Consider the following 71,602-nt stretch of genomic DNA (forward strand, 5'->3'; position numbering starts at 1 on the left):
GTCTCTCTGTCGGCCCGGGTCATCCCCACTACCCTCATTACCCTTCATGCGCATCTTTCGTATGCTGACAAGGTCGAACCACGACTCTCCCGTCTCCTTCCAATCTTCCTCGTCAACCTCAATGCCAAAATGACGAAAGACTTTTGTCAATAGCCTTCCGTACGGTAGGTCGGTCTCTGTGGGCTTATATCCCTTGCGGGCCATGTTGCGAATGATGATGTTGGGCAGGTTAAGTGGTCGCCCCTCGTATAAGCAAAGAGCGATGTAGGAATGCATCAAGGAAGCCTGATGCAGGTGACCGGCGATAGGTACGAGATTTTGTTGCGCTAGTCGAGCCAATACCTTGAAGGTGGGGCGAACGTGCAATCAATAAATCCTTTTCCCTCCCATCACTTCTCAAACTCTTCCTAAGATGGGAGTTCTCACCCTTAGTCAAGTGTTTTAACGGATTAGTCTTACCAGGGAAGTATCGGACCTCCCCTTCATTGGGAACGCCAATGATGGCCGCTAACTCACCAATCTTGAAGGAAAAGTCTTGACCCTTGACCCGGTGGATATACGGAATCCCCTTCTAACATGCTCCTCGACGGTGAGATTTTGTAGAGCGCCTCACAAAGTGGGGGTACACCGTGTCGGAGGATGAAGCATGGTCCAACCCTGGGCTGCGAATCGTTGTCCTATCTTGAAGGAACAAAGCTCTTTCTCATCAACTTTTCGCTCACTAAGGACCAACTTTTCCTCGAGGAGGCTCCAACGGTCGGCATGCTCTACCGTACGGAACATGACATGGTTGAATTCACGAGGTTGTGCACCTCTACCTCTACCCCTACCTCCGCCTCTAACTCTGCTGCCCCCACCTTGGTCTCCCTCTTGGTCTTGTTGGAGTCGAGCCCTGCCCCTTGATGCCTTTGGTGGCATGGTAATGACCTACACACCATAAGAGAGAAAACATGGACGACAAGTTAGGTTATGTATAAAGAGATATAAAAATAAATAAATAAATAAATAAAAATAAAATAAAATAAAAAAATAAAAAAAAAATAACAACAACAACAACAAACCACAATGCACAAAGGTTAAATAAGAGGATCATTATGCAAGAACCCTCACAACATCGAAGTATGTTAAAGTTAAATCTATGAGAAATAAACCAAACACCATCAACCACTAAACTCATCATTCACATTTCACAAAAAAAAAAAAAAAAAAAAAAAAAAAAAAAAAAAAAGGAAAGAAGAAGAGGAGTTTCATTTTATTTTATTACTATTTTGATTGTTGTTCTTATTTATTTAATTTTATCTATTGCTTTATTTTATTTGACCTTGTTTTGATTAGTTATATCCTTGTGGGACCCACCCGCCATACCAAGACATGTATGTATGCCTGGTATTTTAATCATGTGTGATTTATGCGTGTAGTTTATTTTATTTTATTTATTCATGTATTATTCTAATAATTTGCAAAATTATGACTACGCTTAGGGATTCGAGATGGTTCAAACTCGGCAACAACAAGCCGGGGATCCCGCTGCGACAGGCAATGAGATCGTCGTGACCCCTGACTTGAGTGATCCACCCCCTCCTCCGCCTCCAGCTGCTAGTCATGCCGCTGCGGGAACTTCGGGCACTTCCATTCCTCCTCCTCCATGGCCGGGGGTCTCAATCCACGAGGTCACCACACTTGTGGGTGACATTCTTAGAGACTTTCGGGAGGAGCAAAGACAATATATGGAAACCATGATGATGCAATCGGAACAACGTCAAGAGCGTCTCTTGGCCCAAATTGGGAATCGTTTGATCGCCTGCCGGACAAGCACCTCAAGTCCGAGCCGCTCCTCCATCACCTGTGGTTCACGCAGGAGTTGCTATACCACCTCCCTTGGTATATCACCCACCTCCCCTTGGGCAGCAGGCCTTACCTTTTGTGAATCCGATGATTCCAATAGTTGAGCGATTCCAAAAGCTCAAACCTCGCACCTTCTCCGGACTCAAAGATGATTTGCTCTTTCCTTCTAAGTGGGTCCAACAAATGGAAAAGATCTTTGATTTCCTGGGCTGCACGGACGAGCAAAGAATAGCTTGTGCCGGCTTTCAACTTGAGGGAGACGCCGAGGCTTGGTGGAAAAGTACTCGACCCAATCTCATGACTCTTCATCCCAACCTCACTTGGGACCAATTCAAGACCGCCTTTACGAGAACTACTTCCCTCGAAACTTTCGAGAAAAGAAGGAAGCTGAGTTTATGTCACTTGTTCGGGGTCGAAGTCGGTACAAGAGTACCAGAATTATGAGGAATTACACCACTTCGCTCCTCCTTACCTCGGGGATGACCAAGGGAAGGCGAGCGATTTGAGAGAGGCCTGAGAAACACTATTGGGGCCATAGTGTTGAGTCATAACCTCCAGCGGTACGCTGAGTGGTTCAAATGGCGAAGTCCATCGAGGATCGACAGAATGAAACTTCTTACCCACAGTCTAGTCGGAAAGCGGTGCATCTTCACTGAGCACTCAAGGGCCTAGCAAATATCCTCGGCCATATTATGTGAACCTGCGCCATTTCAGTCAGGAAGCGGAGGCACCTCGTAATCAAATCTGGACAAGCTTCATCCTTGAGTCATCTATGCTAGGAGCTCGTTGTTACAACCGCAACCAAGTATGGTCATTTCTCTAAGTCTTGTTCGAGCAAGAAATCGGAGTCATCACATCCTCCAGCTCGACCACCTATGCCTCATCATTTTAGCCGCACAATTCAGCCTTACACTGGCAATAGGTTGCCCGGACAGGTGTATGCTGTCACCAAGGAAGATGCGGAAAGCGCACCAGGAGTAGTGACAGGTATGACAACTATTTTATCAATAATAGCTTTTACTTGTCTTTTCGCTAACCATGCATGCATGCCATGAAGTAAATCGTATCATGTGTCAGGTACTTTAACAATTTCTAATTCACCCGCACATGTGTTGTTTGATTCGGGGGCATCCCACTCGTTCGTATCCCCTTCTTTTGCAAAGGAGATGCACGTCTCCCCAAAGAACCTAACCCAAGGGCTAGCAGTCAGTACACCTACAGGCAGTGTTGTGCAACTGGATATAGTCTACGAGCCTTGTATGGTGGAAGTATGTGATCGAAAAACAGCGGCACGTCTCATCGAACTTGAGATGATCGACTTCGACGTTATCCTCGGTATGGATTGGTTGGCAGAGTACCAAGCAAATGTGGTGTGTGCCAAGAAGCATATAGTCTTCAAACCCAAAGGAGAGAAGAAATTCACATTTGTTGGGCACCAAGGGAAGCATAAGAAAACAATCATTTCTGCTCTCCAAGCACAGAAATTGATGAATTCAGGCTGTCAGGGCTACCTTGCCTCGGTATTGGATACAGAAGCTAAGATCAGGCCTTTGACCGAGATTGCGGTGGTAAGGGAGTATCCGGACGTGTTCCCGGACGATCTGACAGAGCTACCTCCCGATCGGGAAACAGAGTTCATGATCGATCTGACCCCGGGGGCAGCACCAGTGTCTAGGGCTCCATACAGGATGGCCCCTACGGAGTTGAAGGAACTTCAAACCCAATTGCAGGACTTACTAAAGAAGGGTTTTATCCGACCCAGCGTGTCCCCTTGGGGTGCACCGGTCCTTTTTGTTAAGAAGAAGGACGGAAGCATGAGGATGTGTATAGACTACCGAGAGCTTAATAAGCTAACCATCAAGAATCGGTATCCACTACCAAGGATAGATGACCTGTTTGACCAGTTACAAGGTGCAAAGGTCTTTTCCAAGATTGATTTGAGGTCAGGTTATCACCAGCTCAAGATCAGGGAAAGTGACATAAGCAAGACGGCTTTTAGGTCCCGATATGGACATTACGAGTTCTTGGTAATGTCGTTTGGACTGACCAATGCCCCAGCTGCCTTTATGGAATTAATGAACCGAGTGTTTCAAGACGTATTGGACAAGTTTGTCATTGTCTTCATTGATGACATTTTAATTTATTCCAAGAATGCAGAGGAACACTCCCAACACCTGAGGATGGTACTACAGAGACTAAGAGAAAAGAAACTATATGCCAAATTTAGTAAGTGTGAGTTTTGGCTCCCACAGGTGGCATTTCTAGGGCATATAGTTTCAGAGAAAGGTATTGAAGTAGACCCTGGTAAGGTGAAGGCTGTACTTGAATGGGAAGCGCCAAAGAATGTCGGTGAAATTCGAAGTTTCCTAGGGTTGGCAGGATACTATCGAAGGTTCATTGAGAACTTTTCTCGCATATCAGCCCCGATGACTAAGCTGACCCGAAAGGGCGTGAAGTATGAATGGTCTGAGGAATGTGAAAAGAGCTTCCAAGAGCTGAAACACAAACTTGTCACTGCCCCCGTTTTGACACTCCCATCGGGAACTGGTGATATGACAGTGTACAGTGATGCATCGAGGCTAGGGCTTGGCTGTGTCTTAATGCAGAATGGCAAGGTAGTGGCGTACGCTTCTAGACAGTTGAAGGACTATGAAAAGAACTACCCTACTCATGATCTTGAGTGCGGCGGTAGTATTCTGACCGAAAATTTGGCGTCATTACTTATATGGCAAAAAAGTGAAATCTTGGCGATCACAAAAGCTCTGAAGTACTTCTTCACTCGAAGGAGTTAAATATGAGGCAGAGGCGATGGTTAGACGATAAAAGATTATGTGCACCATCCAATACCATCCAGGCAAAGCCAATGTGGTGGCGAGATGCACTTAGTAGGAAATCACAAACCCTTTCCTTAGCCTTAACAGTCAATGGGCAGCTCATAGAGGAGGCTAGAAGAATGGAGTTGGAAGTGTTAGTTGGTGATGCTACTATGTTATTCGCCTACGACAATACAACCCTCATCAATAGAGAAGATCAAAGTAGCCCAACCTCGATGCGAGAATTCCAAAAAGTGATGGATGGCATTCGGAAAGAGACGCAGGAGGAATCAGATTTTACCTTATCCGAAAATGGCATCCTTCGATTCAGGGGTAGGTTGTGTGTACCCAATGATGAGAAGTTGAGGGAAGAAATTATGAGTGAAGCCCATTGTTCTCCATACTCAGTCCATCCCGGCAGCACCAAGATGTACAAGGATTTGAAGCTACACTTTTGGTGGATAGGCATGAAAGCTGATGTGGCAACATTTGTATCGAAATGCCTCACCTGTCAGAAGGTAAAGGCGGAGAGACATCGACCCTACGGATTACTACAGTCGCTTCCCATCCCAAAGTGGAAGTGGGAGCACATCACCATGGACTTTGTCACAGGGTTACCCCGCACAGTTAGGGGTGTTGATGCCATATGGGTGATTGTGGATCGGCTCACCAAGACCGCACACTTCATTCCGATTAAGGTAACTTACCCAATGGAAAAGCTAGCAAAGTTGTACATGGACAATATTGTTCGCCTGCATGGGGTTCCAGTAAGCATCATCTCCGATCGTGATCCCAGGTTCACATCCAGATTTTGGGATGGTTTCCAGAAGGCTATGGGTACACTATTGAACTTTAGCACGGCCTTCCACCCACAGACCGATGGGCAGTCAGAGCGGACCATACATACACTGGAAGACATGCTCAGGGCTTGTGCCATTGATTTGAAGGGTAGTTGGGATGAACATATCTCACTTATTGAATTTGCTTACAACAACAGTTACCAAGCTACCATTGGTATGGCACCGTACGAAGCACAGTATGGTAGAAAGTGTAGGACACCACTGTACTGGGACGAGGTTGGTGAGCGAAGAATTTTGGGGCCTGAATTGATACAAGCCACATGTGAAAAGGTAGATTTGATTAGAGACCGAATCAAGGTGGCGCAGTCAAGGCAGAAAAGCTATGCTGACTTGAAGAGAAAGGACCTTGAGTTTACTATAGGTGATAAGGTATTCCTTCGGGTATCACCAACAAAAGGCGTGCTACGATTCGGTAAGAAGGGGAAACTGAGCCCTAGGTACATTGGACCATATGAAATCCTGGCAAGGATTGGACCAGTGGCATACAGGCTGGCACTGCCCCCATCTTTAGTCGGTGTTCATGATGTATTTCACATATCTATGTTGAGGAAGTACGTTGCGGATCCGACCCACGTGTTGACCCAAGAATTACCTGAACTCTTCGAGGACCTGACTTACGTCGAGGAGCCTGTGAAGATTCTTGAGAGGAATGAGCATAATCTTCGAAATCGTGTCGTCTCTTATGTTAAGGTACGATGGAGAAATCATTCTGACGAGGAGGCATCTTGGGAGCGCGAGAGCGAGATTCGAGCAACGCATCCCCATCTATTCAACATGACAGGTACGTCTTAATTTCGAGGACGAAATTCTTATAAGGTAGGGAGGATGTTAAATCCGTGCCCAAAACCCGGTTTGAAACCCGGTCTGACCACCGATCTGGTTTGAACCTTTTATGTAGAACCGGGAACGGAGTACGCTCGTGAACTGTGGGCCATGATACTCAAGCCATCCCACAAGATTGTTGACCGTGACTCTGGAGAAGTCGTTGATGATAGGTACATCGACAGAGATAGGGGAAAGTTTGTCTTCGAGGGTGCATTCTTAGAATTTCCTCATTCCGAGGATCCGCCCGGCCCTCGCCCGGTGTACCCGTTCCCACTTACAGATGATTGGGAGTAAGTTAATATCCTAATAACTCATGAGTATAAATATTAGAATGGGCTTAGGACCTGATGTCCCTTCTAATCATATTATGGGCCTAGTAGTATAATGGGCCCAATAACTTAAAATGGACCTAAAGACCTAAGACAACCAAACATGACTTAAGACTAAAGTGAGGTAAATAGGGGTCAATCCACTATTCACCTCACAATAGAAAACCTAAATCGTGGAGAGGAAAGGAGAGAAGGAAAGAAAGAAGAAGAAGAAGAAGGAAGAAGGAGAAGAAAGAAGAAGAATAAAGGAGAGAGGTGGAACCCAAGCTTGCTCTCCTACATTGGTGAGCATTCTCTATCTCTCTCTCTCTCTCTCTTTCCCTAATTCTACTACCTAAGGTTTGAATCGGTTGAGCACACCTTGAGTGCTCCATCTACTCAATTAGAAGAGCCATTAATGGCAAATCCTTGATGCTTAACTATGAAGCACCTAACCCTACCTTGAACCCATTCACCCTTCTCCATTTATGAACCCTAAGTTGGGGATTTACCTCCATTTATGGGTTTTCTTTCCATATGTATTTTAATGGAAGAAAACCTAATCGATCATGGGGTTTACAAACCCATGTTGGGTGTATGCTATGGCACCTTGGTTGGAGTTGTTCTCATGGCCAAAGAGACCCCTAAAAACCCCTAAGAATACCCCATTTTAGCCCAAGACTTTGGGGCTGCAAAACCATTCTCGGAATGGCATGAACAGCAAGACTGGCACATGGACAGGCACATGCAAGTGCCTGTCCCTGAGAAAGTAGATCTGCCGGTGGGAAGTCCGAGAGGGACAGGCACATGGACAGGCACATGCAAGTGCCAGTCCCTGAGAAAGATCTGCCGGTGGGAGGTCCGAGAGGGACAGGCACATGGACAGGCACATGCAAGTGCCAGTCCCTGAGAACCTAGATCTGCCGGTGGGAAAGTCCGAGAGGGACAGACACATGGATAGGCACATGGACAGGCACATGATATAGCCTTGCTGTATGTGCCGGTCCCCTATTTTAGCCTTGTTTGATAACTTATGGGGCCCAACTCTTCTAGCCCTAAGGCACTAATCTCTCCCCACGTTGTACACTCTCTTAAGGTTGACTGACCCGGCTCGGGGGCGTATTAGTACGTGGGACAGTGTACTTGGCATCGAACGCCGATTTGAAGAGCTCCGTACTGACGATTGACTGAGAATCAGGTGAGTGAGTTAAGCAAACGTCTTAATTTATGGAATGTTTGTGTGTCGTGTCTTGCGAATGTCATTCATGCATGTGTGCTATAATATATAATTATTAGTAAGATATAGGACGATATAAATGTTTAGATGTTGATAGGACTTTACATTCTTGTCTTGCGATATTATTTATTTTACTGCACTATGGTGCGAATGGTATTGGATTTAGTTATGGGACTCGGGTGCCGGTTGGTGCTGGACCTGGGGATTCCATAATATGGACTCACTCATGGCATGTAGATCTAGGGCTTCGGAAGCGGGATCCAAGTGCCGGTGGGTGCTGGGCTTGAGATTACCGTACTTGAAATTGCATTAGAGTTGTCCATTGCATTAGGTGGAAACGGGATGGTGACCGATCGACTACCTTCGGTATTCACATCTCGTACTTGTATACGCGTATGGGCTAGAGGGGCGAGAGGATAGCCGGCCGACCGTATTTCGGTATCTATGGACTCGGCCTCTGGCTTATGCACATGCGTACCTCACTCATACAATAGGTGAATGTTGGCTAGGATAAATGTTTACCCAGACTATGACCCTTACCGACAGGGGTTAGGTGTCGGTCAAATCCAGTGGGTTCCGACCGTTATTCGGTATACCCACCCGGAAGTTCGGTGCCAACCGTATTTTGGGCCGAATGCCGGACGGGATTTGACTTGGGGGTTTGCGTATATCTCTTGGTGGAGACCGGTGACAAGAGGCTTCGGCGCGACTCGGGTTTGTCATCGCCGGTATACCATCCGTTTATGGTACCGATGTCGGGGATGCTACCTAAGGTGTTGCTATAGTACTATACCTGACTTAGTTGTGTGTTAGGTGGATAACAATAAAACTATACATCATCATTCATTCATGTAGCATGATTGTAAATTGTATGTGATGTACGGTCTACCTTGGTGGTATGGGACACCTTGGTATCCGTCCATCATGTACGGTTTGCGATCAACCCCATTCATTATTATTATTGTGTATGTTTGTGTGGCTTAGCCACTCATTGGGCTCGATTGGAGCTCACTCCTCGAGGAAACATATTTTTAGTTGATGCAGTACATTCGAGCAGAGTGGCACGAGTACGAGACTCCCGAGGTCGGTTACGTTGATTGGTGGGCTCCGGAGATCGTGGAGCATGGACCGAGTGTTGTTGCGATGTGTGTTCCTTGGCAGATAGTGACTTATGGGGTGGCCATCTTTTGATGCACTTGATTATTCATTTTGAATTATAGGTGTATTCTTTTGATTCCTTTCATGATAGATGTATTATTTATATAGTAGGTATTACATAAGTCCTGATTGGAATGATTTGTCTTGGGAGGATTGCTTAAACAACATTATATAAGTTATCACGTAGATTCTGTAGACTCGATATTATTATTTTAATCTGTTTTAATCTTCTATGGTCGTGTGTATGAGTTAATCCTATTTACTGCATCTGCGATCTTGGCGGTTTGGGAGCGTATTGGTACGTTCCGATTGCATTCCCCGTGGTTCGGGAATGGGGGTGTAACAATACAAATATAAGGGAAAAAGAGTGCCACCTAGTCACGTGGATCCTACGTCAGACATAAATATAATAACGCGTAAAATTGTCATCTCATTTTTTTTGAAATTAAAAATCTCATCCATGTTGATACCCCTAGCCATACGAAGCAATATTCTTTTTCCTATATAAATAATAATAATTTAATATTAAATATTCAGAATTCAGATTATTAAAATGCATGACAATATACCAACGAATACTTTGTTATATACAATTTTTTTAAAAAAATGGGACCCACACAAGGATAAAGTATTTGACCCGTTGTCAGACAGAAATACAGTCATACGAATCCTTCTTTGTTGGGAATCTTGTATTTTTTCAGATGATATTTAAAACGTCATTCAATCGTATATGAATGGGAGTAGTTGAAAGTTTTAATGATAATCTCGGGCGATGGGCTTTGCCAGCTTCCAAAGAGTGGGCCCAGTAAAAGAGTTGGGAGAAATTCCACACACACAAAAAAAAATAGGTTGGGAAAAAGACCGCCAATGGGTGCTGCAGCGTGGCACCTGGGCCAGCACAACCGTGCACAATGATTGATACACCCTTAGTCCTTTCTGGTTTATCAGGAGTCCGCTGGTCGGCTGTACCTATCACAAATAGACGTCCAGGTACAACACCAATTTAAGTGTTTTCTCCCAAAAAAAGTTTTTAGTGTTGATTGTGAAGTGGTAAAACCCACCCTACCATTCATGGATTTAGTAATTGACCGTGTTGGTGGTACAAGCAATAGTGTAATGGCATGTAGCTGTTTCGATACTAATTAGGATTAAAAATAATAAAACCCCAAAATTAGTATCGATTTCTACCAATACCAATACAAGTCGACGGATTCGACTGATTCAATATCGGTTACTAAACCATACCGTCAAAACTTTTTGGGTTTTAGCTTCTTGTTCTCATGGATCGGACCCTTTCTAGAGTGCCATGATTTGGATCCTCTGAGAGGCCATCATGTTGGGTTTAACTCACAACATCGTCACATTGGATTTCATGTTGATCCAATAGTTGGTAAATAAGTTCTTTGATTTTTCAATTTTGAATTGAACTCATCTACCAATCATTGGATTGACATAAAATCTATGTGACGACCTGTGAATTGAGCACAACACTATGACCCCTCAACCCTAGACCGCAGAAGATTCAAATCAGCGTGCCAACCCCTCTAGGACCCAACCGACAGCTGAGAGCACCTGGGATTGTCCCGGGCCCCGAGGGCCCGAGTGCGCCTTTAACTTAAGTGCAGCCTGCAGTGTAGTCTTATAATGTGTCGTAGCCCAGATAGTTAGGACCGTTGGATGCGTAATAGTCAACGAAAGCTAACGTCACTTTTGATCAATAGCGCAGACAATGAACTACCTTAGATCAACGGTCGTTTTCTATTCACTAATTTTATCGTCCCAAATCCTTCCATATTGTCGAGTCCAAGCCCAATACTTTGGTGGGCAATAGTCAATAAATTTAACCGTGCAGAAACTCAGAAGGATGAGTGTAAAACTGAAATTGCAACCGTTGATGAGGCATCAATCAAGCGGATGCTTATTAAATGTGGGTCCAAAGGCATCCTTTTCATAGAAACGTGTCTTGATGATGTTAATCACAGTAGAATCCCATCCATGACGTTGATGCATCCCATTTTCTGGTTGCATTTACGTAAGTGTATCAATTAGTTGGTCCGGTCGGTTTCGATTGAGCCTAGTCGGTCAACCGGTTATCCATAATAAGGGTCAAATTAATCGGTATTTAAATGTGCTAACTGGACTATAAACAGGCTGTAAACAAGTCATAAAACGAGTTGATCAAGCTATAAACGATTGGTCCAATCAAATTTCCATCGAATAACAATTAAGTACCATGATTTAGGCCTGGCATTGAACCATTTTCGAGTTGAACCGGTGAGGCGCAGCATGAACAATCGTAATTCACTGGCGCAAAGACTATAGTACAGAGCACAAATAGCGTTAGAAATTAGAAGATCCAAAAGTGTTAAAAGAGACTAAGGTCCCGTTTGGTAACACTTTCATTTTAGGAGAATGTTCTTTTCACAGAAATGCCTTTTTCCGATTCCTTGCAGTGAGAATACTCTCGTGAAAGAGAAACAACGTTTGATAAAACTGTTACAGAAATCTTCTACGAATAGAAAAAGATCAAAAACAGCATTTGATAGACATTTTACAAAAAGGTTCATGTTCTATGTGTCACAGCACATACTGTGCTCAGACACATGGACCTGCCACTCAGGGGGGCCAGGGTGGTCATTGTGCCCACCCCATGTGTCTGGACGCAGCTTGGGCCCCCGATACTGAGTACATTCTCTCTTCATAAAATTATTTTTTTTAATACAAGAAAATTATATAAATGCCATTGTGTTTATTATTAATTTTAAGTAATTTATAATAATTATGATTATGAGTCGGAGAAGTGTCTTATCGAACATCTCTACCAATGTTGCCAGCAAGTCTAGTGGGACCCACTTTCACATAAATAGAAGATGGAAAGCCGAAAAGCAGAATATGCTTTGCTCTGCTCTGCAAAATACCCTCCCCTTTTTTGCTCTCGCTCTGTCTCTCTATTATTCATGTTTCTGTTCATCGTCGATATCAGTCATCATCAACACACCTGATCACAAGCGCTTCCTACCATTTTTTGTTTTCTTTCTTTTCCTTCCTTTTCGTCTCTGAACTTGAGGGGAAGAGAGCAGAAACCATGGAGTTCTTCCTGGAAATCTTCTTAACTGCTTTTCTTTCGCTTTTCTTCGCATTTCTCCTCTCTAAGCTTCTTTCAATGGTGTCGGATGGTGATGTTGACGAGCAGGACTCTTCGAAGAAGGTTGATGCTGGAGCTGTTATGGAGGAGCGATTGCTTAAAGGAGAAATGAAGAATTTTAGATTGGAATCCGAAGAAAGAGTTGAATTTGTTGGTGAAGCTGTGAAGGTCGAAGAAATTAATGCAGATTTGGTTCAAGAAAACTTGGAAAGCATGGATGAAGGTTGCGAACCGGTTGAGTTTCGTGAAAGTGATGAGATTGCGGTGAAGAAGGAAGCTATGGTAGAGGTCAAGGCTCCTGGGTTCTTTGAAGATAAGTTAGTTGACGAGAAGCCTCAGGAGGAGGAGGTGAAAGCAGGGGTTGGTGATTTAGGTGAAGTTGAGAAAGGATTTATGTCCAACAAAGATGAGATCACGGAAGACAATTTGGTTCTACAGAGAGCTGAGATGGGAGAGGTTTCTGAAATTAGTAGGGAATTGGTAGAGGACGAACAGATGCCCGCCAAGAATGAAGATATTGGGGTTTCCGGATATGAATGCTACCAGGAAAAAGAAATTGAGGGAAGGCAGCAAAGTGAACCAACTAATGAAAAGGGAAGAATGTCTAGCGATGAGGATGACTGGGAGGGTATCGAAAGAAGTGATGTGGAGAATCTTTTTGCTACCGCTGCAGCTTTTGTTGGATCTTCGGATAACAGCGATCGCCTGTCGAAGGTTGGCAGTGATGTGCAGATGCAATTGTATGCGTTTCACAAGGTCGCAACGGAAGGGCCTTGCCATGAGCCTCAACCGATGGCCTTGAAGGTCTCTGCCCGTGCAAAGTGGTACAAGACTTTTCCTCTACTTTTTCTTTCCCAGATTGTTAGGTACTGCTTCATTTATTGATAAATTTAATTACTTGCTGAATTGTCTAAACCTCTAGGAAAAGCTTAACCCAAATTCCGGGGGTTTTGAATTTTTAACTTGAGAGAGATTACTTAATAGAGTTGAGTTAGGCAAAATCGATCCAAAATTAACAGTTCAAGAGAATCATATATCCTGCTCCTGAAAAATGGTAACATTTCCTTTCTGTACCAGGAAAAAATGCTGACATTTCGAGTTTTGAACTCCCAAATCCAATCTATTAACTCCTCACCACTGCATGAAGTTAATTGATCTGAAGATGGAGATGGAAGTTCCTTCCAGTGGGTTTTGAGTGCATTTATATTCCACTAATTTTCCTGTTACTTGAAACGCCCCCTCCAATCCCCCCTCCCCCCAAAAAAAAGAAAAAAAAAAAACAATAAATCCATGTTATGGCTCTGTTTCAATTGATCTCATTGCCCTAGACCCAAGGAGGTTGCACAAACAAATTAAAAAAAAAAAAAATTCTATCCTATATAAGGAGAGAAACCATCTACTTAACCCGTGGTATTTATAGTTCAATAGAAATTTTGCCACTAAGATAACTTTCGGTCAGAAAGTTTGTAAAATGCTGAGAGATGGGGCATTATACAGAACACCTAAGGACCGACCCTAATTCAGGGTATAGTGATTTCTAGTTATAATATCAGGTTTGAGAGCTGCGATATATGAGTGATGGACGGCACTGGTTGCATTATGCAAGGAATGCTTGGCAACAGTTGGGGAGCATGAATCCAGACGCGGCTATGGAGCAATATATCTCTCTTCTTTCAGATAGCGTTCCAGGGTGGATGGGAGAAAATTCTGGAGTGAGTACTTTGCTTATGGAAATAGAATTCTACTGCTCTTTTCAGTAATTTCCTCTTGAAGAATGCTGGATCATATGCTTTGATGTAATTTTGTTACAGGGTAGCAGTAAATGGGATTCTGTGGAAGCTGGAATATCTGGAGCAAAAGCTCCTGATTTAAGCACAGCCGTACTTCATCAACATGGTTTGGAAACTGAAAGGTAATATGTTAAATCTTTGTTGCCGCCAGTTTGGACCAGTCAATGGTGACAAACTATGGGCCAACTCTTGTAATCTCATCATTTGGTTGTTTTTATTAATCTTTTGTCCATTACATGCAATACAGGAAACCAGAAGAGCATCAGTCTTCTGTAGGAGGTGATGCCATTGGTGACCCAAACTTGTTGAACACGGTATATACCTGTCACCTCATCTCGGGTTATGTTTAATTAGGTTGAATTTTTTTTTATGGGGTAAAATAAAATGATCTGTTTGTGTGTCTATTATTTTGTTATTTCCATAATAAAAAAAGATGTATTCTTTCTGTAATTTTTCCTAAAGATTAAAAAAGGAACGGAAAAAAGCTACGATTCGTTAATGATGCTCTGGCAAAAAAATAATAATAATGTGAAAAGTTTCAAGGAAAATGTGATTCGAAAAAGTTCACACGAAAAGCTGATCATGTGTCTTTATTCGTTTATTTTCTTGAAGTGTTTGCAAGAGTCTGAACTTGTGCATCTATGTATTTCTGAATGTGTGAATCAGATGCATTAGTTGCTACATAATTTCAGTGAATTATTTCAGACAGTTGGTATGGTCTCCTTGAATTGTGCGCTGGAATTAACATACCACTTAAGTTCTGAATTTAGGTTAGGCCAAACTTAAATAACCCATCTAAACATTTCTGTCTTCATAATTTCTTGTAGTTTTTGATAGCTAGTTTAGAACAGGAGAGAGATGATAATGTAAACCATCTTGATGGAAGATTATTTTTCATGTATGCTTTTTCCTGCTGTTAAAATGATTAACTGGGATTTGTTAAGAGACACATTTGGGCGATAATGTGGTAAAGCTTGTAGACAATGTCTACTTCGTGTTTTTGAACCGTTAACAGATAATTTAGGAACCTGAAGAGAGTTGCCATATTGTTTGGCTTATCTATGGGTCTACAATAAACCATTAAATTACAATTGCTAATTTACTCATTGCTTAGATGAGTTGAGGTATACTAGATGGTCAATTGGCAGGTTATAAGTGTCTTGTCTTTGTAATACTGCTATTTGGTTTAGCAAGTTTGCCACGTTTTTCTCATCTTTTGAGCTGTATTTATTCTTGTATTTTACTCAGCATTTAATTTATTTGTAGAGGTAATGATTTTTCCATGTTTATCTCTGCAATATCTGTGTTCGTCATCTTTTTGTTGGTAGATGTGTTTTTAACATTGGTTATTGTCCCGACTCCTGAGAATATTCAATCAGCTCAGCATTATTTTCTGAAGGCAATTTGAAATCAAAGTACTTGTTTATTTTTGTGATCTAAAGATTTGTTCTCAATCAATGTTGTTTTATCTTAGTTTTTATGCGTGCCAACATACTAGAGCTGAAGAGTTTTTTCCTTGAATTTACAAACACTGAGGCGGTAATTACTCTATTGAGATTAATATTAAAACCTGAACTCTAAGTGAGGATACTTTACCATTTCAAACGTATACTGCCATTTCATTTCAATAGGGTACTTGTCTATCTTGACTAGCTTTTGTGTAGCCAGCAAGTTTGTTCATGCCCTGCCTATATCTTTTAATGCTTTTCAGTTCAACTCATAACAGTATTGTGAGTTTGTGACTATTGGGATGAGATGCATCACTCTTTCTACAATTATGACCATTTAGCCAGCCTAGTGTTTTCCAGATTATTAGTTGTCCTAGATGCAATGTGAATTGATTCTCTGGCAGGTATATAGAATGAACAACATCTAGGAAAATGATCAGTCAATATGCAAATTTTATGTCTCCATATATTCTGTTTGCAAAGATCCATGGGCTGATGAAAAATGGAAAGTTCTGTAGATCTCTTTCCATGCAGTTCTTGACTGAATTTTGAGTTAGATGTGATAGAGTTTGCTGCTTGAATGTAATTTGAGTCAGCTATTATGTTTTAATATTCTTATTGAGTTCATTCAGAGATATTAACTGAAACCTTAGAAACAAGCTGAGGGGTTGTACATTTTTGTTGGCATCTTCCATTTTCCCAATCTTCTACTTCTATATTCACTAAGCATAATGTGAACAAGTGATCATATATTATTAAGGCTTATCCTGATGGTTTATCATGATATTGTCTCTGGTATTCGTTTAAATTCAAATCACCAAAACTGTTGTTAGTACTAACTAAAAAGAAATTATGAAAAGAATATTCATTTAGCATTCTACTTGACCTGTTGCTCTGTGAAAATTACCTGTTGCTCTGTGAAAATTTTCAGGATAAATTATGACACATACTGCAATGTGCTGGCCTGCCTACAACCCATGGAGACATTCTCTTGGGTTTTTCCTGACTGGAAACAGGACTGATCCCAAATACATAAGTATGGGAGTTTCAAGTTTGTTCGCAGGATCGGAGGCTGCTATGCTACTCTGCTTATAGCAAACTTGCAGTTGCCCTAAATAATATTACCATGGTTTTAGGGTGTCAAAGATAATTCATATTGTGTATATATATATGTTATGTATCTGGTGTAAGTGTGGCTACTTTGGTCCTTGTGTGATTGAAGAAAAATAATAACATTTACATGTATGTAATCTTTATTTAGTTTGTAATTTCTTGCGCTATATATCTTTGTAGTCTTCCCTTCTTAAGTAAAATTTCCTGATCAAAGTTATTGAACTTGTATTATCATAGCTGTCTTGTGGAGTTCACATATTAATAGATGATATTGGCCGGAGTGTTGTGTACAAGAGGGCTGGTCCAGGACTCCAGGGCCTTCGCTTTTAGATTTTGAATGGGCTCTCTAGGACAGCCCGAGACCTGTTCCAATGCAATTAGATAAATAATTGATCCCTTTGATTACAATACTCTTATTAAGAGTGGAGATGTGTGAACTTGACCTTTGAATCCAGCCTCATTGAACTGGTCGTCTGAAGGCAATTACTAGAGCAGTTGGAGAGTGCAAGCGTTCCTAGAGATTACGTGTGTCATTCTCCCAACTTCTCCTATCTTCATTGTGACCGATATGATACTGATCCATGGCTATTGACCAAGGGTAAAAATGTAAATAAAATTGATTTTAATTAAAATTTAAGGTTAAAATTGCCCGAACTGGACTGATACAGTCCGATTTGGATCGGTGTAAACTGATACTGATCCTAATATTGATTACTAAAACCCTGGTGATAATTGGTGAAAAAATCCATATTTTTTTATTAGGGGTTTGATTTTTCTGTGCGGTCATGTATGTACACAGTTATTTGACCCCCCCAAAAAAAAAAAAAAAATGTATGTTCACAGTTGGCACTTCGACCCTTCATTCAATAGAGGCAAAAATGGTATTACAAACCCACTCTCTCTCGGTTGGCACTTCGATCACTCGTTCAATAGAGGCAAAAATGGTATTACAAATCCACACTCTCCCACTGTCTCGGCTGAAATGGCTGTGTACACACATACTCAACTATGAATAAAGCCTTCTATTAATTTGTCGGAACTTTTTTTTTTTTTCTTATTTAATGTTAAAAGGTTTCTTGAACCTATAAATATTGCTAGTGTGAACTTATTTTTATTTTTTTTGGTAAAATGTGAACTTATTTTGGGCCATATAGAAAGGTGTTATGGTAATTCTAAAACTGTTTGATATCTAGGGGACTGTTTTGGATTAGTCATATGTCATTTTCAAATTAAATTGCATTATTGCAACGTTTATTTTGCAATTGATCAACTGCAATTGAATTCAAACTTGACACATGAGCAATGGAGAATCGTTATCCTCTCCTGTTACAGCACGGTGCTGTAACGCATCGTGCGGCGCTGCAGAGGCCATGTGACACAATGGGCTCCACATGGTGCACATGATCTTTGCAGTTGACGTACAATGCATTACAGCACCGTACTGTAACAGGAGAAGATAAAAATTCGAGCAATGGATCTTTGGATTTACATCTTTACAAAATTTCAGTCCCATCAAATTTGTCGTGTTGCAAATAGGTGGACCGATCATAATACCCTATGGACAGGGCCATCCATAAAACCTGTTCTCACAGTATATGTTATTTTGCCACTTGACAAACTCTGTTGGTCTTGAAAGTAAGAGACCTTAGGTTCTTCCTGACTAAAAAATTCCAGCCCTCATCCAACCCATCATGTGTTGGATATAAGTGTGTTAGATCAGGAATTTCATAAAGGCACTAGACTAGGAACCCGGTTTCCTTTAACGGTTGGTTGTGTCTATATAGAAAATGGTTCGCTCTTTCTTGGTTCCAAAATAATGGTTGGATGTGTTGTCCACACGATTAGACTAGGTTCCCTTCTCAATTGTTAAGTTTCAACCCAAATGAATTGGCGATATGGACAAATGAAGCTTCGAATTTTATTTTATTTTTTTTAAGTTTTTACAAAATTATTGAAAACAAATGGATAACTTGAAAATTCAAAGGGTGAATCTTATCCATGGAGATATATGATTAAATGTGGTTTAAAATTTTGTGATATGATCATAAAAAGTATTTAGCTTATCCATGCTAATATAGCATTTGCAAAATCACATTTTATGTGGCAAAAACAAGGTGGGTTATTAACAAAAGTCTTCCTTAATGAATGCCTTTCCAAGAGTTTAAAGTTTATTGGTTATTTGTGCTGCAAATTTGCTCTTTTTATTAACGTAAATTGAATATTTATCAATAATAAAAAAAAGTTGAGAAGATCTTCCCACTTGCAACAAAATTAATTTAAATTGATAAAAGGAGAGTGGACCATCCTTTTGAATCATTCATTTCTTTGAATAATTTCCCCATTTCTTTTTTTTTTTTGGTAAGAATTTCCCCATTTCAAAAAAAAAGAGAGGAAACGTCACGCGATAAGTTATATTAACATCTTACACGTTAAGTCAATGGAGTGAAGAGGAGGGACATAGTGCATTTTGATGGTGTTGGTTCATCACACAAGAGAACCCCATGGTTAAAAAGTGTCAGTGAATATGAAAGGACATGTACTAGGTGTTTGAGGTTCAGCCTCTTGGGTTAGTGTGGACTTTATTTTTTGGTGAAAAGAGGTCTATATATATACGCGTGACCGACGCAAGATACATACCTGTTTGTCCTAGTTTTGAGTCAAGTTTTCCCAAGTTTCAATGGGCATAAGTGTTGAAATTACCGAAATATGATCAAGACCAACTGAAACCATCGAAACCCAATCGAATCCAAGGATTTTATAAAGTCCCCCTTCAACTCGTCTTGAAAACCTAATAAACCAGGTTAACTCGGTGGTTTCAACAGGTTTCAATCGAGTTTACCTTCCGTGCTTGATATTACCTTCACTTGCAAGACTAAGAGCCATGTAAGAATCATATGTTGTTTCTTTGTTATTGCTTTCTTTCTTAGATTTTCACTAATCATGGTGTACTTATTGTGAGGAATTGATATTTCTTTTGCTAATATTGTTCACACAGGTATGTGCGGAATGAATTTCATGGGAGGGGATTATAAGCCTGACTAACACTCCTGCAAATGCAACAATGGTGTTTGTTCTAATCCAGGTGTTTTTGCCTTTCTGTTTTGAGGGATTCTTATGGATAGAGTGCAGAGCCTTATCCTCAATACCCCTACTGTCTACACCTTGTAGATGGTCTCTAAGGCAAAAAATTGATCAAATTGAATAGTATAACAGTTGTATCAATATTTTTTGCACATTACAATCATCTTATCAAAATGATTTTTGGCCTTTGACTTGAAACCTATGGTGAGACCTGTCCTCGATGGCGAACCTTAATCAGGTGGAATGCAACATGACTTCATGACCTAGGTCCAATATCTGGCATTTACTTATACCCTTATACTAACCAACTGGGAGAAGGTTTTCTAGTCTAACGGTCCACATAACCATGCCATGGTCAGGTGTCTATTTTTGCCACATGACAAATTGGATTGGGCTGAAATTGTGGACAAGTAATCCCCGAGATCACTTGCTCACATGTCAAGCTTCAGTCTAAACGATTTTGAAGTTCTCAGAATTTGGCTGTTGTGAGGATGCTACCATCAAAACCTTGGGAATGGAACAATAATGGCAGTTCCTACTGTTGGGGGAAATCAGCCCGGCCAAAATTGGCATATATTGTAACTTACACCCATTCCAGGCTGAATTGGGATGATGACAGAAAGGCCTTAACAACCCAGCCTTAATCTAATCCGATTTACCTAGTCCAAATCAGTCCAGTTCAGGCCAATTTCAGACCACCACATAAGAGATTGTCATTCAGGTTTAAAATTCTACTATAATGGAATGGGGTTCAAATTGCCCTATTTAAAATTCGTCGACTGTACAGTACACCTTGTCACTTCATAGATATTGTAAAAGTTATAAGGCCTAATCCATATAAAGCTGGCCCTTCCTGTGGCAATGACACATTTGATGCCATTTGCTATAATGTGGTCCGGATATGGCAGACCTCAATGCTCCCTTCCAATTGCATGTACTCTCAAAGCAACCTTTTTTCCAGTCCAACTCAAATGGAAACCAATATGATTCATTTAACACTACTTGTCCCCAAAAATACCTCTATTTATATTATCGGACGATGAAAGGTTTCAAAGTGAGTTATGAAAGGTGTGATGATTCTGCAAATGTCAAGCTCCACAGGTGTGCGCACGCATTGGTATCCATTGCATACCACTTTTCATAAATCTCCTCGCGCACTTTGTTTTTGTCATTTGGAAAGAATAACCGGATCCCTCCAAGGAATAACATGATTATGATATTAGCAAAAATATCTTTTAGGCATCAAATCTCTGATACCATCGAAAGAGATAGGAGAAATACATTATTTGGGGGGGGGGGGGGGAATCAAAGTGCCTACCAAATGTACACACATTCATTCATTCTTGTTCTTGATTTCTGATCCACTTTGTTGCTACCCATTTTTCCCCTTCAATTACTGGACAGCTACCATGAAGTGATGTCTGCATGAGTTGTAAACCCAATGCTGAAGATGAGGAAACTAGAAACAAAAATGCAACATTGTCTAGTAGGAATTGTTTCAACAGCAACAAGATCTTTTTATCTTAGAATCTGTACTAAGTGAGCAAAGAGATGAATCATTAAAAAAGAAAAAGGAAAAAGAGAAAAAGATGGCATGATATTGACTTTCCTCCTCGTTCTATCTTGTAACTTACGCTTACCCCACTACATTCCATCTTACAGTCTCCAAGAATAATATTTTCTGTCCGAGAGTGTAGTGTACGCTAGCGCTTCGCTGTGTCTATCTCTCTACTCTCTCCCTATGATAAGGTTTCTCTGTCCCCTGTGGAGGGGAGGAGAGAGATAGACTGAGAGAGCGCTAGCATACGCTATGCTCCCTGACAGAGAACTCAATCTCATAAAGAAATTATGACTATAGCAGACAGTGAAAGCAGATACAAGCACCTATATACCAAATAGACCTAGAGGAATAGAAACATAAAAGTAAATAGAAGCAAGATAGAATCAAGAGTGCACAATAAGCTAAGGCCCTACAAGAATCCTTAGCCTATGCATGCGGCATGCTCCCCACGGCTAATGCATCAACTAGAGTTGAAGATCATTGGCTTCCCAGAGAAGATGAGATAAACTATGGTACTTTACTCATCAGACCATACCCACCACAAACAATGGACTACTCCTTGATCACAATGCTCCGGCAATAAACTTGTAAGTCTTTGTATTCGGAACCAACAGGGAATTGCAACTTACCAGGATTGGAAACAAACCACTAAACTAACAAATAGACACTTCTACTTAAGTCACATGGAGATATTACTCCAACCATCATGCTCCATAATACTATTATGTTCATGAAGGACCAGACTGAAATTATGACCTAATGTTTGGGATATTAATGGCATGCATCAATGAGTGAGGTCAAACCAATTCTAGAAATATAATATATTGGTCTAGAGCCTATTATCTTAACTCAAATATTGCAGATGTGGTTGAGGCTCATGCAAATAAAAAGTCGAAAACAGATCCCATTTACTTCTATTTTATCCCAAGGATACCAGGCTGCTATAACCTACAAGTAAAACCAGCCAGACTGAAATTATGACCTAACGTTTGGGATATTAATGGCATGCATCAATGAGTGAGGTCAAACCAATTCTAGAAATATAATATATTGGTCTAGAGCCTATTATCTTAACTCAAATAATGCAGATGTGGTTGATGCTCATGCAATGAATAAGCCGAAAACAGATCCCATTTACTTCTAATTTATCGCAAGGATACCAGGCTGCTATAATCTACAAGCAACCCCCCCCCTCCCACACACACACACACACACACAAAAAAAGAACTCCCAAATAGAATAGAGTTATCCCTTCGCCCCTTACCATCATAGTTCAAAAACTCACCGGCAGAAATTTTGACGAGGTCGAGATGAAATAATAGGAGAATTAAGGAATTGGCAATATTTCAGTCGAAATTTTGGTGTTCTGCCAAAATTTTGACCTCATGTATCATTCAGAGGTACGACTTTTGGGGGTTATGTTTATACACTGTTTCGAGAGTTACTCATGAGTTCTGCCTGTTTTGACTGTAGGAATGAGAAAACCCCTTTTTTTTGCTGTTTTTGCCACCTCACCTCTACACATTGCTGGGGTTGCCATGTCACTCCAACGATATTATGGAGTTGGAGAAAAATGCACTTCGACACCATCGGTCCATGAGTGGGCTCAATTCTCCACGTCATAGTTCGTGGTATTACCCATTACGATGGCTCAAGGGGGTCCACTTTGTAGTTTGTACTCATGTATTTGCAGACAGTATTATATTGTTGGAACTTGGTTGTCTATGTCACATGTACTTTGTACTATTTCATAATTAATCAATATTATGTTTCTTCATTCATGGTGCATAATTTACTGGTTTTACACTTTTACTTGTCTTTTCTGTCTTCCATAGTTCTAAAACTCGTCTCGACTCTGCGAGTTTCTCGGTTTTTTGAGAAACCGAGACGAGATGGCATACGGTACATAAAAGTGCAATATCTCGCCGAGATCTTGGATCTTGGGTCAAGATCTTGGGTTGACCCATGGAAATGACCCTTCTACTATGTATTTACTTACCTAACACGACATATCTCGGCGAGATCTCGGGTTGACCCATGGAAATGACCTATCTACTATGTATTTACTTACCTAACTCGACAGAACTCTTATATGCTTGCTGTGGAGCACTATATGCAACATTACAGCAACACTATGTAATGGGAAGACTATGTGACACTAGCGGGGACTGAATACTTGATTCAAAATCATTTTATGTGATGATAGTTGTAACACTGTTAAACAGTTTGATGTATCACTTTAACATTTCTAATTCTTATTTAAGTTGTTTAGCTATTAATTGAATGTTTTGCTTGCTTTCTATTACTAAATTATGTGTAGGGTAGGGTATTTTAGTATGTCATCGCCTACCAACCTATGGTCCGAATTGAAACTCATATTTGGACTTTGTTTTTGCAAAATCTAATAGTGTCATTGTATTTAAATGGCTTAAAATAGGCTGAACACCAAGTTTCAGACCCAAACTAGGTCTAAAACCCACCGAGTTGAGGCTTCGAGTCGGAAAAAAAAAATGCACTAACTCGGCGAGATCTCGATTCGACTCGGTCTTTCCAAGGGCCGAGTTGGTACCGAGACACTAGTTTTAGTACCTTGCTGTCTTCTAACAATATGTAGAATAGGCAAATATTACACAAGGTATATAATAGGGTTCAACATATACTGTCAATCAAGGGAGCAAATCAACCACTACTTTGTGCGACTTTTCTTACAATGTAAAGGTTTTTCTCTGAAGTATCGGAGCTTAATATAGCCGTTTGCCCCTGAAAAGGGCAACTGAAATATACTGGAAAAAAAGTCTGTTTTGGGGAAATTTCGCTCATTTCTATAGAATTTGGTCAGGCCAAAACAAGACCGAAATACGAGTTTTTGAACCATGCTTACCATCATAAGATGTACTTCTCTATTTCTAGCCAAAGCTCTGAATTCTTTAATTTTCACGAAGATTTGAAATTTGGATCTTCCTTATTCTGATTTTCCATGGATCATGAGACAGACCATAGAGGGCAGTCCTTGGTGCAACGGTAAAGCTTGCTCCATTAAGTGGTCACGGGTTCGAATCTGGAAACAGCCTCTCCGTGAAAGCAGGGGTAAGGCTGCGTACATTATGACCTCCCCAGACCCTGCAGTGGCGGGAGCCTCGTGCACTGGGTACGCCCATGAGACAGACCATGTTTGAACTGGATTCTGATTCTGTGATTCTAAAGAGATTCTAGAATCCCATTTCTCATCCTTATCTAAGAACCCACATAAACTGCAGATTCTGGACCTCTGGCATCTGCTAACTGCCTTCAATAGTTACAGTGAGAAGCAACCTTTTACCCAAATTCCAAAATTGGAGGAATTCTCATGTTAGATTCTTTTTCTTTTTTTTTTTGGATAAATGGTATAAGACTCACATGTTAGATTACAGGTTCAGGTTGAAAGAAATGTGACGATCAACAACCTGATTCTGATTCTGGGTCATAGTTTTCACGGCGTCTAGGCGACCCAAGGCGTTGGAGAGGGGGCAAAATCAAGGCGACACCAATTAGGCGACCAAGGTGCCTGGACGCCTAGGCTATGCCTTGACAACTATGTTCTGGGCCAGAAATCCCAGAATCCAGAATCAGAACCGCATCTTCGTGTTGTATTTTGTCAGTAACAAGTGCAGCAAAAGACCTAATTTAACTACCAAGGCTATTGGACTTAAACCATTTGGATATCATTTACTGTGGCTGTTAGTTTATCAATCAGCCATTTGCTTCTCCTTCCTACTTCTTAAGGGGTACGAAAATATCAAACAATTCAAGTTCTCACTTATAAGGCTGTAATACTCTACTTGGATATTGATAGTCTAAACTTACGCAATGCCAACCTGGTGAGGGCTAGCTGTCTGGGGACAAGTAAGGGAAGGCCTGCTGGGCTTGCTTCTCATGAGATTGGGTGAGGGAATCGGAAAGGGGCTCATAAACTGGGGCATGGGCTTTTGGGCAATCGGAAAAGGGGAAGTGGATGGAGGGTGCTTCTTAGCTAGAGTTTGGGGTGTTTCAAGATTAGGTTGCATTATATTTCTCGCCCCAACCTCCCAAAAGGGTTCACTGTTCTTTGTCCGGTTTTTTACGGTCAACCTTCGGGTACTTATTCTCTTTGCCTTTCTTCGCCTTGAGTCACCAATATCCAATTTCCATGACCAATCAAGTTCAAACCTCCTCCTAAAGTTATAAGAGTTTCAGTTCTAATGAAAGGAAGCGATCCCTTGAAGCTAATCCCTGTCAACCATCCATTTTGTTTCTTCCCTCTACTTCCTAATAGGTGCAATGGGCAAAAATACCAAAAAAAATTCAAGATCTCGAGAACCATGAATACTTTACTTGGATATTGAAAGACCAAACTGATTTGTAACCAATCTAGTCCAAACCTCCACCTTGATTTGTGGGAGTTTCAGCTCTAGTGATGTGTGGGAACCATCTACTGCAGTTGGAAGCTGGTCCTTTCTCCTTATCAATCAGCTATTCTGGTTCTTCACACTGCTTCCTAATGGATGCAAATGATTCAACAATTCAAGATAACATGTAGAAACTTTAAGGCTCTACTTCAGTGCAAATTATGAGCCACCTATTTAGTTGGAAGCTGATCCCTATCTTAAATAATTAAGCACCCCTCCTGTGTTAAGTTATGTACAATGTACCGCAGGAGTATTTATGTCTACTCCCCTGCAGTACTGTGGCAGCATAGGCTTAGGTTCTTTGTTAGTAATCACGATAGGGGGAGTGTCTCTATCATGATATGTCTTTGGATGTTTTAGTTTATTTTGTTTCCTTGTTTAGTTGTAATTCAGAGTTGTATCCTTAGTAGGATTCCTACTAAGAATAAAACAGTTATTGGTCAGCTATTATAATAAAGTACATCACCATGACAGACAAACTGTCCGAATCTATAGTGATTCAGCACATCCTCTCCCCATATTTCTCTCTTTCTTCTCTCCTTTCTCTTCACAATCATAGGTACTGGTTTCGTCACATCCTAAACTACAGGGGGTTTCAAGTCCTATCCAAACAGAGCTAATGTTGATCCTTCACTGAAAGACTGTTAAAATAGAGGAACACTTACCGGATCAGTAGTACCATTTGGATACAATGAGTAAAATAGAAGTCCATCCCCTTGGCGTGGCCTCACCTTCAAACCAATGCACTTTTTGTAGTCATAGTTGAAGTCCATAAAACCATTCTGTTGGTTCAAGTAGAGATGACAGATCACCATCCATATTAACACTGATAATGGGATTAAAAACAAAATAGAATGAAAGACTTTGTACTTTCACCGTATAATAATAATGATATATAAAAAGTATTTTAAACAAAGGATTATTTTACCTCATAAGGAAACATGGTTTCCCCACCTTCGTTCACATCAGAGAGATACAACAAAAAGGAAGCAATCTGCACAAATTAGTGGAGTTTAGAAAAATAATTAAAACTCTTAACTATATCCCATCCTTTTCATATAACTCTTATTTATAGAAAAATAAGATTTAGAATTATAATTAATGAATTTAAAATATTATATGCATATTAGAAAACTATCTACCTTTTATGATATTATTTAAAAAATTATTATGATCATTTTAGAATATTCATTGCCCTGATAATTGGTAACAAATTGGTGGAGGGCCGGTATGGGAGAAGGGAATAGTTGCAGGGGAAGGGGAAGGAGATTGCACACTCACACTCTCAAAGAGTAAAACTCAAAATTCTATTCAATTCACTGTCCCCATTGTTGGGTTACATGCAAGTATTTAAAGAAGAAAATAACATGACTCCTACTTAAACTATGAAACTGAAATAAACTCTAACTCCTACGTACTCAACTCAAAATAAAAGACTGAAGTAAATAAACTATATAACTAAACTAATTCCAACCCTTGTTGGACCAAAACCCATTGGACTGGTTCTGTTTGGGTTTGGGTCTCCAGATCCTATCATGCTGGTCCAACCAGCCAAGTGAAATTGCATCAGTATGCATAACCCGATTCTGGTTTTCCCATTATGGCACCTACTACAGATATTGGAGAACAATTTACGAAAATCAGAGCAAGAATCGAGGTTGTTTGGCAAGATATAAATGCTAGCCAATTAAGGAATCAACACAACTGATGCAATTCCTTGAGACAGTTGAAGCAAGCACGGCATACAATCTTTTATGCAGAAACAAAATGGTAGTTGAGAGAAACATAAATTTTATTTTTAACAAACAATAATAACCAATTGAGACCTATCCTTCAATTAATATGTACCCTTTGGCTTTTTTGTGGGCCATATACAGCTGGGTTGAACGCATCGTAGTGAGAATTATACCTCTGCCCAATCTCGTAACGTAGGACATTAAATGCCTGCAATGTGGTGATATCAGGCAAGTTTAGAATTGCCATGAAATAAAAGATTAACTGCTTCAAAACAAAGTATAAAACAAATAACTCAAATATCACAAAGGCAAAACAAAAAAGAAAATGAAAGATTATTGTCCTACCATTAGCGACATGTGACCATTAAGAGATAAGCTATGGGAGACTTCAGTAAATTACATATTAATCCCTTGGGACCTGACTCTGTAAGCTATAAAACTAGAAAATTATTTTCCATCATCAAAAGAATCTTCAGAGTTACTAGTGATCCATTGGCCACCAGATAAAAGAAGTGAAAAACACAAGAATCATTCGGAGAGGCAAGTAAATCTCTAGTTTACTTATATGTACAAGTATGCTTAAACAGAAGGCCGGATTTGCCTAATCAAGAACCCTTAACATAAACAAAGCTGTAAATGCAATGAATTCCTTTTGTTTAATTACTCGAAAAACTAATCAACCTCCCTAATTGGAGGAAGTCAATCCCTATACGCGGGACATAACTAATAGATCAGAATCATCTGATCCAGAACAAGGAACCCACAATTCAAATAATCAACTCTCCCATCAGAATTGGAGGGTTCAGTTGCACACCTCTCCAAACAGACTTATCCTAGGTCAATATCTTAATCAACAACAGATGGAAAAGATACATTAAATCAGAAAACAAGTCCAATTGCTTAAAATATTGGGAAATCTAATGCTAAAGAAGTTCTTATTTCTTTACTTTTAAATCATCTTCAGATGTTTTATTCTGCAATGCGGAAGAATCCCAATGACCTAGGGAAGTTCTCTGTTGACGTTACTGATCGCCTTTTTAGCAATATATGCTTAAGTAACCCGTAGTTTTTTCTTTCTGGTAAATAACCACTACCTATATGACTAAATCAAGATACAAACCTGCTAATAAAAGGGGATGGTTGAATTGGGCTACCAATGTAGGCTGGGATTCGCTATAGCATGCGACTGAAAATTAAGTCGTACTCTTGCTAACCACTTTCAGAGGCTCCAAAAGGACACAGTAGAAGCATCAATGAAACCTTCGAAACCATCTAAAATTTCTAGCAGTTGTAGTCCTTAAGAATTTATCCCTTGTGAGTTTAAAACTTGCGAAACGATACATAAACTAAAACAAAATTTTCCAGGAAAAATTATGACCCTTGCTCTGAGAAATGTAGCTCCCTTCATGTGATAACTGCAGTTTCAATGTATACAAGAATATAAGATGGAAAAAAAGTATAACCCCAAGAAATCATAACTATCCGACTCAAATGAGCTTAAAACTTCAGAATTTATTGCATTGCATTTTTTTTCCTTCTAAATAAATGTTTTCCTGTTACTTGATATAGAAAGTAAAAGCATAAAGAAGTCCATGGTGGGGTTGTCTACAAAGATAATGTTTTATATTTAGTCTTCCCTCTCTGCCCCTCACCAAAGGCACTTCTGCTTCATCCCCAGGAAGGGGGCCGGGTGGAAACCAACCACAAAATGATACAAGTATAATCGTTTTTTATTTTTATCTTTTAACAGCATACCTCTCCATGGCTCTTTGGAATCATTGTAACCCTTGCGATCTTCCGCTCAATGATGTCCAAGATTCCAGTTTTGTCATTTGATGCACTGATAAATGTGCCTGAACTGTTGGCCCGAAAAGAAAAAAAGAAGCAAGCAGTGATTAATTTCATAGAATTCAAAAATCAATAATATAGTAAAAATATTCATGAATTAAGACATCATATTGAAAATTTGACTAACACTCAAACTTGACTTCCTAGAATGAGCCTAGGAGACTTGAGTGAATTAAAAAAAAAAAAAACAGAACAAAACAAAAGAGAAGGGAAAAGGCAGGGCTTAGAAGACACAACAATAACATGGAAATAGGAAGAGAAGACTCTCACCAAGTACTGAACATTATCAAGAGAAGACAACCAAAAGAAGAAAAATAATCTCAACATGATGATACTCCATCCAAAGTGAAGCAAAACCATTAAACATTATTGTACTAGACAGATGGAGTTGCAACAACAGCAACAAGAAAAAAAAAAGTAAGGGGGAAAACATACAATAGGATAACTACCTAGATATTGAACCAAACCCACAAATCCCTAAGATCAAGGATATGAGAGAATTCCTTTACCTCAATAGAGTTCAGAAGATCCCTAAAATTAACTATCATCTGTTGCTTTTTTAACAAGTTACAGCCGTTTATGGAATAAAATGATAAGCAATGATAATGGGGAACACCCCCCCCCCCCCATTCACTTATCTTGGAAAAGATTCCAACTACCAGAAAGGTGCCTGCTAATATGGAGAATGAAGTTACCTTGTCCTAATTCCCTTGGTGTTCTCCGCAGTTTCTCCTTTCCGCAAAGCTAAGGTTGATGGTCTAAGCTTAGATTTTGCCATTTTTATTATGCTTTGGCATTGTTCTGAAGTTGCAAATTTAGGAAAATATAGTGCACGAGGCTTCCAGCTTAAAACCTGCAATCAAAATTTTGGATAACACATATTTATTAAAAAGAAGAAAAAAATTGAAAAAATATTAGAGAGTAAAGAAAGAAAAGAAAGAGCATCGACTATGTTAAGAGGTGGCAATCTTCTGCACTAAACATAACAGCAACACTAATGGAAGGGAAGATTTTGAATTTTTTTTACTATCATATACCTGTACGTACCGCGGCCTCTGGATGCGGGTTATCTCTGCCTTGCAAGCGGGGATCCGTTGGTTTCCGTGGCCCCTTTGGCGACAAGGGAGATTAGGAATTAGTCCTATTTTGCATTTATGGGGTTGGGATCATGCTTGATAAATTACAATAAATGGAGTTACCATCTAGGGTTAGGGCCTAGGACCCAATGGGTGTGACCCTATCCGAACTAACGAACGAAGTCACATGATTCCATCTCGTCTAATCAGAGAATGGATAAAGGGGTCAGGTTACGAGAATGGGAAGGTATTAGCACCCCATCTCGCCCGGTTAAACCAGTCTTTCTAGTACAGATGCTAGATGTTGAATATTCTCTCCTTATGGCATTTCTATGTTATCATGTGAAACAATAAAGATTGTCAAAACCGTCCAAAATGATAATACCAAACATGCAGCATATCGGAATCTATTTACATAAATAGAAAGAACGCAAAAAGGTATTTAACTACTATGTACACTACAACGGTGAGAATTAAAGGACTACATTGTGTCAAAATACAATACAACAATTATACCTCTATGCAAAAAATGCGATGGACCTCAGATTATCTGTCGTCCCCTGGCTCAGGTGGGGACGGATGGTTGGATCATCACCCTTCTTACTCAGAAATTGGTTATTCGGACAAAATAACAGCTATAATCATGGTTTAAAGTATCGACCGATACGGACCAATACGTATCAATATCGATCGATACCGATACGATACATACTGATACGTCTCTTTTTTTTTTTTAAATGAACTGTCTTGAAGTGTATCGAAATGTATCGACCGATATGAGCCGATACAATACGATACAACCGATACATATCGATACCATCGATACATCCAGTAGAGGGTTCAGTGGGTGGTTTAATACGTATCGGCCGATACGGCTCAATACATACCGATACATCACCGATACGCACCGATACATACCGATACGTACCGATACCATCGATACATTCCATAAAAAAGCCATTTTCACACACAGACTCGATACAATTCCTAATCTAACGAAAAAAATGAAGGAAAGCTCTCAACTAAGAGTCTAAAATCTTGCATTCAATCGTGGTTTTTCACACTTTTAAACTAAAAAACAAATTAAGGAGTGCTACAACATCATCCTTTGCATCATCCAATACTCTTCAGGGCTATAGACGATCACAACATGTGAGAAACTTCATCTTTTATAACAATTTCAATTTAATGCACTTGTTTGGTTATATATTATTCACCATTTTAGGTTTTATGCATGGCACTTATTATATATTGCTTATTTATATTGTTTTTTGTTCCAAAAGTGTATTTCCATGTGTATCTTGACCATTTCTACGCATATTTGTATAGTTCGATACGTATCTACGAAACGATATGATACAATACGATACGTCTCTTAAAATCACACGACCGATACGATACCCGATACCGATACTTTAAACCTTGGCTATAATGACGGTTTTTGCTATCTGTATGCAGACAAAATAACGACTATAATGGCAATGGGGAAAACATTATTGATGGGATCACTCCTCAAGCGGGGTAATCGACGGATCTACCCATGACTAGGGTGAAGGGAGTGAACTTCGGGATTCACTCAAAGAAGCAAAGTGGCTGGGGTAAACACCCTCAAACCTCACAAAATACGGAGTTGGGCCCTCCTCTCTCTCTTCTTCTTCCCTGTTTTGAGGCCTGTGGTCCCACCAAGTCTACGACGCCGCGGTTTTTTTGCGCGTCACAAGGGTTAAAAAACCCGAGGCGCCACGGTGGAGGGGTACCTCCAGATCTTAAAAAATGGGCTTTTTTGGGTTTTCTTGGGCTTTTCTGGGTTTGGAATGCGATTCCTTCCATCCGTGTTCCGTTGTCATCATCGCCAAGGGTGGTGGCAATGTTTCAGAGTCTATAATACAATACTCCAATGTTGCTTGCATTCCTCTATTGGTCTCTCCATTTGATCCCCTTGCACCCGTTCTTCCAGCAGAAAAAAGAAAAAGAAAAAATAAAATGGAATGAAGTATCATAGGAAGTACTTCGTGCAACTGTTTTACCCCCAGATGTTATCATATTTCTGTTTCTCTCCTAGCTACTATGTATTTCTTCTTGAATCCTACAGTCCAGACCTGTATTCAAATCTTTTCATCAGCATTTCTTTTTTCCTCCAGCCTCACTACTTAACATCTTTCCATTTTAGCCTCTTTTTTTTCTTTCATTTCCTCCCTCAACTCCAATCCATTTTCTGCTTAATTATATATATTTTTTTCTGGTCTCAAACCTAATAACTCTAAAGTCCAAATTCCACCAACAAAACATCTTACAGAACTTGCTGGATATAAGATTATGAAGCACAAAAATGCACAATAACAGAGTAACCACATGGGTCAAAGGAGTAATACAGAACAACTACTTCAATAAGTTCTCAGTATGAGATTGAGAACCAAGATATTTCTACCATAGAGCATGGTGGACTAGGGCATTGAGTTCTTCAGGTCATGAAAATTCCAGAACATACACAATAAAGTGTAGCCATATCCTTGCTACAGGAGGAGGGAACTAGGTTAGCCATAAGAGTACAGATTTCACCATCAACAAGAAAAGATCAAATCAGGAGAAGCCAACAAACAAAAGCACAGTTGCTGCCTGCCAAACTGCAAGTGCTTCTCTTCAACATCTCCTTGGTGTCACAAAAGATTCAATCATGAAGTATGTCAAACCAAACATCCACCTTAGCTTCTATTAAACAAATACAGTAGACGTAAGGCAAAAGGTTTTGTGCACGGTTGTGAATCAACCATGCATGATGAACCCCATGGCCCCATCCAATGGCTGTGTGCATCTTCCCAAAAAGAGATTTGAGATTAGTTCAGAGTTTCTTTGGGCCCCTTGGAACACAAATAATAGGAACAATGTCCACTCAACACAGAGTAAATATCAAATTCATAATACCGTTATTCTGCTTCAAAGTCTAATTAGTGTCAAGCGAATGAGTCTATCAGATTGAATAACTCCAGGTCTATTTGAACTGCTTTAGGGACGCATTCATTAAAAACATCAAATTCATTACCGCTCCCCCCCCCCCCCTCCGTCTTTATAAGCAAAAGAAGTTCAACAATGATACCCTGCGAATTTACAATCCATTCTCAAATCCAGAAGGAAGGAGCACAGAGAGTAAAAGTTACTTCTGATCCACTATTGCAACGCAAGCATCCTATGCATATTCAGTTCTGTTTTAATTAAGCAGAAGCGCAAACAACAGTATACGAAATTCAAACCTCAAGGAAAGAGAGCGAGCACCTGATAGGGTATATACGCAATCAAAGTTTCTCCAGTCTCTCCTTGCGGCATCGGAATGTCCCTTGTCTCGTCGTCGACTGATTCAAGTAACCTCGGATTTGTCCGGACGCTAGAGATATCCTGCAAATAAGCAATCAGAAAGCGGCAGAAGCCAGATCGAACAATGGAATAAACACAAATTCGATGAAGAACCGAAAAGAGCTCATATATAACCTGAGAGAGGAGCAAGGAACCAAAAAATCCAGCAAGGAAGAAAACGATGCATGAGAGGAAGACAGCCGGCAGCCCTAGCTTCGTTGCGGGACTCCAGACTCCTTTATTCTTGGTTTTCATCTCTGAATCCACAGAACAATAATGCTGCTCCTTCTTTGCTTCTGTTATCGACTTCTCCTCTCAATAGAAGCTCCACAGCTTTTCTTCTTAATCTTTGTTGCCGGTAGTCCTCCTAGAGAATGTTCATAATCAAAAAACCAGCAGAAATTTTTGTAGAAAAAGACTGAAACGACGGATGATTTCTCTTGCTCATGATCTTAGACCTTTCTGGCAGGAAATATGGAGATTTCTTCAAGTCCACAACGGGAGTGTTTTAGTCATACAAGAAAACGAAAAATTGGCAAATGCTTTTAGTAATGTAATATTTTTCTCCGAAACGAGGTTTTTGTTCAATAACACCAAAGGTCAACTTTTGAGCGGAAGCGCATGGGAGGGTGCAGGTGCTTTCAGGGCCATTTTTAGGCTCTCCACCCGTCCACCGTCGAAGCGAAGGGAAAGCGTGGGATTGGGAATAATTAATGCGCGTGGGATCCAAGTACCCAATCAACCAAGTTTTAACCCTCGCGAAGTGGCGGACAGCGGATTCTCTGCCTAAATCCGCTGCAGTGGTGCATGGATAATGGATTGTCCACCCGTGCATATATTACCAATAAAGTCGTTAGAATAAGGGCCAATTTGTTGTCTCTTGTCACTCACTTTTCACGTTTGAAGCGGCAGGAAAGGGCGGGAATGGGCATAGGAGGGTATTTTAGAATATACACAAACCACCTTAGGAGAGGTTTGTGAACCCTAAGATAGTGGGTGACCCGTCTTCAATGGGTGGAGGAAAACTTTGCCTGAAGTCATAGGTTGAAGTATTCAAAAAACAAGGTAAGTCTCTTGTATGATTGTGTAATGTAGGTTAGTGCCTCAACCTCAAGGGGTTAGTGCAGCTGGCTTGGAGGGGACACGAGACTCCGCCTCAGGAAGCAAGGTCTCGTGATCAAACCTTCGCCGCTGTATAATTTCTTGGGGCCACCCGCCTAAGGCTCACTAGGGCCCAGAAGCTCCTGGTTCATGAGTGGCGCGGGGGTCATCTACGAGCCCAGGGGGGATTTAGTCGGCCTAAAGTCGGATACTCCTCCTGTCTCCAAAAAAAAAAAATGTAGGTTAGTGCCTCAATATGTCTATTTCTCTCCTTGCATAATAGGGGTAGATATGTCATTTCATAAGATGGAGGAGATACATAGATGTAAGGAGGCTCTAGCATATGCTATTTAATGCAGCATTTTATGTGAAATGAAAATATTTTTTCTCTTTAACAAAAATATTATCCTATAAAGGCAAAAATATAAGGTTACAAACTTACAATTCTTTAGTTCACCACTTTGGTTACAATAATATTTTCCCAAAGATGAAGGCTTCTCTTTGTTCAGGTTCTAGATGAGGTTTAACGGTTTTTAGGTTCAATTTAATTATATTTTTTGTGGGTTTGACATTTAAATTAAGTCATTGCTAAAGTGTGTTTTGTCTTTTTGTTTAAGTTTTTAATATTAATATTTTGGGATCAATTATCGCACATGGTTACATGGTCGTATATGAAATACAGTCTATACTTCAGCTAAACATATGAGAACCAAGTATTCCTATCTAATGGCTAAAGTGTTGACCGTGTTCATACACAATTGTGTAAGAAATGTTTCACCCGATATTCTAATTTCAACTAAAAAGACAAAATGCTCTATGATTTCGACTAGTGATTAAAGGCATGAGGAAATTTCAATCACTATTCTATACTTAGCTTATACAGTTATACACCCATTTTAGCCTATTCACCACATCCCCTCTTTGAAGAATTATAAATTCTGGGTCAAATTGCTCCCTATCAATTTCGCTCTGGATCAGATAAGAAACAGCCAAAATTGTTCCCAAAAACCCTAGAATTGAGATCTGAAAACCCAGTGATCTAATCAATGGCTCCAGCGCGTCCAGAGTCGAGATCAGTCACGCCTGATTCCAATTGAAATCAACTGATTCAAAGGATCCGATTCTGATTTTTCGAAACAATGTCTATTCTATATTTCTATTCCCCTGTGCTTAGCTGGCTGGCTGACTGTTCTTGAAACAATGAGTCCAGCACGCACAGTAACGTGCAAGGGAACCACTTGCCACCTGTCATGAGCTGCACCTCCAGACTCCTTCGTTCTAAACCACTTAAAAAAATAAATAAAAAACATTCAGATAATAATAGCCATAATAGCATAAGAAAGCCAAGACATGATTTCCCCATCTCAGCACTAGGGAAGAAATGCTCAGACTAAATGTTCCTTCTCAGTGTATAATCTTCCATGGCAGACCAATTGAGACTGAAAGCAATTGTGGCTTCTGGGTTCTGCCTCTTAAGCGAGTTCAGAATCCATCACGGTCGTCGAATTTTGCCCGGGCCTTGAAAGATGAACCAGGTGGAGGCGGAAGAGGATTTGCAGGAAGAAACTGGGATCCTGGGTTGGAAATTGAAGTCCCTTTTGAACAGAGACCTGTAAGTATAACATACCTTTCTCAGCCTTTTGGTTAAGACCAGAAACTATAGTGTTACATAAATATACATAAATTCTCTTTCTTCTTTATATATATTCACTCCCCATGGTCTGATCAAGTCAGCTTCTGTATTGGTACTATTTGGTAGATTTGCAAACTCAGGCAACTGACTTTTCATTCTTGATGATTGATCCAACAAACTACAATAACATGAAAAAAAGTTTCCAGTGCTTCTGTATGGTAGTGAAAAGTGAAAACCTGTGTTAGTTTTCTAACCACATACATGATATGCAAGAGTAAAACCACTAAATTGATTAACAACAATAGCAGGGGAGACTTGAGCACACACAGAGACACACAAAAGGGAGATGAATAAAAGCATGGGATCAAGAAAGGTTAAATGAGAAAATCATCAGCAGGATCAGCTGAGCAGAAGATTTATGTGAAAAAATAATAAAGGTTCAAAGTTGAAACATATGAACTGATTTCTAATCTGATATTCCTGGTATCCAGGATAAATTAAAGCATTTGAAGCAAGCAATTCAGATTACCCAAACCCATAAGTTGTTTAGAACATGAGCTTTGCAGGAAATGAGATGTTTGAATGAACATCCATATTGTAACCAGCGGAAGAAGAGAATGTAGAAGTGATGCCCTAATGAATGGGATCAATCCTTTTCTTTTCTTTTTTTTGAGCACAAAAACCTCCCTTAATAGAACTTCATTGTTCTTGGAACATTACATACTAGTACATCATCATCACAGTACATGCTGTACAGACTAGAATTGTGATATAAATGCAACTCCATCCAAAAAGTAGTTGTGACCCAAACATAACTAACAGTCTAACACTATTCCAACACCCCCAGCTTGTCAGGGAATGGGCTTCCAGCTTTCACTTGTAGGAATATACACAACAGCATATGACTTAAAATTCACAAATCATTGTTTACCTAGGGAATACCCATTGTTTGATGTGGGAAAAGATAGGCCCCCCAAAAAAGGTTCCTACGTGGCTGTCACCTGACAGCAAGCCAGATGTGCCACTCAGGTAGGAAGTAGTAATCCCATTCTCCCCTGCAAAAGAACGTATTTCAATTCTAAATTTATAAAATGTGAATGAGTTCATACTTACAGTATTCATTTGTGTATCAGGTAAACGAGTATTCGTCTCTAAAGGATGAGGTGTTATATTCATGGGGTGAACTGAGTCCAGGGCCCTTTTTTCTACGTCTTGGAGGCCTATGGTTAGTAGCTTTCACAGTTCTGGGAGCACCAATTGCAGCTGCAAGTTTTAATCCTTCTAGGGTAAGATATGAAGAAGTTATACTGTTACAGACTGATGGTACATGAATACTATAAGGCATGTGTGTACTTGCATCTGATGACAAAAATGAAAATGACATGGAGATATACTTAAAAAACACGAGTGCAAAATTAATAAAACAATTTAGATTGAAGGATCTCACTCTAGGTTTTCAGGTCCTACAAATAACAAAATTTCTGCATTTCGTCAATTTTTTTATAGTTCATTCAGTGGACTACAACATTACATGGTTCAACATTTCTTCATTTACAATCAATTCAATCTGATTTACTAAAAGAAGAAGAAGATTAGTTTGTCATGTTCTCTGGCAACAAGTTAATAGGTTTAACTGCTACAAAGGACAATCTAACACAGGTCAGTGTACCTTGGGTTTTTTTTTTTTTTTTTTTTTTGATAGGTAGGCCCCGAGGAGAGTTGAACTATGACCTATTGCAAGGTGTGGTCCTTGCCAGTGTAACTTGTATTTTGGTAAGGGAGGATGCTATTAACATTTAACACGGTGGAATGTCCAAAACTGCAAATCCCCATGCCACTGTTTCGTTTCTTTAACAGAAGGCTTTGGGGGGGGAGGGGATAAGAAAGGCAGCTCTACCTAAAAACTTGCAGTCCAGAGATTAGGGACCTTCCATAAAGACCTTAAGATTACTGTCTTGGAAATATTTCAGAGCTTCATAAACAGATTCTATAAAAACTACCCAATCTCTAGCTTCGGAAGGCTTCATAATGTCTACTTTCTGTCAAGTACATCCCAAGGTGATCTAAATATTGAGTTCCTGGTGTTTCATGCAATTCAACCTAAGAGTGATATTTCAAAGGCCATGGAGTACTTTAATCTCCTCCTCGTAATCCCAGATGGTGCATTTTAATTCGACAAGGAATGGATTTGAATAGTATAGTGAAGTTTACGGCTTAGTTTTCCTTATCATTTTTTTTAATTGAACTATGAATTTAGGATTAGGAGAAAAAAGTAGAAAATAATTAACTACTGGTTTAACCTTTCTAGATGAAAACAATGGCTGGAGTCCAAAACTCAAGCTGGAGACATGGTAAACTGCAACCCTTTTTCTTTCCCTCATTTTTCTGGAAGTATCACGTTCAGTCATCTCTTTCACTTCAAGGTTTCCAGAATTACGAGAAAAAAGGATAACTTTCAAGAGAATAAGTTCTTCATTCTGTCCAGTCTTTCTCGTATTTTAAAGCGCACTTTACTGCTTGTTGAGAAAAATGTTGAAATACTCTCTAGACTAACCTAGTATACGACAATAAGATATGAGGAATAACAGCAGCAGACAAATCTTTTGAACTTGAGTTCACTGTTCTTTGTAGTGTAGACTCAGAGACAGAATCGCCACTAGCGCGATAGAACCTCAACAAATATATACCCAATAATACTAGAGATTCCCTCCAAAGTCTTCTATCCAAAGACGGTTGCAGGATCTTTCTTGTCTTCATAGATATAACCATAGATCTATCAGGACTCTTCTATCTTACCATGGCTAGTAACAAAGAAGAGGAGAAGCATGGGTGCTGTTTTGAATATGAAGATCACAGAGACCTATCATTCTAAAATCAGAGGTAGAAGCAGTGATTTCACCCCCCCCCTAGTCTCATAACTATAAGAGATTTTGTAGACTAAGGCACCCCATATTTTCTAGTTGGGATGTATTTATCTCCAGTACATATATTCTAGTTGAGTTGACATATTTCCTAATTCATTTTTTTTATTCAACATTGCAGGAACCACTGAGATTTGTGCTAGCTGCCGGGACTGGAACTCTTTTTCTGGTCGCTCTAATCGTCTTGAGGATATATTTGGTATTTTCCTCTCCAGGTTTCAGTTAATTTATTATGAGATGAAATGTTTAAGTTTCCGGAGACAACCCCCAAAGAAAAATAATTTTAAAACTTTCATCTGCTAATACTTTGAAAGGAAAAGACAGGTAACTGCTTTATAATCTGAATTACTAATCCCGGAATAAGGAACTGTGATACAATTTCTACAACTGTTCCTAAAATCCCCTCATGGTCTTTAGTAACTGTTATTTGATCCTTAAGTAAGATTGTATTAATAAGTGAAGCCCCAAAGACCTTTTGACAGCATACAAATAGGATTTATATACAATTCATTGACTAATTAGCTCCATGACTATCCTTGCCATGTATTTTCTTGAAATTGCACAGAATGAAAAGAATGTGTTAATTTCCAATACATGCTTCACAAGAGGCAGATATGACCATGGTTGATTGCCTTTGAAACCAAAATTTTATGTTGTAGTGATGGCCTCTATAAATATCTAGTTTGGTTCCATATCTCTCAGTGTTTGCAGGATTGAATCATTTGATAAAAACTACCACCCTCTCAAGAGCCTGAGATATGTCTAAGATGAGGTGCATCTTTTTTTGGGGAGGAGTATTTAATCTTTTTTGGGCATATAGCAAAAAGAAAAGAAAGAGGCTGGAAATAAAGTTTACAAAGCATCGACCAAACAATATGAGGTTGGAAAAACTGAACCTCTTTGCCATTTGTTCTGGTTCGATTGTCCTGGTAGCTTTGCTTCCACGGTCTTTTGCTCGCTGATCTACCTTTCCTAGTCTAGACCTGCTACGACCTCTCCTACCGGGCCAGCTCGTTCACCCTCTTCACTCTATTAACCCTAGCCAACAGAATTCCCCACAGGGTCATGTCTTATATCATACCAACAACGAATCCAATTATACAAAGTTCTAGGCTTCCTAAAAATTTAAACACATGTTCAAGGCCTCCATAGCAAATCCCCTTCGCATGCAACACAAATAGGACTAGATCAATTAGACCTATTTACAATTCCTCATGGTTATCTATAGAGCAATTTATTTATATTTTAAATAGAATGTAACCTTTCATCACAGTAATCCTATTGTTCATTATTTAACTAGGTCATATGAATTTCTTATATATATTGGTCTCTTGTTAAATTACAGGGTTGGAGTTATGTTGGTGATAGGCTTTTATCAGCAGTGATACCTTATGAAGAAAGTGGATGGTATGATGGGCAAATGTGGGTCAAGCCACCAGAGGTTAGTTAAAAAGATGTAGAAGACCCGTGCAATATCATGGAACTTTTACATTAATGTGCTTTGTGGAACTCTTCATTCAGACCAATTGGTTTTAGATGGAACAGAGCTGATTCTATGACTCCTAGAGTTCCTTTTTTGTGTGTGTGTGTGGGGGGGGGGGGGGGGGATGAGGATATTGGGGTTATGGATTGAGGGGAATTGAGTTGTTCTGGCTACCCAATATCCCTCGGAAACTCTTTACCCCCCAGCCAAAAAAAAAAAAAACCTTAAAGACTTGACATGTTTAAGAAAAAAGCTCATATTCAAACCTACCATACAACATTTGCGCTAAGAAGGCTGGGATACTCCAGCTTTAGACCTGAAATTGCCTAATTATGTGCTTTTTGTCAGGCAGGCTCTAAACTGTCCGTTGTCATCTAGTTTACTAGACAAGTGCAGAGACACAATTCTTGAGGTACCATTACCAATGGGGAAAGCTAGGGAGTTATAGATAAGGTCCATAATTACCCGCACAACTACAACCAGAATTAATAGAGCTAGAATTTCTACTTAATCATTAGACTGATTTCAGAAACCAATATCTGAATTTGACGAGAAAATAATGGGTCAACAACTTAACATATAGAAATTATGAGGGTCTTTAAATGATGGACCTTCTGTACATATAATGTACTGAAAACACCATGTGGTTAATGTTATCCCACTTGTGCATCACATTGATCCCACAGTTTGCCTGGTGGCAGCACCTCTTAGATGTCTTAACCAACCAGGTGATGAAACTCAGGTGGAGTTATTTTGCAGAAGGTCCATTCCATGACCTGCCATGGGCACTAAACTATTACAAGTTTGAATGATAACCAATGGAAATTTCATTAATTCGAGAAGGGGGGGGGGTGCGTAAGGAGTATACATTATGCCATTATGGTATAACTCAGTATGATCATTACAAAAATGTATTTAGCATATACAAAATAATAATGAAAGTTTTATACATATATAATTAGTAATTTCTAAATACAGGGATACTCTAAAAATGAAAAATACAGCAAACAATACTAAAATAGAGAATAACATGCAAAAGTTTGCAAGTAAAACAAGGCAGGTGCAAATTGTTCTGTATCTTACATATGTCATTTGGTATGTATTTTTCAAAAATTCAAGACATACGCAAATAGTTTGCAACTAACACATAAATTTAATAACTATGGTCTAGATGGGTGATAAGGCCGAGTTGTTGTTGTTGTTGGTGGTGGTGGTGGTGGTGTAGATGGGGGTTAAGGTTCTTTCTTATCCTTCCAAAAGCGAAATCCTAGATTGATGAGAAATCAGCCACATATGCAATCAATAAAATCAGATGCATAGACACGCATATGTAAAGATAAGTCATTCATGACATTGTTTGAGATATCATGCTTGTTCACATAGTTCAAGATATGAATGCTTTTTAGCTTTGTGGGCTTTCTGACACATGGCATTCTTTTTCATCATAGATCTTGGCTCGTGATAGGCTGCTCGGCTCCTATAAGGTACACTGAAGTTCATCCTTATCAAAATATTTAAATAATAAAACATATATATTAACATTTTGTGCACACTTATTATTTCAAGTGCGTATTATATTCTTACATCTTAATTCATAAAAGGGAAATATGCTTTAACTTTGGTACATGTTGGTATTATGGGGACAAAGTGCATGTGTCTATGCTCAGATCTCTCTAAGAAGTATACTAATCTCGTATCACTTTCTATTATCTAAGAGTATTTTCTTAAGTTACAAACGTCTTAATAATTATGTCTAATTACTTACCCCAAATCACTTCTCGCCGATATTAACAGTGGACTTGCTTAACAATAAATACTGGTGACAACTCCCAGTGAACAGAGAGTATAACGAGATACTCCTTGACCAAGACTCTACTCCAGCAAAGAAAATTCTGTTTTTTTTAAAAAAAAAAATTTTAGCTAATGTTGCATCATAACATTTCATTGTCCTGGGAAAAAAGAAGTGGTATTACAAAATTTTCTTATTTCTAGTCAAAGCTTTGGGTCACCCCAAACCCTGGCACTTAGATTTCTTCAACAGAAAATTTCCCAGTATCCTCACCATACTTTTGATTAATGCATGACCACCTGCATCAGCCTACCTCCAAAATACTTACCATCAATTTTAGGGTTCTTGAACAGAAATTCTCCACTACCCTTACCATACTTATGAATTAGGCATGCACCACCTGCATCTGCCCACCACCAAAATAACTACCATCATTCTATATATCAGTTTGAACTTTCAGTCTAACTCCCTCTTGCCCTTCTCACACTTTCCAATCCTTCACTATCCAAACCCTCTTCAACTGATGATGAGGATATTTCCACCTTTTTTTAGCAGAACATAAAATTCAGCAATGGAGCACTATTTGCTTATGAGTGATGTAACAACACACTCTATGGTTTCCTTATTTTCCCTTCAAGTATTTTTCTCCATCTTGTAATCCCATAAAAGATATTAAAACAAAATCAACAGCTCCAATCAATAATCTTGTTTATAAGAGTGAAAAGGGCATTGAAACAAACTATGCATCCAGGTCAAGCCAGTAATCAAGCTGTTGAAACAAACATTAGTTGGCACAGGAGCACTGCTTGTTACAGCTGCATTGCTATTCATCTTTGCTACACCAGTTGAAGATTTCTTTCGTAATACTTTTGTATCAAAAGAAAACCAGTCAACTTTTCAAACTTCAAGAACCAGTACCAAGTCCAATATAAGGTACACCAATTTTTCTTTTTCTTTTTTCCAGTTTTGAACCAACCACTTCATCACTTGCTTATTTTATTTCATGAAAATTTAAAAAATGTAGAAAGGAAGAGTTGCTAAGATTGCCAGTGGACGTGAAGGGTGATGATGATTTAGCAGCAGCAGCTGCAGAAGCTGCTGATGGGAGACCAGTTTACTGCAGGGATAGGTTTTACCGCGCATTAGCTGGAGGGCAGTATTGCAAATGGGAAGATCTAGTAAATTAACCCAAAATAGGCTTTTCTGATCCTCATTGTCAGAGAGCTAACATCGCTTATGTTCATATGTTGCACTCCAGAAAGAAATCATCTCATTAAATTCAGTAAAATGGAGCCTCCAAATATCAGTATCCGTCCAGCAACCAAGTATGGATTGAGAATCATAAGCACAACTTTTATACTGAAGAAAACAATATAATGACGAAGGCTCGTTGTTTCAATTGGATCATATTTCCAGAAAATTAATTTGTAGGTAAAAAAGTTTCATATTTCTTTGCTATTGGTTTCTCTTCCCCTCCCTTCCCCGCCCCCTCCAATTGTACAGGACAAGGATTCTAATTGGGCATGGTTGATTAGGGAAAAGAATCCAACCAGTCTTAGACTCTAATTTGTCTCGGCCTATCAGTCAGTTTTTAGACTCTCATTGATCTAGGCTGGTTTTGGGACCAATAAGCCCATATTTAGGCCATGGACCATGTGCCTCATCATGCATTCTAATAATGTTGTGTCAAGGATCTAGTCATGTTTACAGGCTCTTCTCCAATTTCCCCCTCTGTTACTCTCTAGCTATTCAATGTGAGCAAAAACTCTACAAGAAAATAGACACTTTTTATTTCAAGGAGCAAAGAATGGGCTTCATTTTAGTTTCATAGTGGAAAAGCAAAGGAGAAAGAGCTAGAAAGGCTTTAAACAAGAGAGAAGCATTGGGGGTGGGTGAACACTCCCTCCTTAAAGGGTTATCTGCCTCAATTAGGCTCCTGTCAGTCCAATCGGTCCAACTGATTGTCGGAGCACCCACAGCCGATGGTGACAGATCGTCACATGGTTGATAATTATTAAGCTTCCATCTTAAAACCAATTGGTTCAAAGTGGGGTGGCCTCTTATGGCTCTTATACTTGATAATCGGAGCACACACAAGCCGATGTGGGATTTTCTCAATAATAATCATTGGAATTAAAAGACGAAGAGGAATTGGAAGATGATGAACAACAATCATCCGCAAAAGGAGTCTTTTCATTTATTCCAAAAGTGGTAGTTACATCTGACCCAACCAACCCAACTGGGACAACTCAGACATTTCACAAGGAAAAACAAAAATGGAAACACCATCTTTACATGGTGGTATTACGGGGATGGACTGAACAGCCTATGACTTCTAAGGACTCTGGGGGCCTAAACACAACAAACTCAGATCTATGGCGTTTGGTGCGAGGTAATGCACATGGTCACTCAAGCAGCTCCAGTTAAGGGGAGTACCTATGACAGGGTGAATCAGTAGGTTCGGGGTGGGGTTGTCAAAAATGCCCGTATTTTAATTTGGATTGGGTCAAAATCAAAATCAAAGTCGTTTTATCTTTAGATTCTTTATATTGGAAATTGGAACCATGAAACCGTTTGATAAATTATTCAATTTTGACTTAAGGCTGTGTTTAGTATGCATTCTCGGAATAGATCTGGTTCTAGAACACATTTTGAAGGGAGAATATAGAGAAGAATTGGGTTTCAAAATGCGTTCTAGAATCTAAATCCAAAATCTATTCGGATAATACATACCAAACACAAATGTCTGTGACGGTATATTAGAGATGTGAACGGATATTCGTAAATCTGAATTCGGTTCGCATCCGTATTGTTTAGAGATATCTGGGAATTTATCCGATTCAAATACATATCCAACTAATAATAAAAAATTAAATAATTAATGATCTTGAGGGTTTTTGAAGATTCATCAACTTCTATGGAATACGAAAATGAGAATCATGAGACTATGACATTAAGAGACATGGATTGAGAGTGAATCATAATTGCCCGGGGTTGGGGGGGAAGAAGGTCTGGGTTACACAAGTCAGGAATGTAAACGGATAGTCGAAAATCAAAATTCTGTTCTCATCTATATCTGTTTAGGGATATCCGTATTCGATCATGAAATATAAGGATCCGATTCGTTCCCCAATCTCCCAATGAGAGAGTCGCAGTCATTTCAATATTCCAAGACTTGAAGAGATTAAATGTTGCATCGCAATAGCAATCCCATAGGCTTAATTTGTTTGGTTGCAAGAGGAATTAAAGAAAAAGGATGTGAAATTTTCATACTTAAAAAGTAACTTTTGTAAAAATTACCTCATGTGAATACTGTAGAAAAACAACTCATAGAACGGCTATTTAGGAAAAGAAAACAAAGGAAAAGAAAAATTAAGCATATATGACAATGATTTTACATGGTTTACCCCAAGAAGGAAGGCTACATCCACGATTGAATGATAGTCTGAATTCACTATTTCTGTGAAGAAAATGCAAATCCTCACACACATCCCTCAAAGAGATAACTACAATATATAAGAAAACCCATCCAATCTGGTCCAAACCAACATCGGGTGAAATACATATCAAATCGAAGATCTTGACGAGCTCTTCAGGGGACAGGCCTAGGGCATTGATGTATGCACTTTTTGGTTATTTTGGCGCGTTTAGAAGGCAAAATAGTCTGCCGAAGTATCAACAATACTTTCTAGATTATAATTGAGATCGGGCTTCACCAATAATAACTATATCACTAACTCCAAATCATTACATATTTGGTTATTAAATTCCACTTTATTTTGCATCCAATTCTCTTAAAATAAAAATTACATGTAAAAATGTATCATATTTAGTTAGTAAGAAAATTATAAAATAATTTATGAGAAACAGTTTTTTGTACGGGAGTGCGGCCTACACCAATACTGCCATATGTCTATCTCTCTCCTCCTTAAAACAAAGGGGCATAGGTGTCTTTTCATATGGCAGAGGAGAGAGATAGACTCATGGGAGTACTGACGTAGGCCACACTCCTGGATAGAGATCTTTTTCCCATAATTTGTACACATGGGGTAATGACTGTAAAAATTCTATTTTTAGGTTTGAAAATTTTCACTTCCCTTTCCTTTAATTTCCATTTCAACTTAAAGTAACTATAGTTATAGAAATAGCAAGTAGCAAGTCGAGCCTACGAAAAGAATAAGATAAGTAATCAAAATTAAGAATAAGGATGCAATTAAGATCATAATAAGACACTCATTCAGTTTCATTTAGAAAGGTAAAAGATAGGACAAAAAAAAAAAAAAAAAAACCGCGTGGATTAATGTCATCACATTAGAGATGTAATTGGTACAGTAAAAATTAATGATGTAAATGGCTGGGAAAGTGATAGGATAATTATAGGGACAGCTCCAATATATATAGAAACTATATTGTTAGCTCAAAACGCCATTTGTCTAGGGTAATCTAATTTGATTGGGAAAGTGATGGGATAATTTGGCTCTTTTTTTTTTCTTTTTCAAACAAGCCAAATTAATGAAGCATGAAAGCTATATCTCTCAAATCAATCTAAAAACGCGGTGGGAGATGCTGCATTATTGAATGATTATATTAATTGAGATGTTGATGAGGAAATGGATATGTACGTAGTTGTATTTAGATTCACATATTGTAGATCTCTTTTAGGGATCTTTAGCCATCCCCACCTTTGGCCACTTTGGTCTGCGTTTGAACGCGTCCCTGCCATGGGACCTTTATCTCTTGAGGTTCTCTGATCGATATGATTGTACCATTCCTCTTATTAAGGGATTAAAATGACCATTCCACCCCTTGATTGTAGGGAGCCGTAACAAACAGGGAACCACAGGTGATAAGATTCCCCCTGCCGTGCCCACCACCCTAAAAATTAAGAAGATGTCTGGTGTACTGTTGGGCTGATGGTGATATGCGCCGGAGAGTAATTTGGAATTGGAGTGATTAGTCTCCAAAGACCAGTGTAGACTATAAATGAGGGAGTCCTCTCTCTCTCTCTCTGTTTCATTCAGTCTCACGGGGGATATTCAGAGATGGAGAAGAAGATGTTGAGGTTTTTTGCACTTCTTTTTCTTTTCCAGCTGGGTCTTCTCTGCAATGTCTCAGTGGGTGTAGTGGATAAGCCGAAGCTGGAGAAGAACACCTACATCGTCCATATGGCCAAGTCCAAAATGCCGGTTAGCTTCAACGATCACACACAATGGTACGCCTCGAATCTGAAATCGGTTTCGGAATCAGCAGAAATGCTCTACACATACAACAACGTCATTCATGGATTCTCTACTCGGCTCACCGACGAAGAGGCCAACTCACTCGAAGGTCGATCAGGGATCCTCGCCGTCTTACCTCAAGTGAGATATGAGCTTCACACCACTCGGACTCCCGAGTTTCTTGGCCTCGACAAGAACGACGCGTTATTGCCCCAGTCTAACTCGGCGAGCGAAATCATAATTGGAGTTCTTGACACTGGTGTCTGGCCCGAAAGCCAGAGCTTCAACGACAATGGACTTGGCCCTGTACCCAGTCGATGGAAAGGCGTTTGCCAAGAAGGTAAGAACTTCAATTCTTCCAGCTGTAATCGGAAATTAATCGGGGCGAGATTTTTTTCCAAAGGCTACGAAGCGAATGGTCCCATTAACGAAACCAAAGAATCAAAATCGCCGAGGGACGACGACGGCCACGGCACTCACACGTCGTCCACGGCGGCCGGCTCAGCCTTGGAAGGTGCGAGCCTTTTTGGATATGCCGAGGGGATGGCACGAGGCATGGCTATACATGCCAGAATTGCTGTTTACAAGATGTGTTGGATGGGAGGTTGTTTCGATGCAGACATTATGGCTGCCATCGATAAAGCCATTGAAGATGGGGTGAACGTCATTTCCATGTCGTTCGGTGGTAGGTTAACCTATTACTATAGAAGCTCTATCGCCATTGGAGCTTTCGCTGCGATGGAGAGAGGCATTCTCGTGTCTTGCTCAGCTGGAAACGACGGTCCTTATTCCTTCAGTTCGTCCAACGTCGCTCCTTGGATAACCACCGTTGGTGCGGGAACCTTGGACCGTGACTTCCCTGCTTATGTTATGCTTGGCAACGGGAAAAACTTCTCCGGAGTGTCTCTCTACAGTGGAAACCCATTGCCTAATTCGTTACTACCACTCATCTACGCTGGCAACGCCAGCAACGCTCCCAACGGGAATCATTGCGGGACGGGGACCTTGATACCGTCCAAAGTCGCCGGAAAGATCGTTTTGTGCGAAGGGGCCAATGGCGGGATTCAGAAAGGAATCGTGGTAAAAGAAGCCGGTGGCGAAGGGATGATACTAGCGAACTTGGCTACCAAAGAGCTGTACGCTGAGGCCCATCTCCTGCCGGCGACTGCCGTGGGTACGAAGGCCGGTGTCATGATAAAGGAGTATATCTCCTCGGATGCTAATCCGACGGCCACTATTGTTTTCGTAGGTACGAAGGTGGGGATTCAACCATCACCCGTGGTGGCCGAGTTCAGCTCGAGAGGGCCGAACTTGATAACGCCGGAGATACTCAAACCGGACATGATCGCACCAGGTGTCAACATCTTGGCGGGATGGAGTGGTGCTGTAGGACCCACTGGCTTAGCTGTTGACACGAGACGCGTTGGATTCAACATCATATCAGGTACATCGATGTCGTGCCCACATGTGAGCGGTATCGCAGCGGTCCTCAAGGCGGCGAAACCCGATTGGAGTCCCGGAGCCATCCGATCGGCCCTCATGACAACAGCCTACACCACCTACAAAAATGGAGCAACGATAGAAGACCTCGCTACAGGGGAAGCAGCAACGCCGTTTGATTACGGATCAGGACACGTGGACCCTATTTCAGCGCTTGATCCAGGTCTCATATATGACCTTGCTGTCGAGGATTACATTGGCTTCCTTTGCGCTTTAAACTACACCGAAGCGCAAATCTTAATTGTGACGAAGAGGAACTTCACGTGTGATACAAGCAAGAAGTACAGTGTCAGTGATCTCAACTACCCTTCTTTTGGTGTCTTATTTCCGACAACTGATGGCAGTGTGTCGAGCGTCGTTAAGCATACACGGACACTGAAGAATGTGGGCAGCCCTGCAACCTATATGGTGTCTATGTCTTCAGAGACGAAATCGGTGAAGATATCTGTTCAACCTCAATCTTTGACTTTCAGTTCGCTAAATGAGACACAAATGTACACAGTAACGTTCAGTACTGCAACTTCGTTGCCTTCAGGGACGTACAGCTTTGGTCGTCTCCAATGGTCCGACGGCAAGCACATCGTGGGTAGCCCTATTTCATTTATTTGGGAGTGATCAACTAGAAAGTCTTTTAGTTTTCCTTTTTTTTTTGTTTTTGGGGTGTAAATGTCCCTAACCTCCCTCTAAGAGAGGGGAAGGGGTAATTAATTTATATATTCTTAGATATTTAGTCATAATCATGTAAACTCATGGTAGGAGTAGAACATAATTCCTGAAGCCATGAAAGAGAATTAGGCTAGACTGTCATACATGATATCAGAGATCTCCTTGCCACAGAATCAACCACGCTGTTTATCTCTCTTTGGAATAAAAGATGATGATGTTGTGGAGGCAATAATATATTCCTTTTATGATCTCTACCAACGAAGCCCAATCCCACTGGGTTGTTTCAGAGATTGAAGAAGCATCACAATTGACCTCATAGACACCACTCGCTGGTTGAGTCCAACTAAATTAATCCAGATAAGCGCTAAAAGTCTGGATGGGTTTTTGGGGCTAACAACAGTCCGTAGTTGTGGCTGAAGCAAACTCCTCATACGGCATTAGTGGAAATATGGAAACCATCTCTCTATAAAAGCAGAGGTAAAGCTACGTATAATATAACCTTTCCCAAATTTGCAGTGGTGGCCGGGAGCCTTGTGCAATAGGTATGTCCTTTTTTTTTACGAATAACATTCAAATACCAACAAATAAAGGTACGCGTGATAGATCTTGCCCCTCCTTAAACACCAACTCAGAATCCAATCTGCGAAAATAATATCCGAACGAGTAGAAATGCAACAATGAATACAATCAACAACAACACTGATATGGGGAGGGGAATCTTCACGTAGATGAAGTCTACGTGAAGTGATTAAATCACTTCAAGTACACTGTTTAGATGACATGTGTCATGAGGATGTGGGTCATATTATTAATTTGTAAAATTTTCATTCCTTTTCACTTGTCATATAAATAATGTATGTGAAGTGAAAATTCAAATTCACTTCACGTGTGTGAAGATTCCCTAGACTCGCAAGTTGGAGATTAACATCTAGAACTTCAAGTGGATGATGGATGATGAAATGAATTCCTAATTTTCTACATTATATAACATGCGTGTGCATGGACGGGTGGTGTGAATGACGTAGAGAAGTATAAGTAATTATTTATGATACTAGTTATAGAGTTATGGGTGTAGTTACGTAAGAGAATTGCGGGGGATATACTTAGTAGTTGTTGTAGTTACTGTGAGTTTCTTAACTGTGTTTTACGTGGGTTGTGAGAGTCGCAGGTGTTCACCTAACAAAATTGGGGGAGAGTTTTCTGTATAAGAGCGTATCCCTATGCCAACATAGGGTCAATGGGAACATGTATGAAAGTATCAACAAGGGGTGGGGATTTCTATCTTTCATGAGGGGTGAGATTCCTAAAACATCTCCATAACATTGAGGCAAGGCTTCCTCAGTTAGCATGCCTTGTCCTCCAACCAAGATTTGGGTCTTCTGTAGCGCAACAGGGTTTGTAGTGCACAATCCAATGGCCCGCAGTGTTTGGACGCGTAGCCCAACACACAGGCGGGGTGTTGGGTTGTGTGCCAAGTACTGTGGACCATTGGATGTGCGCTACACTCCTTGTCGCACTACAGAGGAGCCCAACGCCCTGCAACCATTGAATTAGGTACCGGATCAGCTGGAACATATTGATATTAATTGAGGTCAATATCGATAGTTGACCGATCTTGAATCTGGTATCGGATCAAGGGTAAATTTTTTTTAAAAAAAAATCAAAATTTAATATAAAAAAAAAGACCGTACCCAATGCACAAGGCTCCCAGGGTTTGGAGAAGGTCAAATGTATGCAGCCTTACCCCTGTTTCTAATTTTTAATAAAAAATAAACATAAAATTATCCGATCCGAGTTCGATACCAATATCTCAATCACTACCTCCAACTGAAAGAAAAGTTATGATTGGAGCACAAAGCTCTAGCCTTTCTAACCTAAGTATATTACATATTTACTTAGGATTGATAATGGGTCACATGGTATTTCAAGAAAAGAGGACAGGAAGTGTGGATTTAGGAATTGGTAACGGATTGTCGTATCTTGGCCGATACCGATAATTTACCGACATGGATTGGTGGTATAAAAATTGGGCAGGTAAAATAATAAGAATAAAAGGTATCGAAATCTTTAGAGATAAAATCGTCTGATCTGACCCATATGGTCGATCCAATACCACAGTATCGATACCGTGAACAAAATCCCTGCATGCAAAAGGGATGAGAATGGAGCCCATGTTGAAAATACAAAGGGAGGAGGAGGGTGACCAGCATGGTTTGAGGTATCGGATCGGATCGGTATCGATCGAGACCGATCTTGATACCGATCTGATCCAACTGTACGGATAGGGGTAAAAATGTAAAAAAATTAATTTTTTTTTAATAAGAAAATAGGGATAAAAGTGTCATATTTGTCCGAGCTTGGGTGATTCCGATCCGATCCGATCTAGCCGATACCGAGATCAGAACCATGGGGACCAGGGAAGAATTCAATAGTAAGAAATCTCCGTGATTTATGGGAAAAGCATGGCACTCTGTTGATTGGAGTGAGAACATGTTAAGTGTGGGACTTGATGAGACGGTCATTCTTGGCTTTGCTGTGTCTCGATAGCATGGTCTTGCTAGGCAGCTCAACAGTAGAGGATCTGAATCCCATGTTTCTTACCTACATGAGACACTGCCCATGTGAATTGTGATGCTGAGGCCATGCCAGCAAACCCACAAACATGGCATAGAAGTTGGGAGGAAGAGGGAAATTAGGACTCCCACTCCGATCAATTTGGGAGAAGACTTGAGGTTCCTCCACCCCTCCATAACTCCATGGCACAACCAACTTTCTTGTTAATGTGTTTGGTACACATTCTTAATCTGAGAATTTGTATTCTCATTTTGAAAATGCAAAACGTATTCTTAGATGAGAATAAGATCACTGTTTGATTACACATTTTGACTTAAGTGCATTCTTATAACCAACGTGGCTTGAATACATTGGCCGGGTTGGGGCTGATATCAGTCCAGCCCAATTTATCTTGACATGGGCTAATAAAACCAAGGATCTAAATCGATCTTTGAATCCTAGTCCAAGTTGAATTTGTTGAGTTTGGGTCGTATAACAATTTCGATCGGTATCTTTTCTAGCGTGCTAATCCCATATCAATCTTAGTAGGATAGGATCAGTATCTAAATACCTGGCAGTAGGGGGTGCAAGTTTGGCCCGATAAGCCCGAGCCCGCCCTGAGCCTGGTTGGGCTTTTCCTCCCAAAGGGTGGGTCAGGGTTGAGATTCCTAGGCCTGAGCTGTGGGTGCGACGAGCCTAGGCTGAATCCTTGGTTGAGCCCGGCCTTGTATATAATTTGGTTGGGAATTGGATTGTTAGTATTTTTTTGTGTTTTTGTGTGGCTAAAAGACCATATAATTAAGAGATAAAAGAATGTACACGTAAACTAGAAAATCAGAAAAAAAAAAAAAACCCACTAGATCAAACCCCCCCCGCTTACGGCATTGCCATCAGCAGAGGATCACTAGTGGACAAGAGAAACCATTTTTTTTTTTTTTTTTTTTTTTAAAGAAACAGCAAATTAGGCTAAAATAATCGTAATTTTGGTCTCCCTTGCACATCCAACCTCGATCCTCTACAACCGAGCTAGGCTAGGAAGGGATCGGAGTAGAGATGGTGGATATTTTGAAAGTTGGAGGGGGTGTTGTAACCAAACTCATAGCTCTTGAAAACAATAGGATGAGTATCACCCATCTCCCAATCAGAGAATCGTAGACTTGAAGAGATTAAATGTTGCATCGCAATAGCAATCCCATTGTTATAGCAATAGTAGGTCGATCCTAAGTAAAGGATAAAACAAGTAATCAAAATTAAGAGTAAGAATACAATCTCGATCATAATGAGACACTTCTTCGATTTCTTTTAGAAAGGTAAAGAATAAGAAAAAGAAAAACAAAGATATAAAAAAATCGGTTGTTCGAGTAATCCAAACCGCGTGGAAAAATATGATGACAATTTAAAGAAAAAGGGTTTGGGTTCCACTTCTACTGTTCCATGACTAATTATTTTTCAAACAAACCAAATAGCATAGATCGTGAGACTCCATAAAGAAAGAATCCACTCCTTTTCAGAATTAGAGAAAGGAAGGACAATTAAGGAGTTGGGTGATTAGTGTTTTGCCCTATACTAGAACTCATTAAAACTCATCTATAGAAATTAATAGCTAATTAAACGGAGAATGAGTGCCTAAGTACTTATAAGTCTTCGCATGAGTCTTTGCATGAGACCAAGCTAATAGTTGGTAATGCATCTAGAATGTTTTTCTAAATCAATCTAAAAACGCGGAAAGTGAGAGAGAGGCTGCATTATTGTATTTCTGAATCATTATTGACTGGATTCTTTTTTTTTCTTTTTTTTTTGATAAAAATTATTGACTTGACTTAGGATTGTTAAAACGTTGAAAGAAATTGCTGCACGTACATGGGCCTAACTTCTGAAACCTCCAAGTATGTTTATACTTGACTGGACTTTAAAGAGTTTCTCTATAGAAGTTCTCAATAAAGTATTATTGAAACCTCCAGGTAGGTTTTTTACCATTTATTAAAGATGCAAAAAAACCTCAATCCCTCTTATTAGAATTGGATGAAATGTAGTATAGCGCTAAACAACTATACAGAGATCATTACAACAAATTGGTTTTTGGTTTTTAGTTTTTAGAGATCTGTGCATGGTTTTAGTGCACGGTATTAGAATGGATATCGGTAACACGTAAAATCGATACGATATTAATATAGTATCGGCTGTAGCTGATAAAATTATTCTTGAATTTTCTTCAAAAATAAATTTTCTGATCATTTTACCCTTACCCCTCTCCGTATCATGCTACTGATATAATATCAATACAGTATCGATATCAGTGACTAGCAAAACCGATATGTCTCCCCGGATACGATACTGATACTTAGAACCATGGATCCGTGTGAAAATAAAAACCTTTGTGGACTGCAGGTACACAACTTTAAACTGCTCTTCCTGTTTCAGTTTATTTATTTTTAATTTTTTTTGGTTCCAATTTCCGCATTGATGTGCGCTTGATTCACAAGCCCCCGACTTTGGTCTGCGCTTGCCCGCCCACCACTCAAGAAGAAAGAAGATCGCCATCGTAGACTCAAAGAATTGGAATGATTTAGTCTCCAAAGACCAGAGTAGACTTACTCCCACCATGACCAGGCCACAACCACCACCAGCTCTCTCGTTTCCTAGAGCTATAAATGAGTCCTCTTTCTGCTTCCCTCCATGTCCCGAAATCGCTTTACGTTTTAAAACAAAGCACCACTCGTCTCTCAGTCTCAAGGAATTCCGAGATGAAGAAGTTGGGGTTTTTAGCACTCATGTTTCTTTTTCTTTTCCAGATGGGTCTTCTTTCCAATGTCTCTGTGGCTGCAGTGGATATGCCGAAGCTGGAGAAGAACATTTACATCGTCTACATGGCTAAGTCCGAAATGCCGGCTAGCTTCAACGATCATACACAATGGTACGCCTCGAATCTGAAATCGGTTTCGAAAACAGCAGAAATGCTCTACACATACAACAACGTCATCCATGGATTCTCTACTCGTCTCACAGACGAAGAGGCCAAGTCACTTGAGGGTCGACCAGGGATCCTGGCCGTCTTACCTCAAGTGAGATATGAGCTTCACACAACTCGGACTCCCGAGTTTCTTGGCCTCGACAAGAGTGACGCGTTATTGACTCAGTCTGACTCGGGGAACGAAATCATAATTGGAGTTATTGACACCGGTGTCTGGCCCGAAAGCCCGAGCTTCAACGATAATGGACTTGGCCCTGTACCTAGTACATGGAAAGGGGTTTGCCAAGAAGGTACGAACTTTAATTCCTCCAGCTGTAATCGGAAACTAATCGGGGCGAGATTTTTCTCCAACGGCTACGAAGCTAGGTATGGTCCAATTGATCAAACCCAAGAATCGAGATCGCCGAGAGATGACGACGGCCACGGCACCCACACGTCGACCACGGCGGCCGGCTCAGCAGTGCAAAATGCGAGCCTTTTTGGATACGCTGAGGGGACTGCACAAGGCATGGCCACACGTGCCAGAATCGCTGCTTACAAGGTTTGTTGGAAGGGAGGTTGTTTCGATGCAGATATTATGGCTGGCATAGATAAAGCCATTGAAGATGGAGTGAATGTCATTTCCATGTCGCTTGGTGGTTCGACATCCGATTACTACAGAAACACTATCGCCGTGGGAACTTTCGCTGCGATGGAGAGAGGCATAATCGTGTCTTGCTCAGCTGGAAACGACGGACCTGATTCCTCAACCGTGTCCAACGTCGCTCCTTGGATAACCACCGTTGGTGCGGGAACCTTGGACCGTGACTTTCCTGCGTATGTTACACTCGGCAATGGAAAAAATTTCTCCGGAGTGTCTCTCTATAGTGGAAACGCATTGCCTGATTCGCTACTACCGCTCATCTACGCTCGCGATGCCAGCATCGTTCCCAACGAGAGTCGTTGCTTGCCGGGCACCTTGCTACCATCCAAAGTCTCCGGAAAGATCGTTTTATGCGAGGGTGGCAGTAGCGCGGTTCGGAAAGGAAACGTGGTAAAACAAGTCGGTGGCGCAGGGATGATTCTGGCTAATTTAGCTACCGACGGAGAACAGCTATTGGCTCAGGCCCATCTCTTGCCGGCGACAGCCGTGAGTAAGAATGCCGGCGACATGATAAAGGAGTATATTTCCTCGGATTCTAATCCGACGGCCACGATTGTTTTCCAAGGCACAAAGGTGGGGATTCAACCATCACCTGTGGTGGCGCAGTTTAGCTCAAGAGGGCCGAACTCGAAAACACCAGAGATACTCAAACCAGACATGATCGCACCAGGTGTCAACATCTTGGCGGGATGGAGTGGTGCTGTAGGACCCACTGGTTTAGATGTTGACACGAGACGCGTTGAATTCAACATCATATCAGGTACATCAATGTCGTGCCCACATGTGAGCGGTATCGCAGCGCTCCTCAAAGCGGCGAAACCTGATTGGAGTCCGGGAGCCATCCGATCGGCTCTCATGACAACAGCCTACACCACCTACAGTACTGGCGCAAAGATTGAAGACATCGCTACCGGGAAAGCAGCAACACCATTCGATTACGGAGCAGGACACGTGGACCCTAGTTCAGCACTTGATCCAGGTCTCATCTATGACCTCGCCGTCGAGGATTACAATGACTTTCTCTGTGCTTTAAACTACAGTAAAGAGCAGATCTCACTCATTACAAAGGGGAACTTTACGTGCGATACGAGCAAAAGTTACAGCGTCACTAATCTCAACTACCCTTCTTTCGCTGTCCAGCTCAGCAGTGGCAGTGTCGTTAAGCATACACGGACGTTGACGAATGTGGGCAGTCCTGCAACGTATAAGGTATCCGTGTCTTCAGAAACGGAATCGGTGAAGATATCTGTTCAGCCGGAATCTTTGACTTTCAGTGCACAAAATGAGAAGCAAGTTTACACAGTGACGTTCACTGCAACTTCGGCGATGACTTCGGGGACAAATAGCTTTGGTCGTCTCGAATGGTCCGACGGCGAGCACATCGTGGGTAGCCCTATTGCATTTAGTTGGAAGTGACCATGTGGGACCCATTATTATTACTTAGACGTGTTCGACATAAGTTTATTTCCTTAATTGCATAGATTTGTAGTTAATTATTTCGATCTTATAGGGATCAACCCATATATGTACTTCTTCCTAATTACAAATATAGTGAGTGAAGAGAAGATATTAGAAAATTATTCTCTTTATTTCCTAAAGCTCGGCATGTGAAATCATCAATAGGAGTGAGATTTCCATCTTTCATAAAAGGGGGGCAGGGGGAGGGGGAGGGGAGAGGGGGTGGGGTGATCATTTTGACCCCATCCTATGTCTGATTGGAAGTGCCATGCTCCCAGACGGTCTATTTTCCCAAAATATTTATAAGATGATAACAAAGGACACGGCATTTTGAATTCTCCAAAAACATCTCGATGAGATTGAGGCAAGGCTTCTTTCAAAGCTGAATTAGCATACCTCATCCTTCAAACAAGGATTTAGACCTTTTAATCCTAGTCCAAGTTGAATTTGCCGACTTTGGGTATGGCAATTTGGATCTAAATCTTTTCTAGCCGGCTAATTCCATATCAAACTTAGTAGGATAGGATCGGTATCTAAATACTGGGTTGTAGGTGTGCAATTTTTGGCCCAATGAGCCCGAGCCTGCCCGAAGCCCACCATGAGCCCGGTAGGTCATGAGTTGTGTTTTTCAGCCCAAAGGTTGAGTCAGGTTTGAGATTCCTAGGCCCGAGCTAGGGCTGGGATGGGCCTAGGCTGAAGCCTTGAGTTGAGCCGGACCTTGTATATATTTTTTTTGTTGGGAATTGGGTTGTTACTGTTTATATTTAACAAATTCCAGGAAATGTGAGTGTACAAATAAGAAGAGGAAATGGTGGATATTTTGAAAGTTGGATATTAACTCTAAGAGATAGCTTAATTGGCAAAGATCTATGCGCAAGACAAACAATATGTATTCTATCAAAATCTTTAAGTAATTTTCCATTTTGTTTTCATCAAAAAAACAAAAAAAAAAATTCACTTTACAATTAAGAGGTCATGATTTCACTCTTCTTGGGGTGTACCTATGAAAAAAGTTGATAACACAATGGTCTAAGTAATGATAAAATAGGGTCAAACCTAGACCGCCCTGAGACCGATAGGACCTGGGCTGAAATATCTCAACCCAACCTAGGGTAAGGCTAGGCTTGGACTGAGCCGTGGGAACCTTAGGTTGGGCCTGGGTTTTGAAAAACCCGACCCAACCTAGCCCAGTTGCACCTCTACTTGGTAGCTCAGATGGGGGCCAACTACCAAATCTTCTATACTTTTGATACTTTCAACCCGTAAAGGAGCTCTCAGGCCACAATTTTTAACCTGTCATTGAACATGGTTGAATTGGGAGATTAACATAAAGATTGAGATGTGGCTTATATTAATTTCAATTGGGTAAATTACAATGACCTCCCCTGACAAATGGCTAAATTACATTTCCCCTGTGTTTCTAAACAGTACAAAGACTCCCCCTACTTTCTAAACTATATAACACTTAAACCCAGCCGTTAGTGAATTCTGTTAGTTGCTAACAAATGAGTTTTTAAATATTTTTATGACCATTTTACCCTTGAGAGGGTAGAATTACAGATTTATTCTCATACTTCTTCTTCTTCTTCATCTACGGCTCCACTGTGCCACCACCCTACCACCGCTGCATTTCCTTGTAACAAACATAACTGGTTTTTGAAAGTTGGAGAGGCATGTAACCATGGGCTTGGGCCTAAATGTGGGCTGCACAGAATTACAATATCCAGTTTAAAGCTGTCCGGCAAAGAGGACAGCCAACTGCAACACAAACTGTGTCTTATGATGGGTGTATGATGCCTGCAAGAGCTTTTCTAACTTATTGCAATCAGTGATTTGAAGTGATTTTTCTCATCTAAGGATATTCATAGGATAAAGATAGAGTTTTCTTTTGTTGGGAGAGGGATATTTTAGTTTCAATGCTTTTTCTTTAGCTCGGAACACTATTTGTGTAGATACAATCCATTCCCCCCCCCCCCCCCCCCAAAATTAGAGAAAGAAGATGTAAGATTTCCATAAGGTGGACTAGCATAATCCCATTTTTAGTGTTAAGAAAACCAATTTAGTGGTGTTGATGGGATTTACCTAAATTGTATGAGTCTAGTTTTCATGTGTGGACCTAAGGTATTATTTTCTTAATGGAAAAGAAACCTTTATTTTCTTGTAGGGTTGGTCCCTACCGTCACCCCTAAAGTTATCACTGGCCCATTAAGTGAGCAACGTGTGAAAACCTAAAGTGATGTGAAATAGACTAGGCTTGATTGACGCAGTTCAAGCGCAATGAAGATCTGATTGTTCTTCCACAACCATGGATTTAGGTATACCAGTCACACTTACGCAATTGTATCAATATGCTCAATGTAAGATTCTTTTTTCGCATAGAACCTCAACATTACCTTCTGAGCCCTAGATTAGAGATGGCGCACACCCTTTTAACCAACTCAAACAAGAGAAGGGCATGAAAAACTGATTCAACATAAAGGACATAACAAAGAGATGCTTTGGAAGCGTGTGAATATTGTAGCCAGATGGCTATTCTGCGGTGGCTGTTAGTCTTCTCCTTATCAAAATTTAACTAAAAGTCTATGCTTGATTGTACTTTTTATGGTTTATCTAGAGATTCCCATCAAATGATTATGAAACTTTGAAAGAGATTGATGTACGTAGGTGTTAAGAACAGAATTATAGAAAAATGTCTGATTCCGAATTCAATTCATAGAGAGAGTGAGAGAGTGAGAGAGTGAGAGAGTGAGAGAGTGAGAGAGTGAGTGAGAGAGAAATTAGGATTTAGGGTAAAGAATAGAACAAATGAATTCTGTCGTCTTGCCAATCTCTCTTTACAAAATGCTACTTATAGCGTGTAAGAATTCAGCTACTGCTAACTCCTGTACAATGTGATCCTAACAACATGTAACAGTCAACGGTTAACATAATCTTAGAGCCAACCAGGTGGCTTCCTTCTTCTGATAACTTGTGCCGTCTCAACTTGTTGTGCCACCTCAGCTTACTCCACTTGTTTGATTGGCTCTTGCACTTGCTCCTCTTGTTACTAATTGATGCCAATACTCACCTAAGAAATAGTACCAGTAGGCCTCACTTCTGAAAGCTCCAAGTGGGTTATCTGTGAATATGAACCCACCAACCTATAATTGAAGCAATGATAACATTGATAGGCATGTCTTGTCTTGTCTACCACGTATAACTATACAGTAATACACTGGTTCAATGCAATTACCTCTTTTTAATGTGACTACTCAACGTTCAATTTTTTACCTCAAATGTTTGGTGTTTTTGTATATATATATATATTTTATTTTGTTCACTAAAAGGTCATTTGTATTAAAAAGAATAAAAGAATTATAAACCCCCATCAAGGCGTGGATACACTTCTTGATAATGGGATCCGTGGACAACCAATGAGGGATGGTCATAATAAAGTTTACAAGTCGTTTTCAAATGTAATTGAAGGCAAAGAAGGAAGATTTCGTAAAACTCTGCTTGGTAAACGGGTTGATTATTCGGGGTGCTCCGTCATTGTCATGGGCCCTTCGCTTTCATTACATCGATGTGGATTGCCTCGCGAAATCGAAATAACTTTTTGATTGCGCAAACCAAAGGAAATGATGATTTTGGGTTGTACCAAGTCTGAAACCAAATGGAATTATTTTTTGACCCATACTAACCCGCTATTACATATTTATCATGGTATATCCTATCTGTATACTTATTATTGAGATTGATAATCAATCTTTCAATGAAAAAAAGTCTCTGTCTTGTTTTTCTTTCTTTCTTTATTTACAATTTGAATTTACTATATTACTGTTACTTTTCTTATACTTAGAGGTCATTACATGCATCTAGATCATTAAAACAGAATATGTGGGAACAAAAACAAATAAAATAAATAGGAATTTAGCAGAAAAATGGACTGCATTTTCATTAGTAGGGAAGACGGTAAGCAACAGGCAAAAAGAAATAATTCCACAATTTATGAGTATATTGTTGTTTCTTTTCCCATATATATATATATATATATATATATATATATATATATATGCATTAATGTTGGATGTTATAGTTATTATGAAACATTAGATACATGTATTCAGATAATGATTCCTCAATTTATATGAGTATATTGGTAAAGTTTCGATTCCAATTTGATACCTTAAATTATATAGAGATGTAAACGGATCAGATACAGATCGGATGTGATTGGATCCAGATATTCCCTATCTGCATACAGGAACAAATGCAAACCAAATTTGGATTTTCAACGATCCGTTTACATCTCTGACTTGTGTAACCTAGACCTTCCTCCGCCCCCAATGGATACGATTCACTTTCAATCCATGTTTTAGTCTCATAATTCTCATTTCCTCGTTCTTTAGAACACATTGAATCTTCAAAAACCCTCTATATATCATTAGTTGAATATCTATTCTGATCGGATAATTTTTTTTTCAGATTTTTTGAATAAAAATTCGGATACCCCATACCGTAAACAAATTCAAATGTGAATCAAATGCGAATTTTCGGGTACCCTTTTACATCCCTAAAATTAAATAAATTTGCTTATGTAATTGCATCTAGATTCATATATTTATTATGATTTCTTTAGCAATCCCCACATTGATTTTTGCTTGTGAGAGCGTCCCTAAATTCCCCATATATCCACCACTCAAAAAGAAGATGGCCATCTGGATTGTCATTTTGGGCTCTGATGGTGATAATGTGATATGCGCCAGAGAGTTTTGGAGTGATTAATCCCGCCAAATACACTCACTCCCACCATCCTCTTCAGTCTTCACACCATGACCAGGACACCACCACTCTCGTTGCCTAGAGCTATAAACTTGTCCTCTCTTTCTCCAGAGTCTCAGGGAATTCAGAGATGGAGAAGAAGATGCTGAGGTTTTTTTCTTTAAAGTTCCTTTTTCTTCTCTTGGGTCCCTTCAATGTCTTTGTGGCTTCAACGGTTGAGAAGGAACAAGAGGTGCAGCTAGAGAAGAAGAGGACCTTCATCGTCCACATGGCAAAGTCCGAAATGCCAGCAAGCTTCAACGAGCACACACAATGGTACGTCTCGAATCTGAAATCGGTGTCGGAATCAGCAGAAATGCTCTACACATACAACAACGTCATCCATGGATTCTCTACTCGGCTCACGGACGAAGAGGCCAACTCACTCGAGGGTCGACCAGGAATCCTTGCTGTCTTACCTCAAGTGAGATACGAGCTTCAGACCACTCGGACTCCCGAGTTTCTGGGTCTCGACAAGAACGAGGCCTTATTGCCCCAGTCTGACTCGGCGAGCGAAATCATAATTGGAGTTCTTGACACTGGTGTCTGGCCCGAAAGTCAGAGCTTCGACGACAAGGGACTTGGCCCTGTACCGATTAGATGGAAAGGCGTGTGTGAGGAAGCTAACAACTTCAATGCCTCCAGCTGTAACAGGAAACTAATTGGAGCGAGATTTTTTTCCAAGGGTTACGAAGCATATGCGGGTCCCATTAACGAAACCAAAGAATCTAAATCACCGAGAGACGACGAGGGCCACGGCACCCACACGTCGACCACGGCGGCCGGCTCAGTCGTGGAAGGCGCAAGCCTTTTAGGTTACGCTGAGGGGACGGCACGAGGCATGGCCTCACATGCCAGAATTGCTGCTTACAAGGTGTGTTGGATGGAAGGTTGTTTCGATGCAGACATTATGGCTGGTATGGATAAAGCCATTGAAGATGGGGTGAACGTCATTTCCATATCACTGAGCGGTGAATTATCCGATTACTACAGAAACAGTGTCGCTGTGGGAGCTTTCGCTGCGATGGAGAGAGGCATTCTCGTGTCTTGCTCTGCTGGAAACAGCGGTCCCTATTCCTCAAGCGTGTCCAACGTCGCCCCTTGGATAACCACCGTTGGTGCGGGAACCTTGGACCGTGACTTCCCTGCTTATGTTACGCTCGGTAACGGAAAAAACTTCACCGGAGTGTCTCTCTACAGTGGAAACGCATTGCCTAATTCGTTACTACCGCTCATCTACGCCGGCAACGCAAGCAACGCTTCCCAAGGGAATTTGTGCATGACGGACACCTTGATACCGTCCAAAGTCGCAGGAAAGATCATTTTGTGTGAGGGGGGCTATGATGGGGTTCAGAAAGGAACCATGGTAAAAGAAGCCGGTGGCGCAGGGATGATACTAGCGAACATGGATACCGAAGAGCTGTTCGCTGAGGCCCATCTCCTGCCGGCGACTGCCGTGGGTAGGAAGGCTGGTGTCATGATAAAGGAGTATATCTCCTCGGATGCTAATCCGACGGCCACGATTGTTTTCGTAGGCACAAAGGTGGGGATTCAACCATCACCCCTAGTGGCGGCGTTTAGCTCGAGAGGGCCCAACCCGATAACGCCTGAGATACTGAAGCCGGACATCATCGCACCAGGTGTCAACATCTTGGCGGGATGGACTGGTGCTGTAGGACCCTCCGGTTTACTTGTTGACACGAGACGCGTTGGATTCAATATCATATCAGGTACATCGATGTCGTGCCCACATGTGAGCGGTATCGCAGCACTCCTCAAGGCGGCGCAACCTGATTGGAGTCCCGGAGCCATCCGATCGGCTCTCATGACAACAGCCTACACTACATACAAAAATGGCGCAAAACTAGAAGACCTCGCTACAAGGAAAGCAGCAACGCCGTTCGATTACGGAGCAGGACACGTGGACCCAATTTCAGCACTGGATCCGGGTCTTATCTACGACCTCACCGTCGATGATTACATTGGTTTCCTCTGCGCTTTAAACTACAGTGAAACACAGATCTCACTCCTGGCGAAGAGGAACTTCACGTGCGATACGAGCAAGAAGTATAGCATCACTGATCTTAACTATCCTTCTTTCGCTGTCCAGCTCAACAGTTCCAGTATGTCGAGCGTCGTTGAGCATACACGAACGCTGACGAATGTGGGCAGCCCTGCAACCTATATGGTGTCCATATCTTCAGAGACGGAATTGGTGAAGATATCTGTTCAGCCTGAATCTTTGATTTTCAGTGCACTAAATGAGAAGAAGATGTACACAGTGACGTTCACTGCAACTTCGATGCCTTTAGGGACGAACAGCTTTGGTAGACTACAATGGTCCGACGGCAAGCACATCGTGGGTAGCCTTATTGCATTTAGTTGGGTGTGACCGTCATCTCACGGACGTGAACAACTCACAGCTGTTCAGATGGAATCTATTATGTGGAAATGTTTCATCTGAACGATTATGAGTCGTTGACATACGCTCACACGTACTTGATCATTCACCCCCTCCAACTAAAAAGCTGTCCATTCATTTTAATATTCACACGTACATGAAGTGATAAAATGACATGTGTCACGAGGATGTGGGTTTCATGGTTGGAAAACCAGGTTTTCTAACTCAAATTGTCTGTTATAAAAACCTGCGGGCTGACACAGGTTGGTTAAACCCGATCAAGGTAAGTCACAATTTGTTATCTTATTTTTTTTTTAAAGTAATAAGTATAAATAAATTAGTAAAAAGTCTGTAAAATATGAGAAAACCCAGAAAAAAAAAAATCAAGTAATCACATATCAGTGTATGTTTTTGTTTATATATACCATTGTATGGAGAGAATGGAGTTGAGGAATTGAGGGTTTCTTATTATTATATAGAATACGAGTTTACTAATTTACTAAACTTAGCTTTTAAATGAACCAGATTTATGATTTTTTTAAAAACAACTAAACTCGCTGAGTTTATCATGACTCTAGTAAAAATAACGAACCTTGTTTGATTTGGACGATTTATGATCGAGTCACTTCATTTTTTGCCCTGACCTAGTCTATACAACTCTTGATTAGATTTTTTAAAATTTTGATTCGACTATAGCAAATCGCCCCAGGTTTTCAAATCGTCCCAATCAAAACCTGATTTTTCCAACTGTTGTGAGTTCTAACATCATTTTATTAATTTTTATTTGATTAACACATGTCATATAAACAACGTATTTGAAACGAAACACCACTTCTATCTGTTTTAGTGTTTGATGCTTGTTTTCTGAGAAGAAGGCAACACGAAAAGCCAGAAAAAAGAATGGAATGGTTTAATGTTCAGCCTGTAGGAATGGACTGTTGGATGATGACATCGAAATGAATGCCTCCATTATGTTACATGCATATGCATGAGCGGGTGGTGTGAGTTCAGTTTGGCTCTCCTTCAGCCGTGGCGGGAGTTGGAGGGTTCAGTCCAGTAAAATAAGGGTGGTTTTGATTAGATCTTATTTAGTATTAATTAAATTGTGTTTTATCTTCAGTTGTGAATCACATGTTGTAAGGGTATTATGGCAATATCCATTTATATGTTCTAATATAATCTTACTTGTATTATGGCTCAGGTTGTGAGGGGCAATCTAGTAATTAGTCCATTTAACCTAAACCTTAGGTTTTGCTATAAAAACTAGCTGGAGACAGCAGCCTGGGTATTCCAAACTTGATACACGTACAGGGTGTAACGCTTTAAGCAACCAGTGCTTAAAACCCTAAACCCTAACACGTGTGTTCACTGGACCAATGGGAACGCACACATAAGACCGATACCGCTTACAAAATCTTTTTTTCTGACCTGATATGGCCGATCCAATACCATAGTACCGATACAATACCAGCCACCGAAGAAAATCAGAAACGCTTTCGGTTGGAATTTCAATAATCGGAATTGAATCCATTGATTTGGTATCAATTATAAGGGCCGACTTAATTTGATTTCCACACTGTTAACACAAAAAAATTAAGTCAGTCAAAAAAATACAAGAAAATCCATTACTTTGTCCAATTCTACAAGATTCTAATTTTTTCAATAAAAAACTCTAATAATCTGAAATCTAATTTTGTCTCTCTGATCCCATTTTTCTCAAACAACCCAAGTTTTAAAACTGCAGTAGTATACGTAGATGTTTAAGGCTGTGTTTGTTATGCATTTTTGGAATAAATTCTGGTTCTAGAATTCATTCTGAAGTGAGAAAATAGAAAAGAATTGGGTTCAAAAGGCATTCTAAACCCAGAATCTATTCCAAAAATGCATACCAAAAACACAGATGTCCGTGACGGTATCTGCAGACAAGAAATGCACTTCAGAATCGAACCTTCGAGGTCTAGCTCACAGGTTTGCCTTAGATTAGCTGGGTTGAGTTCTGGGCTAATTTTGGCCCATACATCAAGCATGGCTTGGAACACATTGGGATGGGGCTGATTTTAGTTCAACCCACTTTACCTTGACATGAGCTAATAGCTAGAACCAAGGATTTAAATCTTTTACGCTTGGTCCAAGTTGAATTTGCCGAGTTTGGGTATATAACAACTTGGATCTAAATCTTGTTCTTGGCAATAGGGGTACAAGTTTGGCCTGATGAGCCCGAGCCCGCCTGAAGCCCACCCTGAGCCTAGTAGGGCCTGAGTTTGGCTTTTTAGCCCAAAGGGTGAGTAAGGGTTGAGATTCCTAAGTCAGAGCTTGGGTCGGGCTGAAGCCTTGGGTTGAGCTTGGCCATGTATGTATAAATTGGTTCGAAATTGGATTGTTACTATTTAAATCCAACAAATTCAAGGAAATGAGAGTGTACAAGTAATAGGAAGTACTGGTGGATATTTTGAGAGTTGGTTATTAACTCTAAGGGGATTGCTTTAGTTGGCAAGGATCAACACTTCATAATTAAGAGGTTATGTTTCACTCTTCTTGGGGCCTACCTATAAAAAAAATTGATTATTATTGGATTAACCAAACTGTCTAGCTAATGAGAAAATAGGGCCAAACCTGGCCCGCCCTGAGCCCGGTAGGGCTGGGCCTAGGCTGAAATATCTCAAACCGACCCAAGGTCAGGGAAGGCTTGGACTGAGCCTTGGGGACCTTGGGTTGGGCCTGGGTTTCTAAAACCCAGCCCAACAGGCCCAACCTTGCCTTGTTGTACCCCTACTTGGCAGCTGAGATGAGGGCCAACTACCAAATCTTTTCTAATTTTGATAATTTCAACCTGTAAAGGAGTTCCAAAGGCCACAAATTTTTACTCTCATTGAACATGGTTGAACTGGGGGAATAGTTACCCCCAAAAATGTTTTTTTTTGGGGTAGTAACATAAAGCTTGAGGTGCGGCTTAATATAGTTTAAGTAGATTTATTATTAATGATCCTAGTAAGGATTCTGATTTAGGCAAAACTCAAGTGTGGTAAAGAAAATCGAAATAGAAACAGAAACAGAAAACCAGAAGAATTTCGTTAACAAGAGTATATCAGTGGATAGTTTGGGAACTCACTCACCCAAAAAGAGAGGACTCACAAATTAAATCTTGGTTTGGAATGATTTGTTAAATATGCATGGTTTGCTAAAAAAGTTAAAGAAAGAGTTTAAAATTATAGATCTTACCAACCCTTGCATATTTCTACCAAAAAAAGGAAAAAAAACCCTTGCATATATAATTCCATCCATGAAAATATATAAGCACATGGATTCCAAGAACATAAAAAGGATATGATTCTATTTTTATGGTGGTAGTTCGATTTTCAAAAATAGCACCTATTAAAGAGCATTAAGTGCTCCCAACATTCAAAAGGCAATAAATCTTTGGCGGGATATGATAGCCAATCAACTGCAACAAATATATATGTCATGAGACTCCATAAAGATAGAAGGATCGAGTTTCTCTCCACCCACGGTGAATGGGATCCCATTTTACCGAAGGATAGGAGAGGGCAGGAATAGGTATCAGGAGGGTATTTTAGAACATACTAAAACCCTAGGAGGGATTTGAGAACCTTAAGATGGTGGGTGAACCGTCCTCTTTGGATTGAGGAAAACTTTATCCAAGATAGAATCTGACTCTTATTCAGAATCAAATAAAGGAGGAGAATCAAGGATTTGGGTGACTAGAGTTTTGTCCAGTAGTAGGACTCAATTAGAACTCACCCATAAAAATAATGCGTTAAACAAAACAATACTTAAATCTTTATAAGTCTTCACATCGAGTTACTTACATCCAATATAAAATCATTGTTTTCTCATGAACCCTAACATTACTTTAAAATAAGAATTCCATTCTCAACCCTAGAATAGAGAGTTACCCACACCCTTAACCAACTCAAATAAGAGAAGGACATGACAAACTGATTTGACACAATGGACATAAAAGAGAGAGAGATGCTTAGGAAGGTTGTGGATTTTGTAGCTAGATGCTAATGCCTCTAACGTTTTCAACTTAGTTTATTAACCTTTCATGTATCTAATTAGCTTAAATTAAGTAAAGAAGCATGACAGCTATATCTCTCAATCAATCCTAAAAAGCAGAGAAACAGAGAGAGAGAGAGAGAGAGAGAGAGAGAGAGAGAGAGGATCCAGGCATTGAAGCAGCCGACACAGTAGATACACAAACACAATATTGGTGCATTATTGATTGGTTATATTATTTGAGAGGTTGAGGAGGAGATAGCTATTGTGAGGTGGCTTGATTGGACCTTATATAGGTTCCTAACAATGGATTATTGACACTTTGAAAGAGATTTCTGTACGTAGGCCTTACTTGTGAAAGCTCCAAGTGGGTTATCTATAACATGAACCCATCAGAGCCTATAATATTATTAGCCATGCAAAGACATGACTCGTCATTTATGGTGCTTAATTATTCACCACAACATATTAAAGAGGCAAAAGAGCCTCAAACCCTCTTATTAGAATCAAAATGATTAAATGAAGTCTAGCACAGAACTATTATACAGAGATATATATGAAAAAGGGTGTCAATTCGGGATCGGAATCGGGAACTGTCCCAATGCCGTCCTGCTAAAACTCGGTATTGGATCGTCCTATTAGTAAATGGAACGATACTGGTATCTGATTTTGGTACCGAATGATAATGGGACGGGACGGTTCTAGGACGGGACTTTCAAAGGTACTAGTACCGAAATACCAATTAGGTACCGGATGGTACCGAAACTACTACCGTTTAAAAAAGAGTATATAAGATTTTTTTTTAAAAAAAAAAAAGAAAAAGAAAAGGTATTAGAATTACTACTCATTAGGGTTTCACTAATTGCCTTTTGAATATGAAGAGCAACAACAGGTCAACAGCCATAGCTTGAAGTCTCTCCTCAGAGAACCTGCTACAGTGCTACTCCCTCCTCCCTCGACCAACTACATCTACCAGGTTCTTCCTTTTTGCACTTCATACTTCGTACCATACTACCATGTGACATGTGTGATAAATAGAGTTTTGTTTAGGAAAGTCAAAGAGGAAACACAACGAGATTCTTCCATTTTGTAGGACTTCTCTAGATTTAAAAAAATGAGAAGCTTATTACATGTCATCTTAGGGAGTTTGAAGAAGTAAAACTATGATTTCATAATTTAAGTTGCTTTATAAAAAACAGCAGACAACTTAGATTTCATGATAATAAAAACATTCCACAACACTAATAAACACACCTTGTTAGAAATAATTAAATTTCTTCTCCCTTTTTCTATAGTGCCTAGAACCGTTTAAGAACCGGTACCGTCCCATCCCGCTAGTAATCGGGACTGGGATCTAGGTTTGGTCCCGTTAACTAAATGGGACGGTACTGGGATTGGCACTTTTGGTACCCGTACTGGTACCATCCAATCCCAAATATCGGGAACCGTCCCAATTGACATCCTTATATATGAACACACTGGTTCAATGCAACTACCTCTCTTTAAAGGGTTTTTCTATATATGTCTTTTATTGAGATTTTGGGAGATATAGAGATATAGTCTCACATCCGTTAATTTGTTCAAGTCTTTGGTGCCTTTATATACTTGAGAAGCTATTTCTATTTAATAGTTTAAAGTTTTGGATGAGGAGAAGGGATTATCTCCCCGCATGGATATCCTCTCTCAGGATCTCACACCATCCATAGGGTGTGGGTTTCATACTCCAAAGGTGGGTCCCATACTCACGTGGAGAGATAAAACCCTCTAATCTGGTATGAAAGTCCAAATTAATTAGTTCTTTTGTTTTTCTTACTAAGTTGTTAGGTATACTGAAATTACACGTGAGAGAATGTTAATATATTATATACATAGGAGTTAAAGAGTGCTGAACCTACCGCTGTTGGGCATCAAATGCATCCAAATGAACAGAATTTATCAATAATTGAAGGTCGCCATCTATGTCATCTTGTTTGCCAACAAGGAAAAAAGTATTATAAAAGATGGAGGGACAACAAAATATGGTCCAGAAATTCTACTTGTTCTTACGTGCTCATTTCAATCTAGAATCTTATCGTTTTCAATGGTAGAGAACGTAGTAAACCATGATATTATTAGCTGAAGCTTATTAAGTACATATATATGGCTAGCTGCACTTGATTTAGATGGACTTTGGATCTATTTGGGTTGGAGTTCAGGTAGAACCAAGTGAATTGAATGTGTAGGACCTACATGGATTTTAAGTGAAAATTTAATTAATAAAAGGGCCCATTCATGGGACCCACCATGGTTTTGTACTTGATGTTGGCTGATGGATAGGCACACTATCATGTGCGATAAATCAGGAAAAAATCAATGGCGGAGCGAGATAAGGTATCATGTAGGAGGAATAAGGCGGTTATTTCAAAGGGGAGGGGAGGAAGGGAGAGATACAAATGCATAGTGAGTGTTAATTTATGGTACACCGATGGTGTCCCCAACCTTTTTCCAATATTATATTACAAGACTACAGGGCGACGGAGGGATATAGAACAATAGAGAAGTGGGGGATCAAAGGGCGAGAAAAGAACAATCGACTCCGATCGGAGAAGTGAAGGGAACAATAGACTCCATTGCATCAACCACTAGCTAGCAGACATACCACAAAATAATTTAAAAAAAAAAACATAACATTGGACAAATTTTAAATCATAAAAAATCATAAGAGAGGGTACCCCCACAATGCCACTGTGGGCCGGGAAAGAATTTGCCCCCGTCATACCAATGGTTATCTTAAAATAGGTATCATTCACATGGGGTTCACATATTCACGTCAAGACAAGAATGAAAAAAAT

At 40.1% G+C, this 71,602-nt stretch overlaps 6 protein-coding genes and 1 long non-coding RNA gene across 9 annotated transcripts; 5 read left to right on the forward strand and 2 right to left on the reverse strand.

Annotated features, from left to right (window-relative positions):
• The first annotated feature begins 12,055 nt into the window (after positions 1-12,055).
• LOC122661077 (acyl-CoA-binding domain-containing protein 3-like) lies at positions 12,056-16,689 on the forward strand. The gene is made up of 5 exons (XM_043856387.1): positions 12,056-13,015; positions 13,798-13,903; positions 14,003-14,103; positions 14,229-14,295; positions 16,361-16,689. Exons 1-5 carry the CDS (start codon positions 12,132-12,134, stop codon positions 16,370-16,372), a joined length of 1,170 nt encoding a protein of 389 aa, XP_043712322.1. The 5' UTR covers positions 12,056-12,131; the 3' UTR covers positions 16,373-16,689.
• A 3,690-nt stretch (positions 16,690-20,379) lies between these two features.
• On the reverse strand, positions 20,380-33,983 carry LOC122661079 (probable prolyl 4-hydroxylase 9). Of its 3 annotated transcripts, XM_043856391.1 has the most exons (10): positions 33,752-33,983; positions 33,539-33,658; positions 29,888-30,045; positions 29,100-29,202; positions 27,457-27,552; positions 26,537-26,602; positions 26,274-26,390; positions 20,942-21,044; positions 20,814-20,834; positions 20,380-20,729 (listed from the first exon to the last, which is right to left on the reverse strand). In XM_043856391.1, exons 1-8 carry the CDS (start codon positions 33,869-33,871, stop codon positions 20,961-20,963), a joined length of 864 nt encoding a protein of 287 aa, XP_043712326.1. In that variant the 5' UTR covers positions 33,872-33,983; the 3' UTR covers positions 20,380-20,729; positions 20,814-20,834; positions 20,942-20,960. The 3 variants fall into 3 exon arrangements, with proteins under 3 accessions (XP_043712326.1, XP_043712327.1, XP_043712328.1); XM_043856392.1 differs by lacking the exon at positions 20,814-20,834 and having other exon boundaries at positions 20,939-21,044; XM_043856393.1 differs by lacking the exon at positions 20,814-20,834 and having other exon boundaries at positions 20,380-20,727; positions 20,933-21,044.
• A 2,093-nt stretch (positions 33,984-36,076) lies between these two features.
• LOC122661078 (protein CONSERVED IN THE GREEN LINEAGE AND DIATOMS 27, chloroplastic) lies at positions 36,077-43,988 on the forward strand. The gene is made up of 7 exons (XM_043856388.1): positions 36,077-36,329; positions 37,484-37,636; positions 39,393-39,470; positions 40,617-40,712; positions 42,203-42,238; positions 43,295-43,476; positions 43,568-43,988. The coding sequence occupies exons 1-7, from the start codon at positions 36,099-36,101 to the stop codon at positions 43,728-43,730; spliced, it is 939 nt and encodes a 312-aa protein (XP_043712323.1). The 5' UTR covers positions 36,077-36,098; the 3' UTR covers positions 43,731-43,988.
• Positions 42,669-43,297, reverse strand: LOC122661080. The gene is made up of 2 exons (XR_006332823.1): positions 43,154-43,297; positions 42,669-43,122 (listed from the first exon to the last, which is right to left on the reverse strand). It is a non-coding gene; the product is annotated as an uncharacterized LOC122661080 (long non-coding RNA).
• Positions 43,989-47,597: 3,609 nt separating the features above from the next.
• On the forward strand, positions 47,598-49,877 carry LOC122661073 (subtilisin-like protease SBT1.7). The gene has a single exon (XM_043856384.1). It carries the CDS (start codon positions 47,598-47,600, stop codon positions 49,875-49,877), a length of 2,280 nt encoding a protein of 759 aa, XP_043712319.1.
• A 6,081-nt stretch (positions 49,878-55,958) lies between these two features.
• Positions 55,959-58,209, forward strand: LOC122661076 (subtilisin-like protease SBT1.7). Its single transcript, XM_043856386.1, has 2 exons — positions 55,959-57,515; positions 58,199-58,209. The coding sequence occupies exon 1, from the start codon at positions 55,961-55,963 to the stop codon at positions 57,509-57,511; it is 1,551 nt and encodes a 516-aa protein (XP_043712321.1). The 5' UTR covers positions 55,959-55,960; the 3' UTR covers positions 57,512-57,515; positions 58,199-58,209.
• Positions 58,210-62,567: 4,358 nt separating this feature from the next.
• LOC122661074 (subtilisin-like protease SBT1.7) lies at positions 62,568-64,745 on the forward strand. Its single transcript, XM_043856385.1, has one exon. The coding sequence runs from the start codon at positions 62,583-62,585 to the stop codon at positions 64,743-64,745; it is 2,163 nt and encodes a 720-aa protein (XP_043712320.1). The 5' UTR covers positions 62,568-62,582.
• Positions 64,746-71,602: the final 6,857 nt, after the last annotated feature.

Source organism: Telopea speciosissima, chromosome 5 (assembly GCF_018873765.1).
Source record: "Telopea speciosissima isolate NSW1024214 ecotype Mountain lineage chromosome 5, Tspe_v1, whole genome shotgun sequence".
In the NCBI taxonomy this organism is placed as follows: domain Eukaryota; kingdom Viridiplantae; phylum Streptophyta; class Magnoliopsida; order Proteales; family Proteaceae; genus Telopea; species Telopea speciosissima.

Coding starts and splice junctions, on each gene's coding strand:
- LOC122661077 (XM_043856387.1), top strand. CDS start 12,132: ATGGAGTTCTTCCTGGAAATCTTCTTAACTGCTTTTCTTTCGCTTTTC. Junction 13,016..13,797: donor GTCTCTGCCCGTGCAAAGTG/GTACAAGACTTT, acceptor GCATTATGCAAG/GAATGCTTGGCAACAGTTGG. Junction 14,104..14,228: donor CATGGTTTGGAAACTGAAAG/GTAATATGTTAA, acceptor CATGCAATACAG/GAAACCAGAAGAGCATCAGT.
- LOC122661079 (XM_043856391.1), bottom strand. CDS start 33,871: ATGAAAACCAAGAATAAAGGAGTCTGGAGTCCCGCAACGAAGCTAGGG. Junction 27,553..29,099: donor TTCCAAAGAGCCATGGAGAG/GTATGCTGTTAA, acceptor ACCACATTGCAG/GCATTTAATGTCCTACGTTA. Junction 21,045..26,273: donor CAAATGGTACTACTGATCCG/GTAAGTGTTCCT, acceptor CAACTCATGCAG/ACATCACTTCATGGTAGCTG.
- LOC122661078 (XM_043856388.1), top strand. CDS start 36,099: ATGCTCAGACTAAATGTTCCTTCTCAGTGTATAATCTTCCATGGCAGA. Junction 39,471..40,616: donor TCGTCTTGAGGATATATTTG/GTATTTTCCTCT, acceptor GTTAAATTACAG/GGTTGGAGTTATGTTGGTGA. Junction 42,239..43,294: donor GGCTGCTCGGCTCCTATAAG/GTACACTGAAGT, acceptor CTATGCATCCAG/GTCAAGCCAGTAATCAAGCT.
- LOC122661073 (XM_043856384.1), top strand. CDS start 47,598: ATGTTGAGGTTTTTTGCACTTCTTTTTCTTTTCCAGCTGGGTCTTCTC.
- LOC122661076 (XM_043856386.1), top strand. CDS start 55,961: ATGGCCACACGTGCCAGAATCGCTGCTTACAAGGTTTGTTGGAAGGGA.
- LOC122661074 (XM_043856385.1), top strand. CDS start 62,583: ATGGCAAAGTCCGAAATGCCAGCAAGCTTCAACGAGCACACACAATGG.